The sequence below is a fragment of the Chelon labrosus genome (assembly GCF_963514085.1).
Source record: "Chelon labrosus genome assembly, chromosome: 5".
Lineage (NCBI taxonomy): Eukaryota > Metazoa > Chordata > Actinopteri > Mugiliformes > Mugilidae > Chelon > Chelon labrosus.
The window spans coordinates 31,023,459-31,095,547 of NC_140341.1; the positions used below are offsets into that span (position 1 = coordinate 31,023,459).

At 41.0% G+C, this 72,089-nt stretch overlaps 1 protein-coding gene across 5 annotated transcripts; it reads right to left on the bottom strand.

Moving 5' to 3' along the window:
- Positions 1–5,996: 5,996 nt before the first annotated feature.
- LOC311488366 (poly(rC)-binding protein 3) lies at positions 5,997–42,622 on the bottom strand (the record flags this gene model as incomplete). 5 transcript variants are annotated; one of them, XM_084545018.1, is made up of 11 exons in its annotated part: positions 5,997–6,170; positions 6,992–7,044; positions 22,941–23,016; positions 23,756–23,797; positions 25,295–25,369; positions 28,672–28,800; positions 33,010–33,141; positions 33,504–33,620; positions 34,254–34,286; positions 34,399–34,422; positions 42,548–42,622. In XM_084545018.1, 11 exons carry the CDS (start codon positions 42,620–42,622, stop codon positions 5,997–5,999), a joined length of 930 nt encoding a protein of 309 aa, XP_084401144.1. The 5 variants fall into 5 exon arrangements, with proteins under 5 accessions (XP_084401144.1, XP_084401142.1, XP_084401143.1 ...); XM_084545016.1 differs by having other exon boundaries at positions 6,992–7,100; positions 22,937–23,016; XM_084545017.1 differs by having other exon boundaries at positions 22,941–23,019.
- Between the last annotated feature and the right edge of the window lie 29,467 nt (positions 42,623–72,089).

Genomic DNA, 72,089 nt, shown 5'->3' on the forward strand with positions numbered 1-72,089 from the left:
CCTCCTCCAAATACTCCTCAAGCTTCTCTTTTGGTACCATAAGGCTACCATTCTTTTCCTTGTTAAATAGTGACTTCACAAACCTAAATGGGTCCTTATAAAGAGACATAAGCGGGTCGGACGCGGCCAGAAAGTGTCTGCGGAGGAATCCTTTGGCTGACAAGTGAATGAGAGTCAGACGGGTCGGAAGCAACGTAATTTGGTGGGCTTGTATGCGTTTACTGCGGTGGTTTGTGAGATATTAACATGTAGTCGTTGTAGCGCCCCCTACAGCCCGAATTTCCCGAAATTTGTCATGATTGTACGCAACCATATTATTGGATGTACGGGCTAGGAGGAGTTGATTTTGCTTTGAGGTGCAATTTTTTCAAAATAGTGGAAAAAATGACAGGCGGAAATGGCCATGGCCTAGAACCAGGCCTGTTTAAAGAATCAGAGGGAGAAATAATTTTTGTTTCTAGGGCACACGGTTCTCGAGATATGAGGCAAAACGTAAATTGGCGTATTATAGCGCCACCTAACTGTAGGCATGTGTATTGACACTTTGGCTAAGTGGAATGCCAGGACATCTACCAAGTTATATTTCAAATATATTGATAACATCAACTAAGAGCATGAACTTTGTGTCACGGCCTTTCCAACATATTGGACATTCTGGGGGCCCCCTCTTGGAAACGCAAAATGGTTTAGTCCACCCATATTTAGCCCAGATTGAATGACCTGGAGGCTAGCTTTCATCATGCCGCCCAAAAAACACAAATTGGGGCACCAGAAAAAGAAAGAGTGGAAAGAAAAAGAAATAAGGCAGAATGAGGGGAAGCAACTGTTAACTGCTCTTTTTCCAAAAAGTGAACCGAGTTTTGTAACTGCATCCAATTAACGTTATTGTTGTCGTAGTCCAGACAGCATGCAGTTTGTCAGTTGCCGATGTTTGTATGCTAAAGTTTGCCAGCCAGGCTGCTTGCTGTTACAAGTAAAGACGATTATGGGCCAGCTAACGTTAGCTGTCAACATTAGATAGATAGAGTCTTTATTGTCCTATAAAGGATATTCTTCTTCACACATCAATTCATTCCATAAAAGAAAGACAGCAGCATTTGATGTTAACATCACAGTCTCATACAAAAAATCACACATCACATATAACATATAACATATAATATGACACACCATACCCCCCCCCTCTAGTTACCCTCCCTCCTCAACACAGTGCAAGCAAAAGTGGACAGTGCAGACAACATAAACACAAAAGAATAGAGGGGATGGATTATTGTCACTGGAGTTTGTTTAATGCAGTGATGGCTGAGGGTACAAAACTCTTCTTAAAGTGCGCTTTTTTCCAGTCCAGGGCTCTGTATCTGCGGCCAGATGGGAGTAGGGTGAAAAACCATTAACCAGTTTCAGAAATCTTATCAGTGACTTTGCAAATAAAAACACCCGTCAGTGGGCATTTACTGGGATGTAAATTACATCCTTACATCTCGTGTAAGGCTTTAGCAAGGCTTTTATTCTTTTTTCTCAAAAATTAAAAAAAAAAAAAATAATTCAGAAAAGATCTGTGTACAGTTGTTGGCTCCTGTTCAAGAATAAATGTTTTTGAATCAAAATGTGTCATGTACAAAAAACAGATGTAGCCTAATGTGTATAGGTGTTTGAGTACAAGTAGGCCAAATGCATCAATTCAGGTAGTGAATGAAAGAACCAGTCATCAATATAATCTGATCTGATTTTAGCTTAAAACCCTACCTAAGCATGTTCAGCATGCCTCTGACTATGGAGTGGGGTTATTACCCCAACTTTATGCTGAGAGACTAAATACTAAAAAGGAATAAATTAAGCTTCTTCTAAGGGAGTTTTTCCTTGCAACTGTGACCTTCAGGCCTGCTCTGGTGGTTTCAGGCCAGGTTTCAGACAATTTGTTGTTGTTACTGACACTATTGTTATTGATGCTATATAAATAAAATCGTTGACCACATTCTTGTGATGCTGGCTATTCTGTTAATGCTGCTGACAAGTTTAATGGAAATTTTTCACACAATCAATACACATGGTTTAGAAGCTGCTTTTACATCTAAGTCTATCAAGGTACACGCATATCATATGTTCTGTAGTGTTCTTATGTTCTTTCAGGGCCTGTGTCTGGGAGCCAGACAAATGAAAGGAGTGAAAAATGTTCCAGTTAATAACCTACATTGTGTATTCTTTGGTCAAACAGAAAAACCCAAGCTTTGATTGTCTAAATAAGTAAATATTTGTTATGAGAAGTATACATATTACCGGATAAATGTGTAAATTCTAGTTTTTTGAAGTAAATTTTATTTTGTAACAATAATAACATATAATCCATGAAAAGTCTTAGGAAAAATGAGGCATGAATCAGGGAAAGAAGGGAAAAAACACAAACTTTATTATCTCCTTTTTACAAAACATTTCAGGATCAACCTCAATAAATAACAAATCCGATACAGACCTTAATGGTGTAAATGATAAAACTTAAACATGATCGGACATATTTCCTCAAACTGTGTGATAATCAGTTCCAACATTTAATTTTTCACTGCACTGAGAAACATGGCAATCAAAAAGGCAACTGAGATGACTGCAAACTGGTCACATTTTAAAGTGACTGCATCTTCATTAGCCTGTCTGCAAAACCAGCAAACACAACCATACACAAGCATTATTTGGCAATTTACATACCATATAAAACTACTTTAACGATCAGATTATGAAGATGGTGGATTGCTTTGAATGACACCTGATGATGCATTTGTGAAATGTCAATAAAATGAGAACAATCTTTAAATAAGAACACTCCTTCTTCTGACTTGGGAGTGTTCGAGCATTATTCTAGGATTGTTAGCCCCACTGCACCTGACGAATAGATTAAATTAGTGACCGCACTTATGTTGTGTTGAGCATTTGAAGCAGTTAGGTGACAGTTAAATCAAATGAAGCTCTCGTTAAATTAGTTGAATTGGTTGTACTAATATTTTCAGGATCATGATAACCCCAAGTCTAAATTACAAGTTTGACATTAAATGGTAATAGTTCCATTCCACCAGATGACAACTATAATGCATAACAGTGAACTAATCTGTCAGTCATTAGTCAGCCAGACAAGAAATTACAGATTTACATTTGTAATGTAAGTGTGAAACAATTAATCTATTTACTTCCTTCTAGCACTATACAGTACTACTGACTCTACTGATGCAAATATATGTTACCATTGTTTTATATGTATGCCAATGGTTTATAACCAGAAACACACTACGTTTACTGGATGTGAAATGGCTTGCCGCTTACCATACTGTAACAGGTTTGAGGAAGGAGTTAACAAGCAGACATCATAATTGTGAGTCTTACATCCCAGGAGCTTTCAAACCCCCTGAAACAAGTTGGATGTGAATGCAAACAGGCACTTCTCAGACCTTTCCATACAGCTCATGCCTCTTGTGGTTGCTATGAGATGGCAGCATGGATAACATTATTGCATGATTGTGGAGTATAGGTGAATAAAATGGGGTTCATTAAATGCATGCATTGGAATGTCAATCTTCACTGTAGTCCTTTACTTGACACGTTTTCATTTTTTTCCCCCATAGTTTTTTTTGTCAGTTCTCCCACCAAACTGAGAATTGACTGATATTTGTGGATTAGCATGGCTTACACTCGTGGCTTACACCCAAACTGGAGTCAGAGTGACACATCCATTCCAGTCCCCTTCTCTAGTCGGTTTTTCACCTGTGTTTTTTTTTTCTCATGAATTTGAAATGCACAAGGTTTTGTCATCATGCAGGGCATTCTATAGTGTACATCCAACACTGAAACAGGCAAATTTCTTCAAGTACACAGTAAGACACTAATTTCATGAAAGGCAAAATCAGTGTGAGTTCTTTAAAGTTGCTTGTTGAACATTTTGTGTTGAGTAATGCATTGTCCAAGAAATGGGTCAACATATAATGATGTGGACTGGAGGAGGTGTAACTTTGATTCAAACCAAACTTTAGGTTTCCTTTGCATTGACTTTCAGGTGCTAGCAGTTTGAAAGAAAGCAAGAACAATACAGTGACATGTTAAAACATGGGGTGAAACAAGGCAGTGCATGAGATGCCATGGTAGTAGAATAGAAATATAAAGCAAGAGAAAATTAAACAACAGTGAATTAAGAACATTTGCTTGAATGTGGAGGTTATGCTGCAATGGCTGCCTTTGTGCTTGGATCTCCTGCCACATTTGGTCTGCAGACACATATTTTCATTGTACCCATTCACATAAAACATTTCTACAGCTATGGCAACATAACCATATAGTACAAACCCTCCCCTGAAACCATACATTTAACTGAAAAAATAAACAAATATTCATTCATTCATCTTCTATACCCGCTTAGTCCTGTTAAGGGTCGCGGGGGTCTGCTGGAGCCTATCCCAGCTGTCATCGGGCGAGAGGCGAGGGTACACCCTGGACAGGTCGCCAGTTGCAGCCCTCCATTGCAGGGCTAACACAGAGAGACAGACAACCATTCACACTCACACTCACACCTACGGCCAATTTAGAATCACCAGTTAACCTAACCAGCATGTCTTTGGACGGTGGGAGGAAGCCGGAGCACCCGGAGAGAATCCACGCAGACACAGGGAGAACATGCAAACTCCACACAGAAGGGCCCAGCCAGCTCATGGATTTGAACCGGTGACTTTCTCTCTGTGAGGCATCAGTGCTAACCACCTCGCCACTGTGCTGCCCCAAATAAATAAATAAATAAATAAATAAATAAATAAATAAATAAATTCATCATTAAATAGCTATATATCACCTCTGTGTTCTATGAAAAAGGCATCATATTACTCTATCTAACAGTATTGCTCAATGGCAGTCATTTTTAGTGACTAGTCTTTTTTTTCTCAGCATTTTTTTATTTCCACTTTTTATTCATTTTAAGCTTTGTAGACAATGACACAATAGGACTGAATAGGCAAAATCATCTAATATTATAACCACAAAAATAAATACGGTATAATTTTTGGAATGATGCATGCTAAATAAATAGTTGGGGTCTGCTCAGGATGTTGTCATGGATGAGGGGTCATTCCACATAGCAGCCACGTCCCTGAACCTGCCATTGGAATTGTGGGAAAGCAGCAGTCATTAGTTTCTTTGTGGACTGTTCTCTGAAATCCCCTTCTGAAGTCAAAAACACAAAGTGGCATTTGTTGAGCATTTGGGTTCTCCTGTCATGCCGATAACATTAGACTTTGAGGTGTAGGCAGCCTATGGATATCTGTGATGAACGGTTTTCTCAGAGCTGCTGATTTTACTTTATTTTTCATGGCTGATAATGACTTGGAGGTTTCAGTGGATAAAGGGGAAAACGAGTTAGTGGTGCATGGCAAGAAAAATACCAAAAGTAACAAAAGTAGTTTACTGGGATCACATACCATGATCTTACTAAACAGCCCTGTATTGTCCTGGAGTTTTATAGACTTTGTCTTGGAGTTGTTTTTATTTTCAGTTAATCACATGGCTTATGTACAAGAATAACATCTACCAGTAGTTATACTGTATTTGCTATTTTAGGTTTGCTTGAGATTCTATAAAATTTTGTGTGATTTTAAAAATCTATCATGAACAAATTTCTAAGCAACTTTCTAAACTGGGGTAGACACTGACCATTTAATGATCATCCAATTTACTCATTCTTACATACTTGTTGCAATAGCTGGTCATGCCCACTTACTTGCAAAGAGTGTTCTTGCAGAAAATTCAATGAAAGCCCACATTATTTGTGGCCTTATCTGTCCTCAACCTGACCGATATTGTGCATGTTCTGGCCACTCATCATGTCATCAGTGTCATAAATGTGAAAGCTAAACAAGAAGGCATTTCTTAGCACTATCAAAGAAAGGGGTTTTCTTGGATAAGTGAGGAGTATTCCAGTGTTGCCTTTATCTTTTAGACTGTGTTGGAGCCCAGTGGTTAGAGTTAAAAGGTTACCTGGCATTGATGAGATACTGGGCCAGGCTGATGTTAGCAGGGGTCCCTGTGATGGTGATCTGGCGCTCTGACGAGCCCTCCATAGCGTTTGCAATTTTGATCTGTGCCCCAGACATCTGTCGAATCTCATTTATTTTGGTTCCCTGGCGTCCAATAATGCAGCCTATTAGCTGCAGGAAAAAATGAGAAATCTTTGAACCTGAAGTGATACATAAAACACCATAAAAATAAAACATACAATACAATATAAATAAATGCAGATTTAAAAGTATATATAATTGAGATAAGTGGGAAATTGGGTTAAATGGAGTAAGCTATTTTAAAAAGTAGTCTGGATTTGAAGGTTGTCACAGAATCTATGTTTCGAATGTCAGGTGGGCAAATGTTGTAAAAGGCATGAAGCTGAGCGACTGAAAGCTCTGAAACCCTTGGTGGACAGACAGGCAAGTGGTGCAATAAGTTGGGTGACTGAGGAGGATCTGAGAGTACACGAGGGTGCATATAACTGGAGAAGTTCAGGCAGAAATGATGGAGCTTGGTTGTGAAGGGCCTTTATGCTGATAAACATTTACATTTGATGCTTAATACATCAGAGAAAGTTTAATGGGTCGTGAAATGATGTAAGTTTAATTTAAATTAAGGACAATTTGTTTGATTAATGACAGCATGGTCAGCAGATCAGCTGACAGGGGAACATTCTACCAACCACAAGAACTTAAATTTGAAGGATCATTGTTGACAATGTTCTTTTGTTCATATTACTTGTCAATGTTTCCCATATCTGTTTATTAACAGTTATAGCTTCCATCTTTCCTATTAAATGTTCAGTGAAGAACACTGGTGTTCTCTATGACAAGTCTGAATGATTTTTGGTGTTAGGCCACATATTTTCACTTCTTAGAATCATTTGAATTGATGGAAATTCAAAGACTCAACATATTTTTGTAACATATTCCTCAATCGGCAGTCTCAAGAAACCAGCATTACTCACATCATTAGGAATGGTGAGTTCATGGGTGCTGGCTGGTGGACTGGCATCCAAACCTGAGTTAGGGAGCAACGGTATATAAAAAAGGACATTTAAATGTAAATGGAAGTCACTTTAACACAGTTGAAACCTTTACACGCATGTATGCTTGTGGAGCATGGATTAGATAAGGATCTTCAATAAATCTAAAGCCTTGCAGTTTGTCCTGGGCAGACACTTTTAGGGACACAGAGAAAACAGAAGAAGAAAAAGAAGAAGAAGAAAAATCGGAAGAAATAAGAATAAAAATCGCAACAAAATCAGCTTCGTTGCATGGACCCCAAAATATAATTGCACTATATTGCAGTATGAATGAATGAATGAATGAAACCTTTATTGATCCCGCAATGGGGAAATTACAATAGTGGGGGGAGGAAAAAGGGAAGAAAAAAAAAGAGGAGAGGGGAGGATAAAAAAAGCAGCTCCCAGACTACACTCTTCTGGGGGAGTACAGTGTGGGACCGGGAAAAGAAACCGCAGCAATAAGCACATATGAGCACACTTTACAACATAAGAACTCAAAAACAACTTGCACCAGGGGACTGGGGAAAGGGGGGTGGAGGTGTTCCAGCGCAGACAGGCATCCCCCGGCCACAGCCAACTACGGCGCCGCCTTTGGACCCTGCCTGTTGCACTGGGGGGTGAAAGCGGCGAAGGCGTGGGATTCGGGGGTAGGGAGGTGTATTGCATATGTGCATGTGTGTAAGTGTCCGTGGGTGCGTGTGTGCACATAAGCCTGGAGAGTCGCTTCGTCTAGCCTCCCAATCAGTGCCTCAGTTCGCAGGATGTCATCGCGATAACACAGCAGGTTGCCATGGAGACGTCCCTGATCAGGTCCCAGACGGAGTCAACCATCAACAGGTGTCCGTGAAGGAAGGGAGTGAGGAATAGGACAGAGCGTCTCACTGCAGCGATCTCCTGGGGGGGGGGGGCTGTTCCAGCTGCTCAGGGGCCGGAATGCAGATTAGATTATGATTGTTTGGGTTAGGGCGAGTAGTCGCATTTCAATAGACTTAGACTTGATAAACGTTATTCATCCACAAGGGAAATTGCTTGGTCACAGTAGCTTAGTTGTACATAAAAAAACACTCTTAAGAACCTCAGATAAAAAAAGATTAAATTAAATAAAATAGAAATAAAAAATAAGTAAAATAAAATCTAGTAAGATAAAATAAAAATAGTATAAGCAAAAATTTACAAATTAGCATATTAGCATATGGTACAAATGTACAAGAAATAGAGAAGGAAGAATATAAATTATATATACAGGGTAAGGTGTAAGGTGCAAAAGTGTCCATTAACATTAATAACATAGAGTTATCTATCACAGAAAGGTGAGTTGTTGTACAGCTGGACAGAGAATGGTATGAATGACATCCTGTAGCGTTCACTGTGGGAGCGGAGCTGGATCAGTCTGTTGGAGAGTGAGCTCCGCTGCCCCTCTATAGTCTGGTTTAGTGGAGTAAGACACATCTTACTCTATTTGTCCATTCTGGTCTTCAAATCGATCCATCAAATCGATCCATTCGCCTTAGCAAAGCCGAAAGCTTCTCCAAGATGTTCTCCATGTTGCAGTTAATGACCACAGTCTGAGCACAAACAGCTCTGTCCAAGATGTTATCCATGTTGCGATTTATAACCACAGTCAGTATGCTGATAGCTCTTTCCAAGGTGTTTTCCATGTTGCGGTTTATACCCACAGTCTGAGCACTGACAGCTCTGCTCACTCCATCAGTCATGTCGGGCAGCTTCATGGGGCTTTGGACTGCTGACACTGTCTTCCTAATTTTCCGATACACCAGGGCAATGCCTAATCCAATCAGCAGATAGCCTGTTATCATGGTTCCAAATATGTAAAGATCCTCAATGTCCTTGACGGAAAGAGTCCCCAGGCACATGACCCTCCACTTCTCCCAGGAGTCCATCATGTATCCAGCGGCAAACGTTCCATCAGGGCAGACAGCTTCCCCCGAACCCGAGCTTCTCGTCGAGAAGATTCTGTCAATTGCGTTGAGAGACCAGTTGACCAATTCCATGATTTTAAATTTGGAGAGCAATGCGGAGAGAGGCTCCCATAGTTTGAGACAAGACAGGACGAGACATGAGAAGCAAAGCAGGGAAGATAAGGGAGAGGAGAGAGAGGGAGAGATGTGTCCGCCTTCATTGAGTGGCAGGGAAGAAACTGTATACTTTTTTTCTTACGATTTTTCTTCTTCTTTTTCTTCTTCTGTTTTTTCTGTGTCCCTAAAAGTGTCTGCCCAGGACAAACTGCAAGGGCAAAAGGCATCAAAGTTGGTAACTTGGTAGAAGTCTTAGCATTTCACTTTGCCAAGGTGTCAATACACATGCCTACAGCTAGGTGGCGCTACAATAAGCCAATTTACGTTTTGCCTCATATCTCGAGAACCGTGTGCCCTAGAAACAAACAATTCTCCCTCTGATTCCTTATAGTAAGTAAGTAAATTTAAGTAAGTAAACTGAATTTATAAAGCACATTTAAACACAGCATAGACTGACCAAAGTGCTGTACAGTGGATAACAAGGATTAAAATAAATAATACAGAAAAACACATTGGACCATTAGTCATAAAAACATAATTAAAAGGAACCACATAGGATGAGCAGGAGTACAGGATTAGGGAACAAGGAAGGCCCTGGTTCTAACAGACTAAGCCACGCCCATTTCCAACTGCCATTTTTTTCTGCACCTCAAAGCAAAATCAACTCTCCCCAGCCCGGTCATCCAATTTTCACCAAACTTAACATGTATCATTTATGGACAAAGATAATGAAAAGTTCTCAAAAGAACTTTAGCAGGGTTATTGATTACAAAGTTAATGGCTAATTAATTTTTACGGCGTGGCGCAGGATAACTTCAAAGCTCATATTTTGTGAAGTATATACCCAAACTTAATCAAACTTCATATTATTGATAATAATATGATTCTGTACAAGCACCCCAACTTTTGTGACCCTTAATCTCTAGGGGTCGCTACAAAAGCAACATTTTAATATCTCCAAAACTGCAATAGCTAACTTCATGAAATTTGGCATACACAATCATAACATATTGTGTAGATGCCCATCAAGTTGTGTGAAATTACGTCTACAGGGGGTGCTACAGGTGACACAGAAACATTTCACATGACTTTAAGGCCTATAACGTTTGAAGTACTTACCCAATCCTTATGAAACTTAGTAACTGTCATCATGGGCATGGTATTTGGGGGAAAAGGGGACCTGACTACCCAGGTTCCTACCTGGAACTGAATTTGAATTAATCTATTTTCATTTTTATAATTAATTTTTAAAATTATTTTTTATTTATTTTTTAATTGGGCCCTGCAATGAATTGGTGTCATAATGTATTTTAAATATACTGATAACATCAACTGAGAGAATGAACTTTGTGTCACAGCCCTCCCAACATATTGGACATTCTGGGGGCCCCCTCTTGGAGAGGCAAAATGGTTTAGTCCGCCTATAGACAGCGGCCGGCGACAAGTAGGTCAGTGAGCCCAGACTCAATGACCTGGAGGCTAGCTTTCATCATGCTGCCCAAAAAACACAAATCGGGGTACCAGAAAAAGAAAGAGCGGAAAGAAAAAGAAATAAGGCAGAATGAGGGGAAGCAACTGCTTTCTTTCCGAAAGGTGAAGTTTACTTTATTTGCTCCAATTAACGTCATCGTTGTCGTAGTCCAGACAGCATGCAGTTTGTCAGTTGCCGATGTTTGTATGCTAAAGTTTGCCAACCAGGCTGCTTGCTGTTACAAGTAAAGATGATTATGGGCCAGCTAACGTTAATTGTCAACATTAACCAGTTTCAGAAATCTTACCAGTGACTTTGCAAATAAAAAGACCCAGTCAGTGGGCATTTACTGGGATGTAAATTACATCCTTACATCTCGTGTAAGGCTTTAGCAAGGCTTTATTTATTTTTCTGAATTTGATTCTCTGTGTACAGTTGTTGGCTCCTGTTCAAGAATAAATGTTTTTAAATCAAAATTGTCATGGATCAAAACGTTAGTACACAAACCAGATGTAGCCTAATGTTTGTAGGTGTTTGAGCACAAGTAGGCCAAATGCATCAATTCAGGTGGTGAATGAAAGAACCAGTCATCAATATAATCTGATCTGATTTTAGCTTAAAACCCTACTTATGCTTGTCCATTTATAAATAAATGCCCCCATTTTTTTTTTTTTTGCTCGCTCGCTTCATGCACTGGGATGGACAGGGCCCCACTGACATTAAGAGTGTACAGGGCCCAGAATTTGGTGCTACGCCCCTGACCGTCATTATAATATGCCTGCGTACAATCATTCCAAGATTTGTGAAATTCGGGCTACATGTTTATATCTCACCAAACCACCGCAGTAAACCGTTTGAAATTTGACAACAATAGTCTGTGGATGACTCCTTACAAGTCCACCAAGTTTCATGCAATACGGTCTATAGGGGGCGCTACTGATGACTATTGCCTCTGCGTCCTGCTTGGGGACGACTTCGCCACGGCATGGACCCCTTTATGATCGCTTGCAATCATCTACTAATAATAATGATTCCTCTTTTTCTGCGTAGCTAAAGTGTCTGCCCGGGACAAACTGCAAGGGCGAAAGGCATCAAACCTTCTAACTTGATAGAAGTCCTAGCATGTCACTTTGTCAAGGTGTCAATACACATGCCTGCCGCTAGGTGGCGCTATAATAAGCTAATTTACGTTTTGCCTCATATCTCAAGAACCGTGTGCCTCTCGTCTCGCCTTGTCTTTTTGTTATCCAGGGGCAGCAGCTTCAGCAGGGAAGCCCAGACAGCCCTCTCCCCAGCCACTTCAGCCAGCTCCTCCGGAGGAACCCCCAGGCGTTCCCAGGCCAGACGAGAGATATAATCCCTCCATCATGTCCTGGGTCGGCCTCGAGGTCTCCTTCCGGTGGGACATGCCCGAAACACCTCTCCCGGGAGGCATCCTTACCAGATGCCCTAGCCACCTCAACTGACCGACGTGGAGGCACAGCGGTTCTACTCTGAGCTCCTCCCGTATGTCCGAGCTCCTTACCCTATCTCTAAGGCTGAGCCCGGCCACCCTGCGAAGGAAGCTCATTTTGGCCGCTTGTATTCGCGATCTTGTTCTTACGGTCATTACCCAAAGTTCATGACCATAGGTGAGGGTTGGAACGTAGATCGACCGGTAAATTGAGAGCTTCGCTTTTCGGCATAGCTCTCTCTTCACCACAACCAGTGGCGGTTCTGCATTGAATTACTCCCCGGGCGAGACCCTCTCCAAGCGCCCCAACGTGTGCGTGCACAGCCTGATCTGTCCGTATCTGCCGATCCGTATGCGTAGGCTTAGACACTGGTAAGCGGAGGAAGTCTTTTGAAAATGAAGAGGATGAGAAGTTGAACGATCTGATTTGTGAATTTTCAAAACAATCACACACATTCAGATAGCTTGGTACGCATTTGAGACCCCCAAAATTCACACACAAATCGTTGTATGCATTTGTAAATGTCATGTTTCACGTGTGGATCATGGAACATGCATTTGTGACCATTTTGAGACTAATTTCACTCCATAGTGACATAATCGTTTTGTATTACCTATTTTTATTGGGCCATTTCACACAATTCATAAAAAACAAAAATGTGCAGGAATTCTAGGCCTGTATTTATAATATTAAGAATGAAATGTGTGTTATATGGAAGAAAGTCAAGGTGTGACTGACTTTAGCCCGTTTATACAGTGGATTCCCCCCCGTCCGTTCAATTTGGGAGAAACCCAGAGGTGAACTGTCCCCCACGCCCCCCTCCCCTTTCCCTTTCTCACGCACAGCGCCCCACAAAAAGCAGGGACGAGATCCTCCAATCACCGAACCCGACACCCTCCCCCACCCGGCTGCGCCTAGAAATTCTGTCCATAAAAATTATGAACAGAACCGGTGACAAAGGACAGCCCTGGAGTCCAACCCTCACTGGGAACAGGTCCGACTTACTACCGGCTACACGGACCGAACTCGCACTCCTTTGGTACAGGGACTGAATGGCCCTTAGTAAGGGGCCATCCACTTTTCCAGCATCCTGGCATAGACCTCGCCGGGGAGGCTGAGGAGTGTGATCCCCCTATAGTTCGAACACACCCTCTGGTCCCCTTTTTTAAAGATGGGGACCACCACCCCGGTCTGCCACTCCAGAGGTACTGCCCCCGATGTCCATGCAATGTTGCAGAGGCGTGTCAACCAGGACAGCCCTACAACATCCAGAGCCTTGAGATACCCAATGCGGATCTCATCCGCTCCTGGAGCTCCACCGCCGCCTAGTTGTTTCACTACCATGGCAACTTCTGCCCCAGAGATTGGACGATCCAACCCCAGGCCCTCTGGCTCTGTTTCCTCTATGGAACACATGTTGGTGGGATTGAGGAGCTCCTCAAAGTATTCCTTCCACTGTGTGCCCTAGAAACAAAATTATTTCTCCCTGTGATTCCTTACATAGCCCTGGTTCTAATGGACTAGACCACGCCCATTTCCGCCTGTCATTTTTTCCCGCCATTTTGAAAAGATTGCTCCTCACCACCATCTCCTGTCTGCAGATGCAGCAGCCAAACGCCTTTATGGTGATAAATGGACAGAATCCTCACAGACTTGTCACACCCGTGACAACAAAACCCTAGAGCTGCTGCATGCAAATGCCCTCAATGCATACAGTACCACTCCCCTTCCCCCCCACACAGGTCAGATCACAACCTTGTCCTGTTAACTCCTAAGTATGTCCCGCTTGTTCAACGGCAGCCTGTGTCCAAAAAGACTGTAAGGAGGTGGACACAGGAGGCTGAGGAGGCCCTGCAGGACTGCTTTGAGTACACTGACTAGGAGGCACTCTGCCAGCCTCATACGGAACACATCAGCAGCATGGCGTACTGCATCACGGAATACATTAAATTCTGTGAGAATACAACACAACAAGCCATGGATTACTAGTGACCTGAGGACTCTGCTGAATGACAAGAGGAGAGCCTTCAGGAATCTAGACGTCTATTTAACCGGCTCAGTAGAGTCCTACCATATTTGATTGATATATAATCAATAAACGGCACCATTCAAACATCTTATATCTCACTCGGCAGAGAAGCAAAACGTACTACCCGACTTGTTCGCCGCTCACTACGCACTATAGAGAAGCGAAACTTAACCAGCTTATAAATGGCAATCACAGGTAACTGTAATAATCCGTTCTTTGGTGTTGACTATGCTTTATTATGTCTCGAGCAGGGGTCGCTTTAACCGAATATTTTCCGTCATTGACCGGTTTTTTAAAACTGTGATGGAAAAATCTGAAGGCCATCTGTCATTTTGACAGATTGCAGTTCCCACCCCTGACCACTTGGTGGCGAGGTTATTAATTGGCTCTTGTCTCTAATCACAGTTTGCATTCCAAACATGGCGGAACTTTTGTCAGTGCACGATTTCCTGGTTCACCGATTACACTGATGCACACATCAAAGCTCAGCTAACCATAGACATGTATACAATATATATGTATATGTCTATATCTATAGATATAGAAATATATATGCGGCTAACGGCTACCTAAATGGATGGAGGAATCAAGCACGTTGCTAGGACTGATGGAAGGCAAATTTTATTTTAAAAAACTACCTGATGGAAGCCTTGATAAAAGCAGAGTTTTGTGCAAATTGTGCAAAGTGAAAGAGTTTGCATACCACCGAAGCGCTTCAACCCTATGGTGCCATCTAAGAGCTGTTACCGCTAGCAGTCCTGGTCTGAGTACATATCCTTTTCCCCCTTCCATTTAAAGTCAATACTGTCAATACTGAAAAGAAATTTTATTATCATTTTAAAGAATTAAAGTGACGGGTAAAAATAGATTATGACGGGATTTTTACGACCCTGTCAGTCAAAATGACAGACAACGAAAAAGTATAGCGCAAACTCTGGTCTCGAGTGAATAATGGGAACACTTTCTTTTGCAATCGGGCCATTTGGGTCAAGTGACTCAAGTGACTTGCACAACCCTGCTCATATTGACTCGGAATGATCCGAATCCCTCGAAAGATCCGGGTTTTACACTACTAATGCAGAACCGAATCAAAACAGCGCTGCAGCAAAAATTCAGCTGCTGCACACTTCACAAAACGCGTAAAAAGTTTTAAAAAATGGCACTTTCAATAAAACGATTATAAATTGATATGCTTTAATACCATTGTTATATAGCCTGCATATCATTTAGCATTTTAAGGTCAATAAATTCAGATAATATCTTACCGGAATTTCCGGTAAATTGAAAACCTGCCGGTGCCATTTTTTTCTAGCGGAAACCCTGCACTAAATCCAGTTTTACACAGGTATGTGCTTGCAAAAGGAACCAGCCGTTTTAGAGCTCACAGTGAGATCTCTGGGTACTCATCTCTTGCTCCAAACCAGAATTACTCCCCTGCCACTCACGAATGTAATGCGTGATGCGCTTTGTGCAGTCACGTCAATAAAGATGCGCCAGCGCAGATATTTTATTTTGAACTCGATTTATATTCATGAAAATTGAAAGAATATAGTTTAAGATTGTGTGTGGTGTTTTTAATCATAATTTTAAAAAGAATAATAATTAGTTGAAAAAAATATTTTTATCAGTAATTTTTTTATCTATTACTAGACATTTCAGGCGACCCCATTTGAATTTCAGATGACAGCGTGTGTCAAGGGCCAGTGGTTAGGAAACAAACTCTTGAACTGACTTTTTTTTTTCTTTTGCCGAATGCATTATGCAGGCAGGACCAAAGCGAAAGGGGTTGGTGTTTAACACACAAAAGCTGTTGGGACAGCCCAGTGTCAATCGGGCCACTGATCTACTGGTTTATTTAATACATAAATTTTAAAAAAAAGCATCGGGACTGGCCCAAATAGCATGTTGGCCCACCAGGAAAATGCCCGGTATGCCAGATGGCCAGTCCGTCCCTGGTCATCATTTTGTGAAAATAAAATGTATTTCAGGAAATCAGTAAATAATCAAATCTATAGTGGAGCACAGGCAGCAGGCGTGGTCACTGGCATTTATTGCTGTCAAGTGCTTCATGTACCAGTGTTCTGTACATGGAGAACATGTTGAGTTTGATCAAAAATCTAGGCTATGTATAGAATACACTTACATATATACCAGGGATGGGCAACCTAAATGATGGAGGTGGCCACAATTTTTCATCGACACTACCAGAGGGCCACATAGGACCCCACACTTAACCAGATATGATAAAACTGCCATTATATATATATATATATATATATATATATGAAAATAAAACATACAAATCACCATCCATCTCAAGGATGGCAGAAAGCTGCAGAACAGCAGACAAACATTAATTGCAAGAACTAATCTGTGCATTTTTACGCTAAGAAAGAGTTTAACATTTTCCCTGTATACCCACTCTACCTCACCACTACCAGCAGTGGGCACTGGTAAAAAGTCGCTGTTGTTTGCGTACTTTTGATCTGAGGTAGCAGCCCTTGCAGCTTCAGTATACTTCTCGTTTTTAGTTTTGTGCAACGTGTTGTAGAGGCAAGTTAAATTGAAATCTTTCATGGCAGATATTGTCTCGAAGCAGACTAAGCACATAGGTTTGCTTTTACATTCTGTGAACAGATCATATTTTTCTCATTTCACCTGAAACACACACACGATTTTCTCGATCAAGTTTTCCCTCTCCTCCGCTCTTAGCCACGGCGAAACGCCTCTTCTTCACTAGTGGAGAACACCCAGTGGAAGCGTGTACGAGGCGGCGTCTGCATTAGAGGCGCTATCAAGTGGCCAACTGTGTCATTACAACTGATTCAGTGCCGCAGAAGACACATTTTTATAATTTTCAAAAATTAATGTAAGGGCCACTTCGAGTGAGGTCGCGGGCCGTGTGCGGCCCCTGGGCCACCAGTTGCCCATCCCTGATATATACAGTATGTAATGAGAATGATCTGCAATGCTGTTGCCACTCACGTCCAAAGGAAGAGCAGTGCGCTGCCATACACCTTTGTCAGATGCAAATTCCTCCAAAGACACATCAGGTAAACTATTTGGTTATTAGGGGTCCATGCAACAAAGTTGCAGGATCCCTATTTATTTTAATGTGATTTTTCTTCTTCTTCACCTTATTGATTAATCTTATTCTGCTAAGATAAAAGTGTCTGCCCAGGACCATCTGCAAGGGTGAAAGGCATCAAACCTGGTAACCTGGTCCTAGCATTCCACTTTGTCAAGATGTCAATACATATGCCTACACCTAGGTGGCGCTATAATAAGCCAATTTACATTTTGGCTCATATCTCGAGAACCATGTGCCCTAGAAACAAAATTCTTTCTCCCTCTGATTCCTTACATAGCCCTGGTTCTAATGGACCACGCCCATTTCTGCTTGCCAATTGCACCTCAAAGCAAAATCAAATCTTCCTAGCCCGTTCATCCAATTCTCACCAAACTTGGCATGTATCATTTATGGACAAAGATAATGAAAATTTCTCAAAATAACTTTAGCGGGATTATTGACAACAAAGTCAATGGCTAATTCATTTTATGGCGTGCAACAGTATAACTCAAAAGCTAATCTTTTGTGAAGTACAGTATATACCCAAACTTAATCAAACTTTAGATCATTAATAATACTATGATTCTGTACAAGCACCCCAAATTGTGTGACTCTTGGTCTCTAGGGGGTGCTACAAAAGTAACATTTCAATATCTCAAAAACTGCAATAGCCAACTTGAAATTTGGCATACAGTCTGTAAAATATTGTTTACATGCCTATTATGTTGCGTGACATTACTTCTACAGGGGGGCGCTGCAGGTGACACGGAAACATTTCATATGACTTTAAGGCCTATAACTTCTGGAGTATTCGACCGTGTCCAACCCGCTTATGCCTCTGCATCCTGCTCAGGGACAACTTCGCCACGACATGGACCCCTTTATGATCGCTTGCGATCATCTAGTATAATATTAGGATAGTTGTGTCAATCTGTGTGTTCACCCTACAAACAAGCCACTTCGGAGAGCGACTGGGCTGACACTATCCTCTCGTGGTTCATACTCCAGCAACAGGTCTATGGGAAGCTTACGCAGTAAGGGGCTACACCAGTGAAATTATTTTATTCAATACGTAATTACATTTCAATTCAATTCAATTCAATTTTATTTATATAGCATCAATAACAATACAAATCGTCTCAAGACGCTTTACAAAAACCCAGCCTGAAACCCCCAGAGCAAGCCTGAAGGCGACGGTGGCAAGGAAAAACTCCCTTTTAACAGGAAGAAACCTTGAGCAGAACCCAGCTCATATGGAGGGACCCATCTGCCTAAGGCCAGCCGGGAGTATGTCAGGTTATGGCAAAGAATATGGCAAAGAAAACGGCATAGAAAATAGCATAGAATAGGGCGTGAGCTTGCCATCTTCGCCAATAAAAGGGATGGATGACTACAAACTCAGCTTAACCGGGCTCAGCTAGGTTCATTTGTTCCAGAACAGAGTGCGATTGCTGTGTTCACACCAGTCCAAATGAACCGACCTGTGGGATAAACGCTGAAAGACCTAGGTGTGAAAGCACCCTAATTCCGATTTACAGTTTTAAAGGCATTGCTCAGTGGATGATACGGCTAAAAGTTGTTAGGCTTTTGTTAAACTGCACTACGTATTGGCTAGATAGCAGCATCAGGGTGATATCAATCTTCACATTTAATTTACCACAAAAAACGTGAAAGTGAAAGAATATATTGTAAGCATATTTCCCAGAGGTGTATAGTAACGAAGTAGATGTACTTATTATCTGTACTTGACTTGAGGTTTTTTTTTTTAATCAGGACTTTTACTCTACTACATTTAAAAGTTAAAAAATATACTTTTACTCTGTTACTGTGACGTTTGCCACCTCGTTACTCGTTACAAATTAAAATAGAAATATAATTAATCATCGAAGGATTATCTGGAATGGGCGTGTCTGAGAGGACAAGAGGAACAACGTACGGTACTCTCAGGTTTAGAGGAAAGGGCAGGATGCGCAGGGCGGCAGACATCAACATGGCTACCTCCGCAGTTAACGCTGATGAGGAAGATGAGGAAGATACAGAAGACGTTACCACACTGACAGCATCTCCTTCGGTAGAAGATGACAGTCACCCGTGACTAGGAGATAGGAGGCACTTTTTTGTGTTCTTAGGCAGACAGACGCTTTATTTTGTTCTCAGGCAGACACTTGATTCACTCACTCTACAAGTTTTTTTGTTTTTGTTTTATCATACCACATTTCATTCACCTGAAAGTGAAATAAAGAGAACAAGGGGAGAACCATTTTTGGTTGTTTTGCTTCTTTTTATGCGTACTATAAAAATACTTTCTACTTTACTTGTACTTATGATACTTGAGTATATTTTTTCACAAGATACTTTTGATACTTAAGTACATTTAATGTGAGCTACTTTAAGACTTTTACTCAAGTGGTTTTCTTATCGGTGACTTTAACTTTTACCAAAGTCATTTTCAGTTATGGTATTTGTACTTTTACTTTTTTTTAAAGTACTTTATACACCTCTGCAGCTCTGGTTGCAGTTTGGCTGAGTTGTGGGCCTTATGTGGCACACATGTTGGATGCCAGATGTGGACCACATAAGGGCCACAATTCATTCAAGCATGTGGGCCAAGTGCAGCTGGGTTGTGTGGCCCATCACTGGGCCAGACCAGTTTTGCTATGGGGGAATGACCGATAGCATAGGTCTTGGCATGAGAATCAATGAAAATTTGTGAAAACCGATCAGATCATTGTAATATTGAAGTAAATGAAGGTTTCTGTCCCTGCTAGCTTGAAACAGAGTCTCATGCCAAGGTGTAGTGTGTAGTGGCAAAATTTCAGTTTTAGTTTTCGTTCCTTTATCAAGCCACTTCCTTCGGCGTCCGCAGCAGACGGTTTCTGACTCGTATCCAACCCAAAGAAGAAAATAATTCCCTGAAACGTGATTGTAGTTCGTTCTTGAATTTAATCCAACATAAAGTACAAGTTGCATTTGTTTACTAAGGCTTGGACACAGTAAAAAGCTGTTTGCATCCAAAACTCCTCACACTGTCTGAATCATAGCACACACTTGACTAATCAAAAGCGCACACCTGTCTAATCACTGAGAACAGCGGCGTACGTCACCAGGCATCAGACTTGTACAAAAAAAAATCATATTAAACGATAAACTATCATAAGCAAATTAGATCTTAATTCTAAGTGTTCAAATGTTAATTAATATTGTGCAAACTTCTGAAAACAACATTTTCACCTGATTTGGCTCTTACACCCAGATTTGACAACGTGTTTTGAATTTGGACAAATTACTGTTTTATGGATGTTGAATTACCTTGGCCAGCAGGCAATGTTTGTGTTGTTATGTTGCATTTGGCTTCACCAAAATTATCATTTGCAGCTTGCTAGCAGGCTAGTCGACTTAGCTTACACGAGGCACGAACTAAGTAACGAAAAAGGGGCGTGTCACTAACAATATTTTTCTGAAAGCTATAATAATAAGAATAAGAATAAGAAAACATTTATTTGTCCCACAATGGGGAAACTGCAGTTTGCAACAGCATGCAGAAATGGCAGAGATAGAACAGATAATAGACATATTGCACAGACTGGTGTTATTACACCATAAGGTGTAATAATATTGCACATATTAGGAGTGCTCGTTGTGGAGCCTAACAGCAGCAGGAAGGAAAGACCTTCTGTATCGTTCCTTCACACGTCAAGGGTGAAGCAGTCTGTCACTGAAGCTGCTCCTCAGTCCTGTCAGGTCACCATGCAGGGGGTGGGACCCATTGTCCAGCATGGAGGACAGTTTAGCCAGAACTCTCCTGTCACCCACCTCCCTCACTGAGTCCAAGGGGTGATGCCACTGTTCCAGCAGACCACTCCATACAGGATGACTGATGCCACTACAGAGTCATAGAAGGTCTTCAGGATCTCTGGATTTGGCATGAGACTCTGTTTTAAGCTAGCAGGGACAGAAACCTTAATTTACTTCAATATTACAATGATCTGATCGGTTTTCTCCAATTTCCATTGATTCTCATGCCAAGACCTATGCTCATTCCCCCATAGCAAAACTAGTCTGGCCCAGTGATGGGCCACACAACCCAGCTGCACTTGGCCCACATGCATGAATGAACTGCGGCCCTTATGTGGCCCACATCTGGCATCCAACATGTGTGCCACATAAGGCCCACAACTCAGCCAAACTGCAACCAGAGCTGGCCCTAATCTGGCCCTATGGTGGGCCAAACTATTTTCAGAAACAGTTCCTGATGTCAACCTTAATTCAGCCTTAACTCAGCCACTTAATTTATGTGCCATATTTGATCCAGATTATTTTTATAAATATATATGTGTATATATATATATATATATATATATATATATATATATATGTGTGTATATATATAGGGGTAGATCACTTTGACTTGGTCATTGTAAAAGTAGATCGCAAGCCAAAAAATTGTGGGCACCCCTGCTGTAGATACAGTGGTAACACAACAAACTTGTATAAGCATATGGAAATTTTTAAAATCCCCCGCCCCCTGGCCCCGACAGACCCCTGAAAAGAAGAAAAAAGTGCACTAAAGGGGAGAAATGTTGTCTTATTTTTGTATTGTATTGTACTTCCTAAACACTTCCTTACATTATTTATAATATTTGTTGTGGAGTGATAATTTTGTACATCCAAATCCAGAAAGAAGTGCAATGAAGGGAGAGATTTAGTTTTATAATTGTATTGTAGGTTCTGAACACTCTGCCTGAAAAATTATTTGTTTTTATTTGTCCTCAAGGGATCATTTTGTGGTGTTTCTGAACAAAAACTTTTATTGAGATTTACTTATAAACTTTGCCCAAATTCTGTACTGGATTTTAACTGATTAATAATGGAAAAAGGCAAATCACACTTAAATGTCATGAAAATTAATTCAGAATTATATTGATTCAGATTGATAATGCATCCATCGTAATTATTCAAAAGTATTGATATCGGTATCGGCAATACTAGCCCTGTATTTACTTGGTATCGGATCGATACCAAATCTAGCAGTACTGCACACCACTAATCAGCACTTCATAGAGTGGGGAATGAATGTACATCGGTAAAGCAGGATCAACACTGCCACCTGCTGGAATATTTTTTGGGGGGCAGGGTGGATTCTTGCATGGATTCAGACCTTCGCGTACGGATCGGATTGGAAAAAGGCGAAAGGAATGTCTCAAAATTACGCAAGCGGTAGCAGGGATGATCTGCAAATGCAGATTCAACACTTCACACACAGTACGTACAGTAGTAAGAGACACAAATGAAATTTCAAGACAGATGCACATGTCAGAAGTGATATGTTTTTACAAATTGGTATGATTTAATTTGCAAGTGTCCAAACATTTGAATAAATCATTACACCTTTGTGCAAATACCAATTTACAAGTCACGAATTTTGACTTTGTGCTTATTATATCATATGCGTGGATTGCGGTGTTTGCATATACGCATAATATTGAGACATATCTCTCTCCATAGAAACACCTGAATTGAGTTGATGGTAAAAAAATAAAAATATTGTTTTAATGTGGAATGTTTTCACCTTGAGAAGAAGGTAAAACCCCCTAAAAATATGTCAGAGGAAGAAATGTGTCCTGTTGCAAAGAGACATTGTTTAAAGTATTTTTTTTTTCTTTCACTGGCATAATATCAGAAAGAGCCAAGAGAAAAAATATACATAGAAAAAAATCAAAGAAGGATAAAAACCACAGGGGGCAAGGCATGCTGTGTCAAAAGAGAGATAAGGTGCAAGCTAGGGAGAGATTAAAAATGAAGTATCTATAGGGCCTTGTGGGTACGTACCAGGGAAAGCAGGGGTGGTCTGTCCGAGAGGGGTAAAGGGGGTTTGCTGCATAGCCAACTGGTGGAGCTTGGTCAACTGCTGAAGGGTTAGAAGGGAAAGTAGAACTAAGAAGTTACTGTTACACAGGTCACACTGAGAAATGAATCCAACCAAAGCTAGAGTGAAGAAACAATGATGTAGGAAGCAATGACAATGGGTGGTGGACAAAAAGTAGGAGAAAAGAAATGTCTGTATTACGTATGACTATAATAGAGACGTCAATTGCTACATAATTGGACTTTTTTTCTTTTGTACCTGCTTCCTCTAATTAAATAGTCCTTTGTGTTTTTTAAGTAGGTATCCAGTCTTGAGCAGATTAACATTAAGAAATGATTCACGCATAACTCACACCCAGCGAACCTTTTGTTTTACGTGGGTGTCAGAGCAGCTGGTCTCACCCCAACATGATGTCCATCTTCTGCTGTGTTATCATTTCCATCAGGAATGAGGGACGGATTTTTTTTTTTTTTTTTTTTATTTTTTACATATTGTACCATCAGCCACCATATCCACTGGTTTCAATCACTGTCCAACTTTGAATTAGTGGATCCGACACAAGATAGATCTTGTGACGCTCTCAAGACAAGAGATGTCTACATCAAAACTGTCATTACTGTCTGACCAAATCTGTCAGGTGGGTGAGGTTCAGTTTTACCTTGAACAACAGACACACAGTGAGTAAATGACTCGCCTTTACCTAAAAGAGCTCATGTATAATTATGTAATGTAATTATGACACAAGTGTAACTTGTAAATTAATAGACTAAGAACTCACATCTGGGTGTGGTATGGCATACTGTCCCTGAATTGTGTAGGCCTGGGAGGGTGAAAAAATAGACAGATTTTGGCATCAAGAGGGGGGAAAACATCATGCATAGAACAAATCAGTGCGTACAAACTAAGCTCTGCTTAAAGCCTCTTTACTCACTTAAATAACAATTTAGATCTGGTGACTACAAATTTATCAGGTTTTTCAGTAGCTTGAGTGGCATTGTGTGATATTACGGTGAATGACATTAGCCTACTAGTGCAGTCACAGACTGTGATATATAAGTTAATATGGAGACCTTGTACATCCAAGGCTGAGAAATGATCAGCCAGAAATGCTACTTATCTTTCACGTTATATCAGTAGCCAGCATACATAATGTGCAATTTTACATTTGCAATGTAACTTGAGCATCATCTTTGGTTCTCCTGTTCCATCTTTAATTCAAAAAATTTAACTTAACAAAACTCAAGTGAATAATTATTCAAATCTCAGCCTACACTGTATATGTGTAAAATTAGGCAGAGCATTCAGTATTTTTGGTGCATGCAACACAATTCAAACTTTGGCACGGACACAACACCAGGAACCGCTATATAATGTAAAGAAATCCAAACTGACACTTTAAAAAACTGTACCTTACGAATATGTTCAATCAATGCTGGACACCTTTTGGACATTGTCATGCCTTGCAAAAGTAGTATTTATGTAGAATATCTGTATGTGATTTTTCTATGTTGCACAGGTGTGTGTTCCTGTCCTCCCTGTTTATCTAATTTACCAAAACAGACTTGTGCATTATGATGTCTAAACACTTCAAATGTGCCTTGCATTTCATTGAACATCCAATGTGGACAAAAGAAAATCATCTAAATTGCAGTCATTACAAGTAGTTAAGTACTGTTTTTCTCAAATTTGTCTTTTGTGCATGCTGATTTTTCAGCAGCTTTCCTGCTGACACTCATGTCATGTATGCGCACAACACACCCAACCAATGCTGTTCAACCAAGCCAACTCAGGCCTACTTCCCAATAAAACAGTGGCAAAATGATAATGCCACACTACTTGTGCTATTAATACTGACAGTGAACAGCCATCATTTACATGGCTGCGTGAGGTAATTTGTCACACAATATTTTTTGTGTATTTAAACATACAACTAATGCTAAATTATAACAAAAATAACTTAGATACTTAGATACCTATTAGTAACATGATCACATAGTTTCTGCCAAAATAACTGCAGCGGTTCAACTGCAAACTGTGCAGTACAACAGCCATAGAAAAATATGTTTAGGCACACCACACTGATTCAACAGTCTACAGTGACTTGAGGAACATGTTTAATTACTTTAAATCAAATCTACAGTCATTTCCTAATCTTAACCATGGAGTTTTTGCGCACTAATCTACCCACAGACTTTGGATAGAATCCCTTATCTCATGTGTTGTTAGTTGAGCGCTTTCTACATCAGCTATCTGTCTCAACTATCTCCTGTTGAGTTCATAAATGGTAAGTAATGAGCTAGGCTACCTCGATACTTACCTGGCCACCAGAAAAAATTACTGGTGTGGAGGCAGGCTTTGGGCGATAAGGGATGGTGGCACCTTTTGGTGGGGACTAGAAAAAAAGGCAAGAGAGAGCAGAGTCAGTCAGAGAAAGGCCACTTTGGTGGCACTGGTAGTTTAGCTTAGCACAAAGACTGGAAACAAGAGGGAAAAAAGTTAGCCTGGCTTTATCTCGAGTTTATAAACTACCAGCAATGTTAACGCTTTTAATTAGCTTAGCATATAAAAAAGCTGGTTGTTTCAGATTGCTTGATTCTGTCCGGAGGTAACCTAACAAAATCCACCTAGCAGCAGTTCAGAAGATTTACATAAGACAATGCCACTTTCATACATGTCCTTTAAACATGAAGCTACTGTCAGATGCCCATTAGCTTAGCTTAGCACAAATAACTGAATAAGCTAAGCTAAGGAATATCCTATGGGCAAATACCAAACTGGCCAATTTTGAATGGTTCACTTGGCAATTCACATAAGCTACTGTTAATATTCTAGACAGTCACATTTCTCAAGGATAAAGCTATATGACAGTAATAGCAGAAAAAACAGAATTACCCAAAAAGAAATTGCTTGTCAAGTTGACATCTATGGAAAGCAGGGGTTGTACCGACTACTTTACTGCTGTGCTGTGACGTGGTGTAACCCTAACCACATCACGACCAAGGAACATGTCTGCTGCCCTGATATTGAACTGCTGGCTGTGGGGCTCAGGCCGCATTTCCTGCTGAGGGAAATTCCCTTTGTTATCACCATCACTGTTTACCATCTGCAAACCGTGGCATGTGACGTCACGCTGTCATTGAGATTACTGTCAGATTACTGGCATTTGGATGTTTGGTCTGTTTTGCAATCATGTGTCTATGACAAAAACACTGACTAATTTCACACAGTATGTTCACTGCCCTACCAGAGAGGAGAGGACACTGGATTTGCTGTATGACAACGTGAGGGATGCATATAGATCTTACTTCCTTCCCCCCGTGACCTGCCCACGGGGGGAAGGTCAGACCATAATCTGGTTCACCTCAAATACTGCTATGTGCCCCTGGTTGTGAAACAACCAGTCACCAGTGAAAAGGTGGTCAGAGGAGACCTACCCCTCACTGCAGGACTGGAGTGCACTCAGTGAGTGCCACATGGAGAGGACAGTCTGCCCCAGAGTGCTTAGGGCCTGTGCCACCCAGCTGTCTTTCTTTCAACTGGTTTTCAACATGAGCCTGAATCTACGGAGGGTACCTGTGCTGTGAAAGACATTATGCTTCGTGCCAGTGCCAAAAATACAAGTGATATTCTATCAATGCCAGTGCCACGCCGCAGTAGCCCCAGTGACTACAGACCGGTGGCCCTGACCTTCCACATAATGAAGACCTTTGAGCGACTTGTTCTGGTACAGCTGCGAGACATGGTCGACACTCAACTGGACCATCTCCAGTTCGCCTACCAGCCATGACTTGAAGTCGAGGATGCTCAACCGTGCATATGCTCACCTGGATAAACCGGCGAGCACTGTGAGTGTCACATTCTTTGACTTTTCCAGTGCTTTTAACACCATCAGCCTGACCCTTCTGAGTGAGAAGCTCAAAGCAATGCAGGTTGAATCCCCCCCTGGTGTCCTGGATCGTTGACTACCTCACTGGAAGACCACAGTATTTGCGGCTGCAACAGTGTGTGTCAGACAGGGTGGTTAGCAGCACTGGGGCTCCACAGGGGACAGTCCTCTCCCCCTTCCTCTTCATCATCTACACCACGGACTTCAACTACCAGACAGAGTCCTGCCACCTTCAGAAGTTTTCTGATGACTCTGTGGTAGCAGAATGTATCAGTGATGGTAAGGAGGCTGAGTACAGAACTGTGGTGGGAAACTTCTTGGAACTGAATGTGACAAAGACAAAAGAACTGGTTGTGGACATGAGGACGAAAAAAGGCTCCTGTGATCCCTATTACCATCTGGGGGGGCCCATGTGGACATTTTTGAGGATTAGAAATATCTGGGAGTGCGCTTTGACAATAAACTGGACTGGTCAGTGTACACTGAGGCACTCTACCAGAAGGTCCTTCAACATCTGCTGAACAATGTTGAGGATGTTCTATGAGTCCTGTACGCTGTTGCATGCTGGAACAGCAGGCTGAGAGTAGCAGGCACTAATAGACTCAACAAACTGATCCACAAGGCCATGGTTGTTGTAGAGGTGGAGCTGAACTCTTTGAACACAGTGCCAGAAAGGAGGATGTTGGCAAGAGTGAAGACCATCCTGGACAACTCCTCCCACCCACTCCACAACACACTGGCTAATCTAAGGAGTACCTTCAGTATGGACTCTTACCTCTGTATATTGTGAGTACTTGTGCAACATTTGTTTCTTTTCCTTTTTATGCATCTTGCTTTTGTTTGTGGTTGTAGAGCGTGTTTTTTTTTTTGCTATTAGAAGTGTCAGATTGATGGTGTTTATGGTGTTGAAGTGTTCAAGCTTCTATTACCTTGCAAAAAAGCCTCCATAACTTATTTTGTGTGAGACTCTACAACAGGGATGGGCAACTGGCGGCCCGCGGGCCGTATGCGGCGGAGGAAAGAGAAAACTTGATCAAGAAAATCGTGTCTTTCAAGTGAAAGAATGTTATCTATTAACAGAATGTAAAGGCAAACCTGTGCTTAGTCTGCTTAGAGACGCTATCTGCCATGAAAGATTTCAATTTAAGTCGCCGCTACAATACGTTGCACAAAGCTACGAGACGTATACTGAAGCTGCAAGGGCTGCTATCGTAGCGGACCTCAAATCAAAACTACGCAAATAACTGCGGCTTTTTACCAGTGCTCACTGATGGTAGTGGTGAGGTAGAGTGGGTAGCTATACAGGGAAAATGTTGAACTCTTTCTTAGTGTAAAAATGCACAAATTAATTTTAAAAATAAATGAAAAATCCCAGTAAGTGGTTATTTTTTGTTTGCTTCAATAAACACACACACACACATATATATATATATATATATATATATATATATAATCTAATTATACACACACAAACATATTTAAAATGGCAGTTTTATCATATCTGGTTAAGTGCGCGGTCCTATGTGGCCCTCAGGTAGTGTCGATGAAAAATTGTGGCCCCCTCCATCATTTAGGTTGCCCATCCCTGCTCTACAATATGTATTCAGGTCAAGAATCTAGATTTCATTGTTTTCCAAGCATTACTTTCTACTGTGTTGTATGTGTGACGTCATCGACTATTCACCGTCTACTTGACTTTCACCACATATTAGTCGACTTAGACTAAGACGTTCAGCCCCTAATGGGCAATACTTGCCAGGTGATTCTGACCGTTTAAAAATCATTTGCTAAATCTTTACATACTTTACCTCCAGCATGACCACACAGATTTGTTTGACACACTGGATGATGGCTTCTGGGGTCCCGGAGATTGTGACTGCACGTTCTGTGGAGTTGGGCAACATGTCACCCGCTACCTGAACCTGGGCCCCTGTGGACTAGATTAGAGAAAAAGGAATTTGAGGTACTTGACCTTGTTGATAGGATTCGAGGTTTAACCCTTCAACAATATAACCCCCATCTGGAGACATGGCATGTTGACTTTAAGATACAACCCCTGGCAAAAATTATGGAATCGCCAGTCTTGGAGGACTTTGTAGAAAAAAGCAGATCACAGACATGACACAAAACTAAAGTCATTTCAAATGGCAACTTTCTGGCTTTAAGAAACACTAAAAGAAATCAAGAAAAAAAAAAATGGTAGTCGGTAACAGTTACTTTTTTAGACCAAGCAGAGGGAAAACATTATGGAATCACTCAATTCTGAGGAAAAAAATATCAACAAAAGAACACTTCAACACACCACCAGTACTTTGTTGCTCCACCTCTGGCTTTTATAACAGCTTGCAGTCTCTGAGGCATGGACTTAATGAGTGACCAGTGGTAGACAGTAACAAAGTAAATTTACTTGAGTACTGTACTTAAGTACAGTTTTTGAGTATCTGTACTTTACTTGAGTGTTATTTTTGGGGGATACTTTTACTTTCACTCCAATACATTTGAAGGACAAATATTGTACTTTTTACTCCACTACATTTCTGTTGATGCTCTTGTTACTCGCTACTTTTGAGCTTACGTCAGCTGATTATTTTTTTATTTTATTTTATTTTTTTCAAAATTCTGAGAAAATAAACTGTTTCTGCTGATTCGCATATGGTTTGTCTTAGTCGTATACGTCATGCCATACAATCCATACAATGGAGGAAGAAACTGAAGAAACACCTGGAGAAACTCCCACCGAGCACCCGTATCCTTATCTCAAACCCATGTTTGAGATTTTTGCCACAAAAACTGATTTGTTTCAGTTTAAACGTTTGTTGTGCTTACCGCAAACAAATTATATCACGGCCTACAAGAACTCGTCTTCCAACCTGAAAAAGCACGTCGCGGTATGTAAAGTAGCTACTGACGTTCGCTAGCTTAATGTTTGTTAAATTGCTGATGAACATTTTAAATGTAATTGTATGAGCTTGTAGTGAGAGAGAGAGAGAGAGAGAGAGAGAGAGAGAGAGAGAGAGTGTCTGCAAAAGAAAGAGTGAGGCTGTGTGGATTGTAGAGTGGATTGTATAATGACAATAAAGCTACTTTCCTGTATTTCCTGAGATACTTTTTAAATACTTTTACTTAAGTATTTTTTTTAAGCAAATATTTTAGTACTTTACTTAAGTAATATTTTGACTTAGCAACTTTTACTTGTATTGGAGTAATATTTGACAGGAGTATCTGTACTTTTACTCAAGTAGTGAAGGTGTGTGTGTGTACTCTTCATCAATCTGGCTCCAGCTTTCTCTGATTGCTGTTGCCAGATCAGCTTTGCAGGTTGGAGCCTTGTCATGAACCATTTTCTTCAACTTCCACCACAGATTTTCAATTGGATTGAGATCCGGACTATTTGCAGGCCATGACATTGACCTTATGTGTCTTTCTTCAAGGAACGTTTTCACAGTTTTTGCTCTATGGCAAGATGCATTATCATATTGAAAAATGATTTCATCATCCCCAAATATCCTTTCAATTGATGGGATAAGAAAAGTGTCCAAAATGTCAACGAAAACTTGTGCATTTTTTGAAGATGTAATGACAGCCATCTCCCCAGTGCCTTTACCTGACATGCAGCCCCATATCATCAATGACTGTGGAAATTTGCATGTTTTCTTCAGGCAGTCGTCTTCATAAATCTCATTGGAACGGCACCAAACAAAAGTTCCAGCATCATCACCTTGCCCAATGCAGATTCGCGATTCATCACTGAATATGACTTTGATTCAGTCATCCACAGTCCACGATTGCTTTTCCTTAGCCCATTGTAACCTTGTTTTTTTCTTTTTAGGTGTTAATGATGGCTTTCGTTTAGCTTTTCTGTATGTAAATTCCATTTCCTTTAGGCGATTTCTTACAGTTCAGTCACAGACGTCGACTCCAGTTTCCTCCCATTTGTTCCTCATTTGTTTTGCTGTGCATTTTCTGTTTTCAAGACATATTGCCTTAAGTTTTCTGTCTTGACGCTTTGACGTCTTCCTTGGTCTACCAGTATGCTTGCCTTTAGCAACGTTCCCATGTTGTTTGTACTTGGTCCAGATTTTAGACACAGCTGACTGTGAACAACCAACATCTTTTGCAACATTGCGTGATGATTTACCCTCTTTAGGGAGTTTGATAATCCTCTCCTTTCTTTCACATCTCTCGTGTTGTAGGCATGATTCATGTCAATCCATTTGGTGCAACAGCTCTCCAAGGTGTGATCACTCCTTTTTAAGTGCAGACGAACGAGCAGATCTAATCTGATGCAGGTGTTAGTTTTGGGGAAAAAAAATGAATAACAAAGAGCATAAGCTCAGGAATAGATTAAAAAAAATAAAAATCCATTTGAGGATTTTCAAGAGCAGCGCAGGTGGCTCAGCAAGGTGCGCACATACAGTACGTAGAAGAAGATAACTTCTTGGTTTCCTCATTTTTGGTTTTCGGTTTTGGGCAAGAATTTTAATTTCGGTACATGCCTAATATAAAGCAATGACATAAAGATAATTAAAATTGTTCAACCAATGTATAGGTCTATGTGTGTGTATAACCATCTGAAAAACTTGGTTATATCCAGGGCTCTCAAGTTATGAACTTAGCTTGGAGTGAGATTTTGTCGGGGGCGAGGGTGAAGTATGTTTGAAGATTGGCCAGCTGGCCTTACCAACAGTTTAAAATGAATTTATTTTTCAATATGACAAATAGACTAATGCGTCTGTTTATTCAGTTCAGTCTCGGTCTTGGACTTGGTCTCGCCACTCCTCAGTCTTGGTCTTGTCTTGGTCTCGGTATGCTCTGGTCTTGGTCTTGACTCGGTCTCGGGTTAGGTGGTCTTGACTACAACACTAGGTTACAAATTATTGTTATATTATAAAGTAATTTCATTCAAAATCACATTTGGATAAATGGGTCATTTTTGACTCATGTATGTAAACTAGGTGTAATAACACAAAAACTTTCATAAAACAAAAAAGGGACAGTGGAAGCATGACCTTGTACTAATCAAAAACAAGATATTAAAAGAATAATTGGGACATTTAATCATAATATAAATTGATTTCAAAAGATACAACAAAGAAAAACTCACCTAGCATGAAATCACATGGAAAATGAATGCAGGTCATTTTTGACCCATGTTGTGCATTAGAGGGGGTATGCATATGTTGTGCATCAAAGGGTTAAAGCCAGAAAGTTGCCATTTGAAATGACTTTAGTTTTGTGTCATGTCAGTGATCTGCTTTTTTTCTACAAAATTAAACAACTGAATGAACATCCTCCAAGACTGGTGATTCCAATAGTTTTTGCCAGGGGTTGTATATTGCTCCACATCTTCTGCCATAGCTTGTTCAAGCTTCCATTTGATGACATTAGCCAGAGGGCAGCAGTGAAGCACTCTCCTACTTCTCAGACAGTGGAGCTTTTCTAGGTCACCGTGATTATTGAACAAATATTAATGGCCAACAGATTCAGATGACCGTTCATATAGACTTTGGTAGTTAGCACTGATGCCTCAAAGCAAGAAGATTCTGGGTTCGAATCCATTGGCCAACTGGGGCTTTTCTGTGTGGAGTTTGCATGTTCTCCCTGTGTCTGTATGGGCTCTCTCCGGGTACTCCGGTTTCCCACTGCCCAAAGACATGCTCGTTAGGCTAATTGGTGAGTCTAAATTTTCCATAGATGTGAGTGTGAATGGTTGTCTGTCTCTCTGTGTTAGCCCTGCAATAGACTGGAGACCTATCCAGGGTGTACAAAGCCTCTCGCCCTCCATGGGACAAGCAGTTACAGAAAATGAATGAATGAATAGTGGGTATTGCATATAGTATGCCTAACAATCAAAAGTTACAGCTAAATGGAAAAATCTGAAACATAGTTTTGGCTCAAGATCTGAAAGCTGAACTGAATTTTGCAGATTTTTACATTGTAATAGATCTGGAAGACGTATCAACTTATTTAAACATATCAAAGTAAAATCATTAATGGAGAATGCAAACTCATAAGATTACTTAAAATGGTAGACAGGACACTTGGATGCACTGCATTTTCTGTCAGTTTTGCATTAAGAAAGAAGGTGAACGTGAAAACAAATCTTCTATCATAATTTTAGATTATCCATTAAATGTTTCATATACCTCTCTCATTTCTTTTATTTTGGAGCCTCCTTTCCCTATAAGGGAGCCACACTGACTGGCTGGCACAACGAGTCTTAAGGTGACAGGAGGCTTGCTGGTTGCTGGGCTGTTGCTCATAGAATTGATTATGTCCTATAAAACAACAACAAATACATCATTTCACAAGAGTAATATTTTATCAATGCAAGCCCAAATATTTATGATGTTAATTATGTCAGCACTGGCTATTCACATAAATAATTTCACAGTCAAAAGTTCGAACAAATGATCTGCAAAACATATTTGTTTCAAACTACTTTTTCAGAATTTTCATCTCTTCCGCTTGCTGAATGAGCACTACACTGCTCTTTGAGTAAGACTATGCAAAAGATAGCTCAAAGGTGATTATTTAAATTCTCCTATTACAACTGAGCTATACAGATGTCTAATGTACAATTACTGTGTGTCAAACATGATACACATATAGCCCTGCCATTGACCGTGCAGACTCACACCTCCTCAAATTTGTAGGCGATCATAGCAAAAGCCTTGAAGATGGTGTCTGTTGGTCCAGTGATGGTGACGATCCTCTCTGGACAGTTGCCCTCAGAAATATTGATTCTCGCTCCACTCTGGAAACAAGCAGCACACACATTATGCTGTACTGGAGTCAATGCATGTGATGTGAGACCTTAATATGACCACATTTGAATTATCTGTTCACTACTAATACACTTGATGTTGGTCTAAAATTACAAATTTAAATTAGTCTGGAATTCGTTTCAATAATTTAAATAGTTTCCCCCCTTCTTGTATATACAGCCCTTGTCATTTGTTGGGGGGAAAGTGTACATTTTTGTAATTCAATTAAATTCAATAAGGGCGGCACAGTGGCGAGGTGGTTAGCACTGATGCCTCACAGCAAGAAGGTCACCGGTTCGAATCCATGGGCCGGCTGGCCTTTCTGTGTGGAGTTTGCATGTTCTCCCTGTGTCTGCGTGGGTTCTCTCCGGGTACTCCAGCTTCCTCCCACCATCCAAAGACATGCTCATTAGGTTAATTGGTGATTCTAAATTGGCTGTGAGTGTGAATGGTTGTCTGTCTCTGTGTTGGCCCTGCGATGGACTGGCGAACTGTCCAGGGTGTATCCCTGCCTCTCGCCCGATGACAGCTGGGATAGGCTCCAGCAGACCCCCGTGACCCTTAACAGGACTAAACTGGTATAGAAGATGAATGAATGAATGAATGAATTAAATAAAACCCACCTCTTCTCGCATCTTTTTTACAGTCTCTCCTTTCTGAGGAAAAAAAAAATATCAATGAAAATTCTAAAAAGAATAAAAATATACTATGCTTATTTTGTTTTAGTCTGAATGTGAGTGAAAAAATAAACAAACAAAACATACATACTTTTCCAATTATACTTCCAACCTCCTGCAATGAAAAAGAAAAGACAGAAGTCTTGTGTATAAATGTACACAACTGTCCATTTAGTACTTACCCCAGTTGTTCCTGAGAAATTCGCACTGTACAGAGGCATGCAGAGGATACATATACAATAGCTGTGTGGCTCTGCAGAGGTATGCAGAGGATATACACAGCTACATTCCTGTGTATAGGGCCACACGTTCTGTTGATTTCTAATCACGTTTCGTGAGCTTGGTTTGGCACAGTGGTGAAAGGGCAGAGGGGAAGCACTGGCTGCAAGCATCAACACTGCCTGACCACTCTTTACGTCCACTGGGACATTAAATCTGTAGATCAGTTAATTCACAGTGCCAGGTTGTCCCCAAAGTACCGATTCATATTTATCAAACACTATTAAAGGTCCCACTTTAAACCCTTTTACTCGACAAGACTTTCTAACCACTACCTTTTCTCCCTGAAGCTAAATACACATTAATGTACCGCATGTTTTAGTCCATGGTCCACTCACATCTGACTAAGTGTGAATGAACATTTATTCAATGAAGTGACAGCTATGAATGTACTAGTAGAATATATGCATATAGGGGTATAATCAAATAAAACGAATATAAGACCTGAAATAACTAATTTGCGGAGCGATGGTGAGAGATGGAGATGTTTTATGGTTTAAACTAACGGGAATGGATTTGATACCTAATCTAATCAAGCTTCTCTAAAAGAGGTTAGTAGGGAGTTTCAAAACAGTGACACCAACTCCTTATCTTAAGAGGGTAACCGCCGGAGTGATTGAGCCTACTTTTCCGTAGAGTGTTCTCGGCACGGTGATAGCGAAGCGTTGGCGTGATCCGGTGTGACGAGGTGGTGACGAAATGGTGCAGCTGATGCAGGTCTCTCTTGGACCAGTAGACGGGTACTTGTTGCTTCGTCTGCAACTCCAACACCCAGCTACGTTTGAGAGCGTTGTAGGTGTTCAGTCGAAGGCCGTAGATGATACTTTGCGTGTCTTAAAGTTCGAAGAAGGAAGCCGGATCGTCACGTCTTCTCGGCTCGTTGCTGTGGCGACAGCCTCCTGGTATCTTGATCCGTAGAAGAGATTGGGTCTTGCTCTGATATCCCAGCTGACTACGCTGGCTAACTTATAAACGATGTTGATTTTCTTAATTAGTACTTCGGTTCGTAGAGTAGAAAAATGAATAAAGCCAGAAAAAATATTTAAGTCACTACAAAAATTGTACGTCGGGGAAAAAAGTCTGAGGAGAAACAAACAGAGCTTGAAAATTGCCACGGAACAATATTCAAGTTGTTCTTAAAACAAAGTTACTAAGTATTAACGTGACTAAGTACGGAAAGAAGAAGAAAAAAGAAACGTTAAAAAGTAAAAGTAAGTAGAAGGTAAAAGTGCGGAGAAGAGAGCGTGTCCCTCTGGTTTTATGTGTTAATTATTCAGGGCGTGTTTTGGATTGGGTTTCCAAATTCTATGCGCGGAAAGAGAAGGGAACGCCTATACTTCTTTGTCTCAAGATATCTTATTGCCTGATCTTCTTAACCTACTTTATTTTAACTAATTTAATCATTCCATCACTCATCATGGCTTGTTCGCGATGTTTTACCTATGTAGCAACATTCAAGATTACAACATGACAAGATGACGTATCTGAATGACAAAATCAAATTAGCTCAAAAGCATCAGTGAATTAACAACATCAGGTTCTTCAGGATATTTTGCTAATGAAGAAAAGGTTGGGGTTTCTAAAATAACAATTTCAATAGTTATAGCTACTACTCGTATAAGAACATATACACACTTTAATTTTAACAATGGTTTAAAAAGAAAAAAAATGTTTTTAAGAATTGCCGCTTGATGGCACTGTTGATTCATCTTTACTGTGACAAATTATGTGACTTTGGGCTAGGTTTATCGTACAAAGATCAAAATCGTTTCATTGTGATCCTTAGCACTTCCTGAAAAACAATATATAACTTACCAGGTTATTACAATTTTGATAGTAATAGTAACAAACTTAGGTTCTTTTTACAGAGGAATACACATCAGAGTTCTGCTCTGGGGGAAGAAAGTTATTTACGACTTGTTATCTGTTTTCACTCCCCTGGTCACTCTGGGAGAGGGGGAGGAAGAAAGTGTTTGGCATGTGTGTGTCTCTGAAAAGGAAGAATTAATGAATCACAGACTTAACATAATGAATATAACATTGAGGCTTCTAGATTCTGTTCTTTGTAGCTCCTGATTTCGTGTTGATGTTCTTTCGATTCAAGACTAATTAGATCAGAAACAAGAGTGTGAAATTCCACAGAAGTGTAAATCTGTCCTTTTGGCTTAGGCCCCGTCCACACGGAGACGCTTTTTGGTTTAAATGCAGATGTTTTGCATCGTTTTGGCCGATCGTCCACACGAATCCTGTAAACGCATTGCCTTAAAACACACTTTTCTGAAACCTGGTCCCAGGGTGAAAAAATTCGCAAACGCAGCTCTTAAGTTTTCGTGTGGACGGCGAAAACGGATAAGTGCGTTTCGATGATGTCATCGCCACACCCCTCGAGCAGCCTTCCACCTCCCTCTCCTGCCGATTTGTAAACAGCGCTCAAGCTTTATGCGCATGCTCCGCCTCTTCCTCTCCGTTTTTGGTGAATTTCTGAAACCGAAACAGCACCACCTATAGGCCTGGAATATGAAGTAGCGTTTTGAGTCGTGTTGAGACGGATCCGTGTGTACGCAAGTATTCTTGAAACGATGCCAGGGAAAACGGAGGGGGAAAAGATCATTTTGGTACGTGTGGATGGGGCCTTAGTCGACGTCCTCAGCATTCAGAGAGGCCCCTTAAGGGCCCCTTAGCGCCTGTCCAGCATTTGGACATGGCACCTTTTATGGCTAAGGTCTAAAGGTTGATCCGTTAGAAGGGTTCTTCCGCAGGGCAACTTCTTAAATTTACATTCCAGAGAGGGGGAGAGATAGAGAGGACACAGGATCCTCTGGAATAATATAAATTAAAATATCTGCATTAAATAAAAACTTTAAAGGCTGTTCTATTTTTTTTTTTATATAATTATTTTTATTAAATTTTTCGTTCGCATACAGCAGTGCAATGGTAATAGAAGGGTTGTTTTACAGTGTATGTTAAGCCAGACCGGCTTCTATGATTGAGTTAGACCATATGAGAATTTTATCCCTTCCCACCCACAGTTACAAAAAAAAAAGAAAATAAGACACAGAATAAATAAATAAATAATAATAAAAAAAAAAAAAATGAAAGACAGAAGTTGCAAGTAAAATAGGACAAATAAAAAGGCATCTAGTCACTTTCTGGGTGAATAGTAGTTCTGTCTAAGTATTCTAAAAAGGGGCTGCCAGGTTTCATTGAAAATGTTACCAGTACCCGCAAGTGAGAATCTAACCTTTTCAAGTTTGGCATGGGTTAAGACCTCCCTTAGCCAGCTGTTGTGTGACAGGGGGAGAACATGTTTCCACCTGAGCAGTGAGCTTAAGTGATGTAGGTGGGGGGGAACCAAACAGGGCCATGCAAGCCTCAGGACTAAGATCCACATCCAACACTATTGCCAGGGTATCAAAAATTTGACGCCAAAAGCCGGTGAGGTTCGGACAGGACCAGAACATATGTGTGTGATTGGCGGGTGATTGCTTACAGCTATTACAATTGTCGCTGGTGCCTGGGTAAATCTTTGCCAGCCGGGTTGTTGTGTAGTGCACTCTGAAAAGAACTTTGCATTGTAACAAACTGTGCCTGGCACACATGGAGGAGGAATGTACTAGTTTAAAAATCTGGTCCCACTGGCCATCTAATATTGGTGCTCCTATCTTCTCCTCCCAGGTCCGCTTCAGGCGAGTTACTTGGTCTGGGTTAAGGGAGTCAGTGGAGTTATAAATCACAGATATGGAGCGTCTTTGGGCAAGGTCAAGGGTGAGCAAAGAGTCGATCAGAGATCCGGGCGGGTGGTTGGGGAAGTGAGGGTAGGTGGTTTGGACAAAGTGCCTGGCTTGAAGAAAACGAAAGTAGTGTGAATGAGGTAATTCAAGCCTAGTTGCCAACTCTGTAAAATAAGTAAAAGTGTTTTCATTGTAGAGGTCCTTGACATGCAGCAGGCCTTTGTTTCACCAGATATTAAAAGTTGGATCTGACAGAGAGGGTGGAAATAAATGGTTTCTAACAATCGGGGCTAAAGTTGAAGGTTCATTCGAGCCAAAATGTTTACGGAATTGCATCCAAATTTTCAGTGAGTTGGTAACAACAGGGTTCTGTGAGACATTATGAATTTTGAGAGGGAGTCGCGCAGTAAGGAGGGACTGTAACGAAAACTTTGAGGACCGCAGTTCTATCTGAGCCCACGAGGGACGTGTATCAGCTCCACTGTCAAGCCAATGAATAAGTTTATCAGTGTTACATGCCCAATAGTATTGGATAAGATTAGGCAGCGCAAGACCACCCAGCTTTTCGGGGAGCTGTAAAACAGCTTTTTTAATACGAGGTGGCTTATTTAACCACAGAAACGACGATATTGTCCGATATTGTACTATTAAATTTGGGGGATACTTTTACTTTCACTCCACTGCATTTGAAGGACAAATATTGTACTTTTTACTCCACGACACTTCTGTTGAATGCTATCCTTACTTGCTACTTTTGAGCTTATGTCAGCTGATTATTTATTTTATTTTATTTTTTTTCAAAATTCTGAGAAAATAAACTTTTTCTGTTGATTCACATATGGTTTGTCTTAGTCGTATACGTCATGCCATACAATCCATACAATGGAGGAAGAAACTGGAGAAACACCTGGAGAAACTCCCACCGAGCACCTGTGGCCTTATCTCAAACCCATGTTTGAGATTTTTGCCACAAAAACTGATTTGTTTCAGTTTAAATGTTTGTTGTGCTTACCGAGAACAAATTATATCACAAGAACTCGTCTTCCAACCTGAAAAAGCACGTTGCGGTATGTAGAGAGAAAGAGAGAGAGAGAGAGAGAGAGAGAGAGAGAGAGAGACTGGGTGGGTGTGCGTGGGTGCGTTTGAATCGCATCAGTGGATTGTATAATGACAATAAAGCTACTTTCCTGTATTTCCTGAGATACTTTTCAAATACACTACTCACAATAAGTTAAGGATATTGTTATTTACATGAGTGCTTTTCCTATTTGGTCTGAATTTTAATGAAATAAGTAAAAGTTCCCTTTGATATTACTAATAATGAATGAGAAGAAACACCATTTTCATTAGTTTAATATTTATTACCCCAAAAATTTAGACAATAACAAGGATAGCCCCGAATAACAAAAATTGACAATGTCAGTAGCAGGTGTTTCCACCATTTGCCGCAATGACAGCTTGACAGCGACGTCTCATGCTCCTCACTAGCCTCATGATATTGTTCTGAGGCAATGCGTTCCACTCTTCCACAAGTGCTACACACAGTTCTGCCAGGTCACGTGGGGGTGGGGTATGATCATCCAGTCTCTGCTTCAGCTGGTCCCAGATGTTCTCTATGGGGTTCAGGTCAGGGGACATTGCTGGCCATACCATATGAGGCACTCCGACTTCCTGAAGTCGAGCTGTGACAATTCTGGCACGATGTGGTGGAGCATTATCATCCATGAACAGAAAGTTGGGGGTGTGCTGGCGGAACTGGGGGATGATGATGGGTTCTATGATGTCTCTGAGGTAAGAATGTGCAGTGACTGAGTCATCTACAATAACCAAATCTGTTTTGCGCTGACTGGTGATGCCTGCCCAGACTGTTGCACCTCCTCCACCAAAGCGAACCCTGGGGACCATGTTGACCTTGGCGTATCGCTCACCTCGCCTTCTCCAGCAACGCTGACGACCATCATTTCTGTGCAAGGTGACCCAACACTCATCAGTGAACAGGATGGTAGACCACTGCTGCATTGTCCAGGTCACATGACCTTGTGCCCACTGCAAACGTTCACGGCGGTGTCTTGGTGTCAGTGGAATCACCTGCAACGGTTGTCTGCCATTCAAGCCAAAGTGGTGGAGTCGGTTGCGAATAGTTTGTCTGGAAACCCTAGTACCCCTCACATCTCGTAAACGGGCCTGCAGCTGTGTGGCAGTTGCATAACGATGTCTAAGTGCATAGGTCCTTAGGTACTAGTCATCGTTGCGGTCTGTCACAAACTCTGCCAGTAGTTCTGTGTCTTGATGCAAGTCTGCTGATGACACTTTGAGACACACCAAGTTCACGAGCAACATCTGACTGCCTGCCACCGACCCGAAGGCACGCTATGGCCAGGTGGCGCTGGCCGTCCGTTAAGTGACGTCGTGTGTTCATGGCTGTTTGAATGATGAACTTGGAATGACTTACTGACAATACCAGCTTTTTATATCCACAGAATGTTGAAATTGATGCCACATTGAAAAGGGTTGTCTTTTAGTATTTTTTGGTATTGGCCCCAAGATGTAACGCACACTGTACACAGTGAGACCATTACGTAGAAAACACAAAATGAGGTGTGTCTATCACCCCAATACAATTGCCTCCCTATCCCAAAAATCTCTGAAGTGAAACAAACACCGTATGTATGACATCCACTGAGTCTCTCACAATATCCCTAAGTTATCGTGAGTAGTGTACTTTTACTTAAGTATTTTTTTAAGCAAATACTTTAGTACTTTACTTAAGTAATATTTTGACTAAGCTACATTTACTTGTATTGGAGTAATATTTGACAAGGAGTATCTGTACTTTTACTCAAGTAGTGAAGGTGTGTACTCTGTCCACCTCTGCCCACGGGGATGAATAAAGTCTTATCTTATCTTATCTTATCTTATCTTAAGTCTGATTGATTGGAGGCATGCCTGCAACCAGCAGACCAATTAAACAATCACCAGGTCAGGCCAGCCATATGGTTCACCAGCTGTATGGCACACCAGACAAGGAGAAGATCTTGGCTCCAATATTTGTGGCACACAGTTTCACCAACATGGCAAAATCAGATGAGGTGTATATTGTGAGTTTTCCATCTGGCAGCAGACCTCTCTTAAGATGTTGTCTTTGAAGTTAAGCTACTATTAAATAGCCTTAATCCTATTCTACAAACTCCACCAGATGCTTGTAGCTATGAGGTATCACAAAATTACGAAGCGCATACAGTGGGAGCAGGAGAGCAAAACCATGCTAACCAAGCATGACTGATCTTATAAGAGAAGGCCAACACACATACCAGCTCTCATCACCACTTTAGACGTAGGAGGTAAACTAGGGGGAGAGGATGCTACACATAAGCGCATGAACAAAAAAAGTTGATGAGGTGATGGTGCCCATTTTTGGGTTATATGTGCTGGGGCATAACCATGGGGCAAAGTACATTTGTTTCCACTTAGTGAGTGCAAAACATGTTCTTTGAATCCAGCGCTGGATCAATACACACAGTATTAAGATTTAGAGCACCAGCTGCAGCACCAGCACCTCAGTGATTTTTTTTATTCACAGAACCTTGAATGGAGCCCACCGTCACAGTGAAACCGGGCTGTTGGGGTAATTGTAGGGGTTTTTATGAAATGCTATTTTGTGCTCATTAATTTGGTTAATGATTAGTTTATGATTAGAGTGACTTTAAAAGACCTGTTAGGGATTTAAAGAATGAGGAAAATCAAGCCTCAGAGGCCAAATAGTCCCTTCTATTGGGCTCCATTGTGGGACAAAGTCTCATAAGGCAACCGGTTGTATATTTCATTCATTCCCAATAACATCTTCCAAACTGTATTCTCTCAGTCTATTTTTCAGACATGTTATGCCTTTATAGACAGTAGAGAGAGGACTGAAACTAAGGGAAGATTGAGACTTGTGAAAATATCCTTTCTGCTCAATCACTTGCTATTCATGGTCATTGCCTTAACACCCAGCCCACCAGGATACCCCCACAGATGATTTTATACATAGAAATACACAGGCCTCTGGATAACTAGAAAGGTGACCTCGAATTCAGTAAAATAAGTGACATGAATCTTCATGTTACTTTGTGACTTAATTAAACTGGCTTTGCTGCAAGACTTAAAGGACAATGAAGGAATAAATACCCCTTATGTCTCTCACTTTTTTATACTTCACCACAGCTAGCAAAATTCTCTGTGTCTGCTTACTTTCCCATGCATGAGGAGGCGGATGGTAAGGGTGACATTGAGGCCACCCTCTGATTGGATTTTGGTGGGCTCCATACTGGCAAGGTGTAACTGCTCCTGCAATACGATGTCCTCAGCAGGAGAGGGAGTATGGTGATAGTCCAGCCAGCCAGTCACCTGCAAAACCCAACATGACACAAAAAATATTTTATCAGTATCATTCAATTTTCTGTATGTCGTGAACGTATTGAGAAACTGACAATAAAGAAATCTTGAATTCCCTCTTGAATTGAATTCATCATATTATTGCATGGTGTTGCCATGTGGGAACAATTTTACTAAAAGGTAGTAATATAATCGATGTTTGGATTGTTTAATTGTGCTTGCCTCCTAATGAAATTGAGTAATCATATTGCATCATTTCCTGTTCCTTCGGTATTGCTGCTTGCAGATTGTTTTAGCTTCTTTAAAATCAGGGAAACGCTCTATGTATAGCAGTAAATACCTACAAACATTTTAATCAACCGCCTGTGTTCCATAGCTTCTTGTGAAGCTTACACCATATTCTTGCTTAATCAACTTTGGTCTGTTAGCTTAAACGGTTACCCATGGCTACTTCTCTCTCCTGCATGTTTTGTCACGTGTTTAGTTACTCTTCTGCCTTTTTTAATGATAATGGTACGTGTAGCTTGTTTGTAGCACTGGAGGCGTGGCTCTCTGAATTGGAAGCATGGCTCCGAACCATGGAAAACAAACCAGTAGCTAGCCAGGGCCCTGTAGCTGGTGCGACTCAACCTCGAGTAGCTCCTGTAAGTTGTAGTCTTATACACTTCTCTGCAGCTTCTCTAGGACTGTCTCACACCAAACACTCCCCAAACTCCATAGAGGTTCTGTCTTCTCCTAGATTCTTTAAATAAAAACAACAACAAAAGAGGAGTTATCCATGGGAACCTAATACAGATCAATACAAATGAATTCGTAGAACAGAAGAATAGGAAAATTAAATGTGGTAACCACACAGTAATCACATTCCTCGAAGCACAGGCAGAGGAGGAGGAGTAGCAGCAATCTTCCACTCTGATTTATCTATTAATCCTGGACTTAAGTAAAGCCAGAATGTAAAACACAGTTTTTTGTTTTTTTGTGGTGTATCGCCCACCTGCTTCTTATTCTGAATTTCTAGCTGAGTTCTCTGAGTTTTTGTGATTTAGTGCTTAGAACAGTTAAAGTCATTATACACTGCCTGGCCACAAAAAAAAAAAAAAGCAAAGTCACCACCAAAAAAAAAATGGTCACACTCTAATATTTTGCCTTTAGCTTTGATTACAGCACACGTTCGCTGTGGCATTGTTTCAATAAGCTTCTGCAATGTCACAAGGTTTATTTCCATCCAGTGCTGCATTCATTTTTCACCAAGATCTTGTATTGATGATGGGAGAGTCTGACCACTGCACAAAGCCTTCTCCAGCTCATCCCAAAGATTCTCAATGGGGTTAATGTCTAGACTCTGTGGTGGCCAATCCATGTGTGAAAATGATGTCTCATACTCCCTGAACCACTCTTTCACAATTGGAGCCCAATGAATCCTGGCATTGTCATCTTGGAATATGCCCGTGCCACCAGGGAAGAAAAAATCCATTGATGGAATAACCTGGTCATTCCGTATATTCAGGTAGTCAGCTGACCTCATTCTTTGGGTACACTTTAAACATACATCCACTTGATGCGACCTGGACACGTCCTCAGTGATGTTACCTGGGCTCATGGAGTGTTTTGGGTCTTTCAAACATAATACACTCTCTCCCAGGCGACCCAGCCAGGGTTGATCAGGCCCCAGCTTGTGTCCAGGCAGCGCTACCTCACCCATGGCTCTCCTCTTCTCATCCACAGCCACCTTGAGACAACTTTTGCCGTCTCAGTGACTTCTTTGATGGCCCTTTGCTGACTGGCCCCTGTGATGCCCATCATGTTGTAGGTCCTACATAGAGCCTGGCCCGCAAACCCTCTGCATCCCACCTCGATGGGTTCGCACCTAGTTTGCCACAGGCTTGTGCACAATTCAGAATTGAATTGAGAATGACTCCTAAATTCCAATTCAATTCTTGAATTTGAATTGAATTTGAATTGATGTCAAAAACAGGATCTAGAATTACAATTCGAATTTGAATTAAAGGAAGCAGAATTGCAATTCAATACAAATTCATATACATAAGTGAAGTGTTTAACAATGAAGCTTTACAATATATGTCAGATATGATTTCATTACATATTCTATAAATGATATTAGTTTGAACTACTTGTACAGATTACATTAACAGGAAATGTTTCCCCCCAGCAATGAATGTTAAAAGCTCTAGTCACAGAACACATAATTAAGTTTGATTTATTGGAATTGTAATTTTGTGGAACACAATGGAATGTGACTAAATATCCCAGAATGCTTTGCTTTAACCAAGTATTTAAAATGGTTGCCAAACAATTTGAGGTGGACATTTGTTTGAAAGCTTCTTTTCTACACAATTTGATGGTCAACACCGGACTTTTTAAGTTTCAGAAGTCCCTTACAACTTCAGATTACAAACGTTTATAGATTTAACACCTGTAATAACAGCAACATGGAAAATAATAGCAGGCCTAAAAAGTCATTTGTAAATATCTTGCCATACCAGCTTCCTCTGCACCTGTTGAGAGAATCTTTAGTGTTGCAGGAAAGATATTCAGACCAGAACGGTGCAGACTCAATGATAAAACATTTGAGGAGCTATTGAGAATTAGATGCAACAGTGTTGCTCAATGAGTTTTGCATTGGAATAAATGACAACTGCATTTACAACGACTTTGTGCTATTTGATTACTTTGAAATTAAAATAACATTTTGAACAAAACTAATCAAACATTGAGGGAGTAATTTATTTCAAGAATTTGATCATTATCTATATGTTGGAACAAAATGTATGTAGGGTTGAGGAGTGACTAGTTATGTGTAATGATATTATGCTATTAAATTACAAAATTAATGTAATTAGTGACTCGAGGCTACGCACGAGACACGAGACACTATTGTTCTTCTGCGTGTTTCTTCTATATTATTAGTGACTCGAGGCTACGCACGAGACACGACTCCCCATATAGCTCTAAGCTATATGGGGAGTCGTGTCTCGTGGCGAAGCCACGAGACACTATTGTTCTTCTGCGTGTTTCTTCTATATTATTCATCTTCCGTACCTTTTTTCGATTTCAAACTCGCCCCGCAATTTTGGGGCGACTCCGACAAAAATTACATCAAAACGTGCGCCTTTATCGGGATCGGTGTGCTATTACTTTTATAAGGAATCCACAAATTTTTCGCGAATTTATTCGCGAAAAACTGCGAAAATCGTCCCATTGAAATGAATGGGAAACTGCGAAAAAACGAGAAAACTGACACTTTTGAGGGGCATTTTCAAAAGCTAACTCCTCCCGCAAAATTTCACCTACAGACTTCATTTAAACTTTAAAATGTAGGTAAATTTGTCCTCTATAAAAGTTCTATTCAGATTTTTGATATCTTTTATACTTTTCGATCAATCACTCGTCAATCATCGTGATCAATCATGTGAAATTTCTGAGTTTATAATGGGTGTGTATTGCGTGGAATGTTCGGCCTAGAGTGGGGGACCTCAGAGGCTAGAGTGGTAGAGGCTGTCTGAAATTCACTGAAATTTTTCTCTTTCCACGCTGCTCCTGGGCACATCTTACATCGTAGACATTAGATTTTTTCCACTTTTGTAGAGGAACTTGTCCTGATTCATACAATGTGCTCGCCTAAGACGAGACATTTTCTGAATTTGAATGGCGTGCCCCAGAGTGAGGAGTGTCCCGCTCCAACTGCCAATAAACTCCCATTCAAAATATGAAGCTGATTTTCGAGGAAAGCTGAATCCACCCTCTTCTTATACTCGCCACAGTTTCCACAATATTTACTCCAGAGACACCAAAATTACATCAGTGTGTTCGGGAACTTCTCCTGCCAATCACTGTCTGTTTTTTTTTTCTGATGTGAGCTTTGGTTTTGCCTCAGTGAGCCCAAATGCGAGGACTGTCAGAGGGCAAAAAATCAAAATTTCTTCCTTCTCCTCCCCTGTGTCTGTGAGTAGTCATGGCAACCAGCAGAGTCACCATGGCAGCCTCAGGCCAGGGCCACAGCTGCAGCCATTTTTGTAGTCCTTGGCAGTTAATTTCAGTTTATTTAAGTAAATAACAAAGAAAGAGACAGAGAGAGGGTAAAAGACAGACAGGCAGTAACAGAGAGGTAAAGCAAGACATTTTTTGAGGTGACTGTCACTCTGCTTGCTCTGTGTGTACATCTGAGCTGAATGTTTTCTATTGACGCGGGTCAATCACGTGACCTTTTTGTTGTGGCCGCCATCTTTAGGACCATAGCGCCACTCAGCGGCGGGAGAAATGGCTAGCGTTAACGTTCAAGAAACGGGCTCTGCTAACGTTACTCAGATAATGTCGCATCTCTCTGACACAGAAAAGCAACGATATTAAAAAAAAATTGATATTTTAGGTTTTGACCCGTATGTACTTCCGAATCAACTACTGACACCGCTGAAATCTGCCGTTAACTTGCCAAACATATCTTTTGGCGACATTTACATTTATCTGATCCACAACCCCTCCCCATACTCCAGCGAGTCCCTCAAGGCATACAAGAGCACGGAAGCCTTCATGTATTTCAAAGCAGGATGGGTGACAGATCCACGAGTTTATCATCTGGACATGAGGGAACTTTTCTTATTTACAGGAAAGGTAAGATATATGTTTACTTAAAGGGGAACTCCGGCGCAAAATGAACCTGGGGTTAATAACACATGTGTACCGAGTTCGACCGTTCTCTGGTATTTGTTTTCATGCATTTGTTTTGTTAGTCATATTTTACCAGTTTTCTTGCGAACCGCTATTTAGCGTATAACGCTAGCCTTCGGGGCACACCGACACATAAAAAGAAATCGCTATTTCTATACCACTAACAAGGCTCACAATATCACCACACTTACACGGTAGCATAACTAGGGTCTCTACATGTAAACCGAAGCACTGAGAACTTTGCAAGTATACAGGTAGTTTATTAAAAAAGGAATACAGTACCGTTCGCGTCCGGCTCGCATATCCAAGCGGGCGCCATCTTGGGGAAACTGAACTCTCTTCGTTCAGTGCTCTCAGTGCTTTCTTCCGGCAACAGACAGTTCAGATCCCCAAGATGGCGCCCGCTTGGATATGCGAGCCGGACGCGAACGGTACTGTATTCCTTTTTTAATAAACTGCCTGTATACTTGCAAAGTTCTCAATGCTTCGGTTTACATGTAGAGACCCTAGTTATGCTACCGTGTAAGTGTGGTGATATTGTGAGCCTTGTTAGTGGTATAGAAATAGCGATTTCTTTTTATGTGTAGGTGTGCCCCGAAGGCTAGCGTTGTACGCTAATTAGCGGTTTGCAAGAAAACTGGTCACATTTGACTAACAAAACAAATGCATGAAAACAAATACCAGAGAACGGTCGAACTCGGTACACATGTGTTATTAACCCCAGGTTCATTTTGCGCCGGAGTTCCCCTTTAAGTTTACTACGCTACTAACTTGCTAGGTGGTGTTGCTACTGAGTGCTACAGAGCTGGTAGCCTCCTAGGTCAATGCTAGGATAATAATGGCATCTCGTTTTTTTAACTGACCTTAAATTTGTTAGCGAAAACATAGTAAAGTAAATTTAATTTAGAAAGCACTTTTACAAACAGCATAAGCTGACCAAAGTGCTGTACAGTGAACGACTAAACACAGCCTAAGCTAAGCAACACATACCTACAGAGAATAAGCAGAAGTACAGGGTTAAAAAAAAAAAATGCCAGGGAGTAGAGGTGGGTTTTTATCCTGGCTAACCACTTATGTCTTCTTTCAGCGTTTTTAGGAATGTTATAAAACGTATGTCCTGTTTTTTTTTTGACTTACTGTTATCACAGCCCACAGCACAGCAGATAGAAGGCATTTTCTGTTTACTTCCTGTCACTGGCGGTCCATGGGTGGTCCTAAAGATGGCGCCGGTATTATACAGTGACGTAACAAGATATCCACGTATTGTGTGTGTGCGTGACTGTGCTAATCTCTAGCCTTAGCCTAGTTTTTTTTTTTTTGTTATTAAACTTTTTATTGAAGAGCTCATACAAGTACACCTCAACAAGTCTTTTGCTTGAAACATGTATAGAGAGCAAGTAGATTACAAATATATTCAGAATTCAAAAATCATTACAGAAATACCTCTGTTCTTTATACACAACACCCCTCAAAATGTCTAAATATCCTGAGTATCCAAAGAAAAGTGAAAAAAAATAATGTTACAAAGTAAAACTAATAACCAAGTTGTATGGGGGGTAATCTGGACAGTACTGTGGGGTGATAATTACAGCCATAACAAAAGTTTCACTAACTCAAATAGTAGTCCTTGTAATAGTCTTTAAAATAAAACAAAGATAGCTTGCTGCATACATGTATAGCACTTATAATAAATATGTGATAACTACATCAGAAACTAAAACCAGAAACAGATGAGTGGAGTCAAGAACTAAGAACTAAGAGGTGGGGGGGGGGGGGGGGGTGGGGGGGTGGAGATGTCACTTTAAACTTCCTGCCTGTCATTTGTTAGATAGTTGATCCAAACTTTCCAGTAACTTTCAAACTTTTCTTGTTCCAGCCTCAGAATGAATGTTAGCTTCTCCATTGTGAAAATATCCTTAACCACTCTGATCCAATCTTCAATTGTCGGGGAATCTTTTACCAACCATTTCCTTGTGATTGCTTTTGTACTTGCTAATAGTAAAATATTATACATATATCTATTGTCAGGTCCCTTCACAGTGTCCGGTCTTAGCCCCAGGTATAATGTCTCAAACCCTGATGGGATCACTATTTTCATGATTTTCTCAATGTTCAATTTAATTTCCTCCCAATATTTTGTAATGACTGGACATTCCCAAAACATGTGATAATGTGTTGCCTTGCCCTCACCACATGCTCTCCAGCAGGTTGTATTTCTTCCCAGAGAAGTCCTTTGTGCTGGAACTTTAAAAAACCTGACAACATTTTCCCACCCAAATTCTCTCCAAGACAGTGAGAATGTACTCTTCCACTTTTGTAATATAATTTTTTCCCATATTTCCATCTGTATCGTAATGTTGCTCTCCTTCTCCCATTTCTCCTTTATATATACAGTGTCTCCTCCTTCTAGTTGTCGTAACACCTTGTATATCTTTGATATGTTTCCGCGACCAGGGTCCGATCTGTAGCTGAGTAGAAATATCTTCAGTAATCCCAAGTTAGTTTGTTGCCCTTCTTCCTTTTTCATTATATTATCTAGATAATGTCTAACTTGCAAAAATCTATAAAAATCTTGATTTGTTAAACTAAATCGATTTTTAAGATCCTGGAATTGTTGCAGTGTGCCCCCCTCAAAGAGGTCGCTGTATTTTGTTAGCCCTTTGTCAGCCCACTGTTTAAATCTTGCATCCATCCTGTTTGGTAAGAAATCTATGTCATATCCTATCCATTTAATGATCCAATAAGGTTCTTTTGCCTTGTTTTCCTTGATTACTCTGTGCCAGGTCCTCATTGACATTTTAATCCATGGGTTTACATCTTTTAGACAATTAACCAGTCCACTGTCCCCTATAATTGCTTGTATTGGGATATCACTAGATATCTGACATTCTATGTCTTTCCACTTTGCTTTATAGGAAGGGTTGCAAATGTCAACCAAAATTTTTATCTGGACCGCTTGGTGATAATTTTTAATATTCGGGAGAGCAAGGCCACCTTTGTTCTTTGCTAGTTGGAGAGTTTTATAGCGAATTCTTGGCTTCTTCCCCTGCCAAATGAATCGTGATATTAATTTGTCTAATTCTTGAAATTTCCCATTTGGAAGCTCAACTGGTATGTTTTGGAACAGATATAATAATCTAGGTAACAGGTTCATTTTTATCACTTCCACTCTTTGTCCTAATCCTAAAAAGGGGATTAGATTCCACCTGGACAGGTCAGATTTAATTTTGGAAAACAATATGTCATAGTTCTCTGCTATGATCATGTTCAGGTGTTTTGGGATATTCACACCTAGATATTTAATTGATTTGGAGTCCCAATTGACTTTAAATTCCTCTCTCATGGGATGGCTAGGTGAATACCTGAATGTCAAGATTTGTGATTTGTGAATATTGAGTTTATAGCCTGATAGTAGGCCATATTCCTTCAGAGTTGTGAGTAATTCTGGGAAAGAGGCGGACGGATGCCCCAAATATATCAAAATATCGTCAGCGAATAGGGCAATTTTGTGTTCTTCTTGCGACACCATGATCCCCTTTATCTTCTCATTCTGCCTTATCCATTGACTCAAGGGCTCTATAAAGATGACAAATAAGAGCGGCGATATAGGGCAACCCTGCCGACATCCCCTTTCAAGTTCAAAATTATTTGATAATGCTCCATTAATCCGAATTTTAGCTGTTGGTTTATAGTATAAAGCTTGTATTACTTTAACAAAATCATTGTGAAATTGGAACCTCTCTAATGTCTTATATAAGAATGACCAGTCGACAGAGTCAAAAGCCTTCTCTGCGTCTAGCCCCAGCAGAACAGCCTCTAATTTATCTTGATCTATATGGTTAATAACATGTAATGTCCTCCTAACATTGTCCTGTGTTTGCCTCTGCTTAATGAACCCCGTTTGATCTAAATGAATAATATCTGGAAGTATTATTTCTAAGCGTTTTGCTAGAATTGATGTGAATAGTTTATAATCCTGGTTTAGCAAGCTAATTGGTCGGTAACTAGAACAATCTGTCTTATCTTTACCATCTTTTGGTATTACAGTAATGATCGCCTCCCTCCAAGATGGAGGGATCTCTCCATTTTTAATGACCCAATTGAATGTTCTCAGTAATAGAGGTGATAATAAGTCACTAAAAGTATTGTACCACTCTGCTGTAAACCCATCAGAGCCTGGGGATTTGTTAGGTTTTAGTCTAGAGATTGCCTTTTGGAGTTCTTCGATAGTCACATTGGCCAGTAAGACTTTGTTCTGGTCTTCTGTAATTGTGGGGAGATTGAGTGACGCAAGCAGAGATTCAGGAGTCCTAATCCCCTTACTGACCATCCGGGTATATAAATTTTTATAATATTTTTCAAAGCAACTATGAATGTCCTGGAAGTCAAGTTTTATTTGTTTGGTGATTTGGTCTTTGATTTTATACACTACCCTCTCTGCTTGTTGTTTTTTTAATTTATAGGCCAGAATTTTGGCTGATTTATTACCTACTTCATAGTAATTCTGTTTCAGAAAGGTTAGTTTCTTCTGAATTTCTACCTCGTAAATTTCTTTAATTTGATTTTTAATTTCCTTAATTTTCTTCATAATATCCATTTGGACATCTTTTTTATGTTTTTTCTCCAAATTTTCCAACTCTTTTTCTAGTTTATTCAGTTTCTCCTGTCTAAGCCTCTTTTGTAGGGCCAGTTTCGCAATGATTTTCCCTCTCAAGACGGCTTTACCTGCATCCCATACCATAATTGGGGATACTTCCCCATTATCATTTTCTGACAGGTACAACCGAATTTCCTCCTGAAGTTCATCCTTCATTTTACCTTTAAGTGCATTTAAATTAAGTCTCCAGGAAAAACTGTTTTTGTTATTTTTAAAATTTAAATCCAGATAAACCGGGCTGTGGTCCGAGAGGTCCATTATTCCAATTTTACAAGACTTTACAAGACCAATATCTTTACTGTACATGAAAAAATAATCAATCCTTGAGTACGTTTTATGTGGTGAGGAGTAAAAAGTGAAATCTCTCGTTGTAGGATTCAACTCCCTCCATACGTCACAAATGCCCATTTCACTCATCATCTTTCTCACCTTTTTGCTTATTGTGTTAGTCTGAGTGGGTCTTGACACATCCCAGTTTGGATTCAGTCTCAAATTAAAGTCACCACCACAAATCACCATTCCCTGGGCTTTTGTAATCATTAGATCAAGTACTTGTTTATAGAATTCCCATGTTGCACCTGGGGGTACATAAACATTTAAGAGAGTGACTTCTGACCCTTCTAATTTTCCTACAAGCATGTTATACCTTCCCTCTTTGTCCGAAGTTTCTGATATCTTTTCAAAAATTAATCTTTTCGCTATCAGTGTAGCCACTCCCCTTCTATGTCCTGTGTTATAGGACGACGAATAAACTTGATTAAAGCCCTGCCTCTTAAGTTTAGCATGCTCGGATTCGGTTAGATGCGTCTCTTGCAAGAATATTATATCTACTTTGTCTTTTTTCATTTTGCCCAGAATTTTACTTCTTTTAACTGGATTAAGTACACCCTTCACATTGTAAGAGGCAAATCTAAGTGGAACTTTTGGACTTTCCATTATAAATTATATGTCTCTTTTAATCTTACTACCCCCCTCCACTCAAACACTATAAGAACACGAACAAAAACACAAAAAAGAACGTGACTTGAACAGTCCCAAAAGAACATAAACTTGAGACATTGTACCAGTGACTCAAGTTGAACTTCCTGATTTGAGGTCTCGTTTGAGACCCTGAAGGAGCCGGGATGTTTTGCCGGCTCGGAGGGAAAGTCTCCAATCATCTCCAGTTGTGGAGGGCCCTCCCTTAAGTTTTCAAAATGTTCCATGTTTTAGCTTAGTCGGATTTCCCCGATCACACATATTATATTATTAATGTCATTAAACTGACCCAAACACGTCTCAAAGTAGTGGTTTATTAATTGTTCGCTTCACTGCCACTACTACTATGTATCCTTACCGTGGAGAAACCGCGCCGAGGCGCAACAAGATCAGCGGTCAGACCGTCTGAAAACGTCCAGTCTCTTTTTAAAACCGTCCCGCGGCGTCTCAGGGTGCTGATCCGTTCTCCCCGGGGACCGGACCTTGCGCCACATCAGGTTTTTCACTCTATCAGCCCAGCTCGCCGGTGGTTTGAATATCGTCACAGGCAAACCTCTCTTCACCATGTCCGTCGTAGCTTCCTCGGCCGAGTTGTATAGGCACGTCTCTCCCTCGTAGAACACCCTTAATCTGGCTGGGAAAGGTGTCTGGAACCGTGTGTTGTTTTCCCGCAGCACCTTCTTCGCTTCTGCGTATTCCCGGCGTTTCTTGAGGGTCTCCGGTGCGTAGTCGTGGTCCACAAAAACTCTTCTTTCCTTGTACAGAAAACCTTTTTTCTGCCATACCAACTTCAGAACTTCTTCTTTAGTTTTGCTGCTGGAGAACTTAGCGACTATAGATCTCGGGGGAGACCCAGCCGGGGGCTTCGGTCCCAGTGCGCGATGCGCACGTTCAATCTTCAGGTCATGGGTGGGGGGCAGCTCCAGTTTCTCCCTCAGCAGATTTTCCACGAATGTTATCATCGATGTGGAGTTGCTCTCGGACCCCTCCTCTATGCCGTGGATTCTTATATTCTCCCGCCTTGCTCTCCCCTCCTGGTCCGTTAGCCTGTCCTCCAGCTTAGCCTGTAGCTTTAGCAGCTCCGCCGTAGCTTCTTCCAGCCCCTGCACTCTTTCCTCTGTCTCTGAAATTCGCATTTCGGCTTCCTCGACTCTGTTGTTAGTTGCCTTAATGTCTTCTCGTATCTCTCGGAGAGTATCTACATTTTCGCGCCGAAACTCTCTCAGCTCTTGCAATATCGTCTGCAGGCTAACCGTCTCCGCATCCACTTGCTGCTCCGCCATGTCGGGAAGGCCAGGTGTATCATCCTCGACCGACCCCTCCCCGGCTATTTGAGCTCTTTCCCTCGTCTGTGGCACGCTTTTCTGTTTTGGTTTGGGCATATTATAAACGCCTTTTCAACCTTTCCTATTAACAAGAAACAATCTCTCAAAAAAATAACGGCGTTTCCTTGATGATCGGGGAGCTCCGATAGCGTGCTGTCTACCTCATGGCTGCCAGACCGGAAGTCCCAGCCTTAGCCTAGTTTAGTGCGTCAGCGGTAATGCCAACGTTAGTAATGGTAATGCTAACATCTTTTTCCTTTTCTTTTTTTAATAACCCCGGCAGCAGCCCTCGAGTCACTCTCAAAATTTCCTGCGGGAATTTTCTAGTTGTATGTGAGATTCAACACATTCTTTCTGTTGTATGACTGTGTGGAATTTCTTTGAATTGCCATGAATTTAATTCCACTTCCTGTCATTCCAACTCCAATTCAAATTCAACTTCCTGTGGGGCGGAGTCAATTCAATTCAAATTCCAACTCATGAATTGAATGGCGGCCAATTCTGAAATTCTGAATTGTGCACAAGCCTGGTTTGCCACCCATTGCTCCTGCACTCCTCCACCAGCTCGGCATATCTTGCTCTCTTCCTCTCATTGGCCTCCTCGGTGCGGTCCTCCCAAGTGACAGTGAGTTTCAGGAGAACGATCCGTTTGGAGGCTTCTGAGATGAGCAGCATGTCTGGCCACAGTGTTATAGTGGCGACAGTTTCTGGGAATTTCAGTTGCTTCCCCAGGTCAACTTTTAACTTCCAGTCTTGAACTGTAGCTAACAGGCCAGAGGAGGTAGACCTGGTAGCTCCCCAGCCCAAATGAAAGTGATGGTTTTCTTCACTGGGTGGAGGCGCTTGCAGCGGCTAATTCCACAGCTGATGGTATTCGCTATGGCCTTCAGGACTTGATCATGGCACCAGCGATAGCACCCCTTGCCCAGGGCTTTTGGACAGCAGCTGAGGATGTGCTCCAGGGTCCCCCTCTTCAGGCACAGACTGCAGGCTGGTGACTCCACCATTCCCCAGCAGAACAGGTTGGATGGGCTTGGTAGTACATCGTAGACAGCCTGGATCAGGAATCGTAAACGATGGGTCTCAGCTTTCCACAACTCCACCCATGAGACTTTGCGGTCCGCTGTCTTTTCCCATCTTGTCCAGGCTCCCTGTTGCCGCATTCCTACCATCCTGCTCGCCCACTCCTCTTCTATTGATGCCTACACCTCTTCCTGCACCAGTGATCTCCAGTCCTTCCCCTGTGTCTTGTCGTACGGAGATGTTATACTGCTACCAAGGCCCGCTCTTCCATGAGTCACTGCACCCACCAGTGCCCTGTGCCATAGCCGTGACTCAGCAACGACCACCACCTCTGCTGCGCTCCACTTCCACCCTGTCCTCACCTCGATCCCAGCCTGGGAGACCTTTAGGTCCTCTGACTCTCTATACTGCAGCACCTCCCTAGTACGGCTCACATAATGTACATAATGTTCCTGAACCTAGACCTGACCAACTGCAGCAACCTCAGATCATAGCCCTGCCCCCACAGGCTTGTGCAGTAGGCACTAGGCATGATGGGTGCATCACTTCATCTGCCTCTCTTCTTACCCTGATGCTCCCATCACTCTGGAACATGGTAAATCTGGACTCATCAGACCACATGACCTTCTTCTATTAGTCCAATCTTTATGCTCCCTAGCAAATTGAAGTCTTTTTTTTTTCAGTTAACCTCACTGATTAGTGGTTTTCTTAAGGCTACACCCCTGTTCAGTCCCAATCCCTTGAGTTCCCCTCACACTGTAAGTGTGGAAATGCTCTTACTTTCACTATTAAACATAGGCCTGAGTTCTACTGTTGTTTTTATTCCATTTGATTTCACCAAATGTTTAAATGATCACAGATCACAATCAATCAGAATTTTTTTCCAACCACATTTCTTCCTGGAAGACAATGGTTCCCCACTATCCTTCCAGTTTTTAATAATGCGTTAGACAGTTCTTAACCCAAATTTAGTAGTTTCTACAATCTCCTTAGATGTTTTCTCTGCTTGATGCATGCCAATGATTTGATCCGTCTTGAACAGACTAACATCTTTTCCATGACCACGGGATGTGTCTTTCTAATATGGTTGTTTAAGAAATGAGAAGCAACTCATTGCATCAGTTGGGGTTAAATAACTTGTTGCCAGCTGAAAGATAATCACCCATGCAGTAATTATCAAATAGGAGGCTCCTACCTTTTTGCTTTGTTAAATCAAAGTGGCGACTTTTTTTTGGCTGGTGTTGAAGAAAAAACAATTCGAGTCTAGTTCCAACTTTGCTGAAGTGGTGCGAGTTTATTGGAGTTCCAGGTCATGGTGAGCCTACCGACACAGAATGGGTCTGAGACCAGAGACTGACCCAGAATGCAGGACCAGGGAACAGATACACCCCGTGAGGGCGTTTGGGTGCAGCTTCAGTGACAGACTGCTTCACCCTCGATGTGTGAAGGAAAGATACAGAAGGTCTTTCCTTCCTGCTGCTGTTAGGCTCCACAACGAGCACTCCTGCAATATGTCTATCATCTATTCTATCTCTGTCATTTCTGCATGCTGTTGCAAACTGCAATTTCCCCATTGTGGGACAAATAAAGGTTTTCTTATTATTATTCTTATTGCAGCTAACTCACCTGTGATAGAACAAATCACTAAATGTCACGAACAGTTTTATTTATATTCATTATTAAACTGCCATGTTACATTGTCAGCTATATGTTGTATTTGTATCACCCGTTTTTCAGATTGTATCTACGACCAGTAAATAAAATTGTTCTTCAGCTTGCAAAGAAAGAAATAAAGCCTTGCTAAAGCCTTACACGAGATGTAAGGATGTAATTTACTGACTCTGGACTATGACAACGTTAATGTTAATTGGATGCAGTTACACAACAAGTAAACTCGGTTCACCTTTCGGAAAGAAAGCAGTTAACAGTTGCTTCTCCTCATTCTGCCCTATTTCTTTTTCTTTCCACCCTGATTTGTGTTTTTTGGGCAGCATGATGACAGTTAGCCTCCAGGTCATTCAGTCTGGGCTCACTGACGTAATTGTTGCCGGCTGCTGTCTATGGGTGGACTAAACCATTTTGCGTCTCCAAGAGGGGGCCCCCAGAATAATATGTTGGGAGGGCTGTGACACAAAGTTCATTCTCTCAATTGATGTTATCAATATATTTGAAATACATTATGACACTAAATAAATAAATCAGGATTTTCATGGGCCCTGGGTAGTCAGGTCCCCTTTTCCCCCCACTACCACACCCATGTCTAGGACAGATGTACGTTTATCTCGGTCCTCCTATCCTCTCTCTTCTCTCTCTTTCTTCTGTCTTTACCTGGCTGGCCTTAGGCAGATAAGTCCCTCCATTTGAGCTGGGTTCTGCTCAAGGTTTCTTCCTGTTAAAAGGGAGTTTTTTTCTTGCCTCCTTTGCCTTCACGTTCGCTCTATTGATGCAATATAAATAAAACTGAATTGAATTGCATTGAATTGCATCCACACTGACAATAAGTCTGTCCAGGCCTTAAGTATACTAGTCACACTGTGACCTATGTCGTGGGCACAGAACTGGAGGTCTTGGCTTGGATACACTGGAAACAACAAGCAAGCCTGTGACCCTTTGGTCCCAGTGCTTGTTTCTCTATTCACTACACCACAGGTTGGCCATCAATACACTGCAACACAGAGAAAAACAGAATCTCTGGTGAAAGTTCAAATAAGTAAGCTGTACTCAAATTGTTGCCTACATGTTTCTGAGACTCAAAAGTTGAATGAAAAAAATAGGTGCAAATAATTCATGATATAAATATTTAATCTTACTTATTTTTGTTCAGACATCTTAAACCAACAAAACTCAAGATCATAAAATAATAAATTAAAATTTTTAATTTAAAGGCAACAGTGATTAATTATGAAAATATGCATAGCCAAATAAATTAAAAAAAAGTGAAAGAGTGTTTCAATTGTAATGTAAATGCATCACATTATTTATTCTCGTCAGTAAAGGTCATTGATGGCATGAAATACATAATTATCTGGCATCTGATTGGACACTAAACTTTGCATAGGCAGTCTCAATCATATATCATCTTTGATGATTATTATCCTTGAAAAGATTTACTGATGGTTGAGAGTGTGTACTGAATGCCCATCTTATCATTCCTGATGTCCATTTATTGTGTTCCCAAGGGCAACTGGTGCTTTAGGCAACATCACACACCTGCTTAAGCAGGAACAAGATTTAAGATAACCCAGAATGACAAAAGAAACACAATACAATGTTGTTTAAATGGTTAAATGAATCTGCAACATACACTGTGATATTATGCAAACATTTTACTCAGTTGATGATGTGTAGACTTTCATTCAGTGCATCAGTCAGTGTGGCTTATTTTAGATTAAAATCACACTATTGTCAGTATTATACCTAGCCTTGTTCTGATTTTTGTGTGCATTTGCCAACTATCGACTATCTTTACGCCCATCCTGCCATTTCAATGGCTTGCCCTCCCATTTGCCCCAAAAGCCAGCTGTGACCTGACATCTCCAATCAGTCTGCCCGGTTAAGAGCTCAGCATAATTACAATCACAAGCTGACAGTTACTTGCATTGTTTTTCTGCCACCTAGCATTAGCTTAGAGGGCTAATGCAGCATATTCATGGATGTAGGCTTTAATGCCATGATCGTTTTCTCTGTTGTTCTGTCTAACCAGGAAAAGACGGGTAATTGTTTTATACATAGTGTCAGTAATCCTTAATGGAGAATAACATAGCTTTGGATTTTGTGTTGCATCATGACCACTTGAAAACATATACAGTATACACATACACCTCATGCAGGTAATTTCAACAAGTCATTGATTATTTTTTACTTAACCAATCTGATAGCAAATGTTTAAAATAATTAATAGGATTCCTTCCAGGGACAGAGATAAATCTCAGAGGACAATAAAACCCATGATTTGTTATTGTTTATCCCCAAATGTGAAATTAGCATGGCAAAACATGTTATCGTATCCCTGGAAAACTTGAAATCTGTGTCTGATCTGCTTAATTGTCTTTCCATGTCCAGGATGTCATCCGCAAATACTCGGGAGCTGAAGGGGCCCAAAATAAGATATTTACTATTATAAATTGAGAAATGTTTATTTACCTTTATGCAGCTACAAACCGATGACCACCCCCTCAGATGTTAACAGAAGATTAACAAAATGGAATTGAAAACCTGAATATTATAAGCTCCTATCAAGACCAGATGCCAAGCTGGCAAGCCACTGACCAAGACATGGAGTCATGTGTGCGATGAATCATAACTAACATCACAATTCCTAACATCAGGAATTGAAGGAATTCTTTTCAGTTCACACACAAGCTCAGCATTACACCATAGTGGTTTCGTTCACAGATATGTTCAGTGCAGTAACCCACAGACTGAAATATATTACTAATAAAACAGCGTTCATGCCACTTAAATCCAGCAACCTTTTCTTACTGCATACAACTATCCATGCAGTTGTAATTTTTATGCTATATTCACAAAGCAATAAGGTAGATTCAACCTGGGGCTATAGTTCCTAATATAATTAGGTCTACATTTAATTAATTAATTAATTAATTAATTCACTTACTTAACACAACTTTGAAGGCAAACATGTCGATTGATATCTGTAGATTTCTTACTGGGAGGTTCTGCTGTGAATTACTTTTAACAAATGTGATTCACACTGGCTGGCTTGGGCAAGTGCTATGTTGCAGTATTTTATTAACTTATTATTTTGCTTACATTTAATCATAGTCATATACTTACTCTCTGTACTATATTCTCTAAGGTTTGGGGTTTCTGGAGTGTTGGATTTGGGGGGGTTTAGGGTTTGGGTGTTTCTGGAGGTTTGGGGTTACACAGGGTGCTCCTGGATTCTCAGCTGGGTCTGTAGGACTTAAGAGGTTAATGCGTAATTGAACAAAGTCAATGAATAAATGAAGTGCAAATAATATTTTTTACTGAGGGGCAGTGGGTTGCTAAAGTTGGGGAGGCCTGGCAAGGTTTTGACTCTAATCTCACTTTATTTTTATTTTTTTTCACTTTATTTTTTCAACAGATATGAATGTGTGCGGGCGACACAGTGGCAAGGTGGTTAGCACTGATGCCTCACAGCGAGAAGAAGAGAAAAGAAAGTGAGAGGCAGTGTTGGGGAAGTTACTTTTAAAAAGTAGTGTTTGCTCGTTACTCGTTACTTCTTGAAAAAGTAACCCGTTACTTTACTTAGTTACCCCCTGCAGAAAGTAACTTTTTACGTTACTCGTTACTTTTACGTTACTTTTATGTTGCTTGACTTTGGGCATAACCCAATATCTGTTCCTAAGTGTAGGCCTACATGAAGTTCTACTATGGAGGACATAACCATAGGACATAACAGGTATTTCTTTTGTGCTCTTTATTAAAATATAGTATCAACAGGCTCCTTAGGAACACCATGATGAACTCAAAATGGGTCATATGTCTCAAAATAAAACATGCCTCATCTAAATCCAACAGAAAAAAGAATAACTTATAACGAATAAGAATAACTTAAAAATGCCATGATTTCGATGGCTGTAAATAAAATAAAATGCCTCTGTCACACGCCTGCCGACAGACAGGGGGGGACAAACGGGTCTGCTGTCCCGGGCCCAGGGTGGGGGGGGGGACCCAGAACTGGGCCCTCATTAAATTATGGAATAATTAAAATAAATAAATGAATTAAAATAGGCCTATTTGTGGAAAAAAAATGTATAATATTTGATTTACATAAAAGCTTTTTATTTGTTTTCTTCCTAATTGTCCTTGAAATAGTGGTCAAGAACCCCCCCACCCCCAACACAAAAATGGTTTGGCCACTGATCAAAATTTGATGTTGCCGTTTGATTTGAAGTTCAGTACGCTCAAAATGTCCGGTCAGCATAAGTCTGGTGCTCAGAAAAGGAAAGAAAAGAGAAGAAAGAAGAGAAGAGAAGAAGAAAATAGAGGCCTTAAAGACTTTCATAACAAATATTTAAAAAAAAGGTGGTGACGGTGAAGCTGGGACTAGTAAAGTGAACGTAGGTTAGAAACAGCGCAGCCAACGTTTACCAGCCTTGTAACGTAACCTAACAGGCTAGCTCTAATGTTAACGTCCATTAGCTTGTATAAAAGCCTGACACAACACGTTATCTTTGACAGAAACAGGATGAGAGGAGAGAGATCCAGCTGCAGTCAGGTGACAGAGAGAGTGATGCGGGAGGGGCCCGCTGTCCCTGGACAGAGTCAGGCTACCGGTGAGAGAGAAGAGCGCGATAGAGAGAGTCACAGTGATGCGTGCGTGCGGGGGGGGGGGGGGGGTCAGCAGCGTCGCTGTCAAATCTGTCCCTGGGAAAAGTAACGTTGCCCCGATTTGAAAAAGGAACTACGTTACGTTACCAAATTTTCAGTAGTAGCGCGTTACCCTACTTTTTACCCGAAAAAGTAGTTACGTTACAGTAACGCGTTACTTTGTAACGTGTTACACACAACACTGGTGAGAGGACATGTGTTTGGTGCATCGTCCCCCAGCAGCCTAGGCCTATAGCAGCATAACTAAGGGATGGTTCAGTCCAGCCCTAACTATAAGCTTTATCAAAAAGGAAGGTCTTAAGCCTGACCTTAAAAGTAGAGAGGGTGTCTGCCTCACGAACCCAAACTGGGAGCTGGTTCTACAGGAGAGGAGCCTGATAGCCGAAAGCTCTACCTCCCATTCTATTTTTTGAAATTCTAGGAACCACAAGTAGGCCTGCACTTTCAGACCGAAGTGATCTGTTGGGATGATATGGTACAATGAGGTCTTTAAGACATGATGGAGCTAGGCCTTTAAGGGCCTTGTATGTAAGGAGGAGGATTTTAAATTCTATTTTAGATTTTAAAGGGAGCCAATGAAGAGAAATTAAAACTGGAGTAATATGATCTCTCTTGCTAATTCCTGCATTTTGAATCAATTGGAGGCTTTTTAAAGAGCTATTTGGACAGCCAGACAGTAATGAATTATAGTAATCCAGCCTGGACGACACAAATGCATGAACTAGTTTTTCAGCATCACTCTGAGACAGGATGTTCCTAATTTTGACGATATTACGCAGGTGAAAGAAGGCAGTCCTGATTACTTGCTTTATGTGCAATTTAAAGGACATATCCTCATCAAATATAACACCAAGGTTTTTTACAGTAGTACTGGAGGCCAAGGTAATGCCATCCAAAGAAACCACGTGATTAGATAATGAATCTCTGAGATGTTTAGGACCAAATACAATGACTTCTGTTTTGTCTGAGTTTAAGAGTAGGAAATTACAGGTCATCCAAGCCTTTATGTCTTTAAGGCATGCTTGGAGTTTAACCAACTGATTAGTTTCATCTGGTTTCATAGATAAATATAGCTGGGTGTCATCTGCATAGCAATGGAAGTTTATGCCATGTTTTCTAATAATTTTGCCTAATAGAAACATATATAACGTGAAGAGTATTGGTCCTAGCACAGAACCCTGAAGAATTCCATAACTTACTTTTGTATAAGTAGAAGAATCATTGTTGACATGGACAAACTGGAATCTGTCAGACAGATAGGATTCAAACCAGTCTAATGCAGTTCCTTTAATCTTGATCTCACTTTCAAGTCTCTGTAGTAAAATATTATGATCAATAGTGTCAAATGCAGCACTAAGATCTAGCAGAACAAGTATAGAGACAAGTCCACTGTCTGAAGCCATGAGGAGATCATTGGTAACTTTAACCAAAGCTGTTTCTGTACTATGATGAACTCTAAAACCTGACTGAAACTCTTCAAACAGACCATTCTTGTTTAAATGGTCACACAACTGATTAGCAACAACTTTTTCTAGAATTTTGGAAATAAAAGGAAGGTTGGAGATTGGTCTATAGTTGGCTAAAACATCTGGATCTAGAGTGGCTTTCTTGCGTAAGGGTTTAATTAAAGCAATCTTAAAAGACTGAGGCACGTATCCTGTTAATAAAGATAAATTTATCTGGTTCAATATGGAGGTGTTAATTAATGGAAAAACCTCTTTGAGCAATTTAGTTGGTATTGGATCTAGAAGACAAATTGATGGTTTAGATGCTGTAATTGTTGAAGAGAGCTCAAGAAGATCTACTGGGGAGAAGGATTCCAGATATTGATTAGGTCTTACAGAAATTTCTAATGTCGCTGTACTTACATCTTTGACAGCTGTCGGAAGGGTGCCTTGAATATTTTCTCTAATGCCGACAATTTTATTAGTAAAGAAGCCCATTAAGTCATTACTACTGAGGGCTAAAGGAATAGATGGGTCAACAAAACTGTGGCTCTTTGTCAGCCTGGCTACAGTGCTGAAAAGAAATCTGGGTTTGCTCTTGTTTTCTTCTATTAATAATGAATAATATGCTGTTCTAATAACAAGGCTTTGCGACGGTTAGTGAATAACATCTTGTAGGTATGTGAACCAGGTAGCTGCAGGAGGGGGGAGGGAGAGATTGTTAGTTTACTGTTATGATTCACTGTTCGGCACTTCATTACTGCCGTCATTGGTTCAGAATTGGGCCAGACCGAGAATAGAAGTCTACCCATTAATACATTTAACGCCGCATGTCCTTTTTTTAAAATTTCTGTTTAGAACGTGTATACTGTTTGCGTATATGTATCGAAAACAAACAGAACAAAAGGCGGTCAAAAAAATTACGGGTACCTAAACTCGCCTCTCTCCTCCCCCAGTGCAGGTGATTCTCTTATCATCTACGTTGTGCTCTACGGTGCCCACTTGACCAAACTCCACATATCACCGTGGCAACCAGACCCAAACAAATCAAAATCTAATCCTCCGCAAACAATGTGTGGCTCCTACAGTTCATATGATTGTTCTACAAGAGACACTAATTTTTTGATGTCCTTTTTCCACTTATTGTGCTTTTTATCTTGAGCATTTCAAGTTTTGCCATTTTTTCTGCAATTTCAGTGTTCAGTTGGAGCTCTTCTCGCACAGGCATTGCTCCTCTACTACCAAAGCATGCTGTTCATTTAATAATTTGTGCCTCACAGTTAAGGCTGCCAACTCAGCTTCCCCCTTTAAACGTGCAGAAGATGCTGAAGAGCATTGTGACTGAGATGTTTTGTGGCTTTTAATGTTCGAAACACTGTCACTTGAGTTAATGTCATCCTCAACTTGATTTGCTTCCTTCATTTCCAGAGTGCAATGGAATTTCTGGTGAATCCTGTTGCTCCTGAGAAGTATTTTGTTTCAACAATCCATTTTTGAGTGTCCTTTTGAAATGTATTGCTCTAATTCATGATGTTTGAAAACCATTCCTTTTGTTTAATAAGTTGGTCCTCAGGGAGTAGAGGAAACAGTTCATTGTGTGCGGTTGTGGCATTTTCACATAGTGTGTTTAAATTCCCCAAACATTGTTTCACCTGAGACAAATTTTCCTTTTGTTTCATGAGCTCATTCATTCTTGGTATCAAGCTTTTAATTTTATCAACAGCATGTTTGCGTTCATTTTGCAGTTTTTCACTTTCCTTTTTTTACTCCATGTCAGAGCACGAGGCAGCTTCATTTGACTCATTTGAACCCCTTTTCATTCAGTTTTCAGTGAACCATGGCATTTAAATCCATCCACAATGCACAATCCACATATCAAAACAATTCATCTTTAACAGGCAGCATCAGCATTCCTCCTTGAAACATCATAAAGCTTTGCATATACAAGCGTATCTGTATATTTGTGTGCCACACTGATGCTCTGGAAGCACGCTGAGTCCAGGTAAGTTTCATGATATTTAATAAGGAACATAAAAGTTACTATAATGGCTTTCCGATTACACACGCACATAAGATGGAGAACGTTTACACTGTTTGTGTATATGTATCGAAAACAATCAAACAGCACAAAAGGCGGTCAACAAAAATTACAGCTACCTAAACTCGCCTCTCTCCTCCCCCAGTGCAGGTGATTCAGCCTCTCTTATCACCTACATTGTGATCTACGGTGCCCACATGACCCAAACTCCACATATCACCGTGGCAACCAGACCAAAACAAATCAAAACCCCAAATAATCCTCCGCAAACAAAGTGTGGCTCCTACAACACCAGCCCCTAATTATTGAGTTAATCTAAATAATTACTCACATACCAAGTAGGAGACATAAACACATGAAAAGGACATTCAACAATAAAGCTCACCATTAATGTCCATCAATAATCAATGTTCAAATCTTCTTTCTGAGTTATATTTATATGACTCAAAAGGTCCACAGTCTCACCGGTCAAAGTCAAACAGTCAAAATCCAGCAAGGTGAGTCTAGTAATAGTCAAAAAAAAAAAGTCAAAGAAGTCACAACTGAAGCCAGTATATCCTAAAATGAATTCAGCCTCCTGCAGCAGGCAAACCTTCGTGATACAGCTTCGTGGCAGCTGCTCCGGGTTTTAATCCGCACCTGTCGAATGAATCCCATTCGATCTGGGAAGGTTTGTATCACTCGTCCCACAGGCCAAGGGTTTCGAGGCACCGTGATATCCATGATGATGACAAGGTCTCCCACAACGAGGTTCCTCTTCACTCCTATCCATTTCTGACACTCCTGCAGTTGAGGTAAGTATTCCTTAACCCATCTCTTCCAAAACAAGTCAGACATATATTGAACCTGTTTCCACCTCCTGTGTGCATAAATGTCTGAGGGTTCGAACACTCCTGGAGGTAATGTTGGTGAGGTCTTTAACAATAGCAGATGGTTTGGCGTCAGTGCTTCCAGGTCATTTGGATCCATGGAGGCTTTGGTGATTGGTCTGCTGTTTATTATGGCTATGTGAAGGCTTTCTTCATCCAAGTTCTGTACTTTCAGGGTTGAATTAAGAACCTTTCGAACAGACCGCATCAACCGTTCACAAGCTCCTCCATGATCCAGCACTCTCCTGATAGCTGAACCCACACCAGCTATCCAATATCTCTCTCCCAGCTTAGACAGCATATGATTACGGCCACCATGTCCCACTTCCTGATGTACATGTCTAAGTAAGAGCTCTGAGACGTGGAGATCTTTCGCTAGGATTATAAGATGTTTCTCTTCCACAGGCATAGACAATCTACTGAGCCGACCACCAACCCTCAGGATTCCATCTTGCAGCTGTGGACAGAGCTTATAGAGGTGACTGGACTTCTTAACAGGCTGCCCATTCCCCAGACTGATAAGCTCTTCTAATCTCTTTCCCTGGCAGAACTTGATGATGGCTAGCTCAGCCTGGTCCAGGTCTTTCACTGTGACACTCCTGTGCACCACTGTCCTCTTAAAATCCTCCATCTGCCTTTCCACAGAGGATACCTGTTGTTTCTTGATGATGTCAGACTGTGCAAAGGTCAGATGTAACTGTCTTCTCTTCTTTACACAGGTCATGAGCCAACTTTTAATCCTCAAGAGCCATGCCACTGATTTCTTTAGACTTTAGAAAAGTACTCAATTAAGAGAGTTACAGGTTCTTCCCTGGCCTGGACAACATTCACTGCAACTCTTTTTGACCTCAGGGTCGCCAAGTGACAGGTGATTGAGGTCTTCTTGGTCAACAGGCCATTCACTCTCGGGCTGCAAAAGAAAGTGAGGCCCTGACACCCATGTAGCATCTGTGATGAACACATCAACTTTCACGGCTCTGGAGGCTATATCTGTTGGATTGTTGCTGGTGTCCACATGCCTCCATTGAACAGAACAGAAAACCTTAAGGATTTTTGAGACCCGGTTTGCGACAAAGACTTTGAACCTTGAAGTCTCGTTCCTGATGTATTTCAGAACAGATGTGCTGTCCATCCAGAACACAGAGTCCAAAAGATCCTCTTTCCTCCAAAGCATGTCAGTGTGACTGGCCATAGTTGCAGCGATAAGTTTCATCCTGGTGATTGTAATGCATTTCAAAGGAGCTACTCGAGCCTTTCCTATCACAAAAGCACTGTGTATTTCAGAGTTCTTCATTTTCAACAGCAGGTAAGTCACTGTTCCATATTCGTGTTCGCTGGCATCACAGAAATTATGTAACTGGGCTGAAGTAACTGCTCCAAAGTCTGGTGGCTTCATACACCTTCTAACCTCAGACCTGTCCAACAGATGCAGCAGCTGCAGCCACTCCAACCATTCTTTAGAGACTGACTCAGGCACAGTGTCATCCCACTGCGCACCAGTGCACAAAGCATAGTCCATAATGACATGGATGAGTGAATTTGGTGTGGAAGAACTTGACTGGCCTGCACAGAGTCCTGACCTCAACCCGATAGAACACCTTTGGGATGAATTAGAGAGATGACTGTGAGCCAGGCCTTCTCGTCCAACACCAGTGTCTGACCTCACAAATACGCTTCTGGAAGAATGGTCAAACATTCCCCCACACACACAATTAAACACATTCCTAAACCTTGTGGAAACCCTTCTCAGAAGAGTTGAAGCTGTTATAGCTACAAAGGGTGGGCAGACGTCTTATTAAACCCTATGGATTAAGAATGGGATGTCACTTAAGTTCATAAGTATGTAAAGGCAGATGAGTGAATACTTTTGTCAATATAGTGTATCTGCCACTAAATAAGTACAGCTTGTTGGGGTGCAAAAACGGAACCCATACGACCCTTACTCTCTGGCTCTGAAGAAATACATACATGCATAAGGTTGAATGGGTGTAGGTTTCGAAATGTAGAATTCTTTTTAAAGCAGCTTTCTGTTTATCAGTCTTTTTAATTGTCAGAAAAAATACAGTTTGCCAAGAATGTCCTATTATTTTCACCAGAATTGTAAACTGGATCTATGTTGTGGCCAATTATGTACAACTAATACCATTATTTTTTATTCTTGTTTTTACAAGACATTTTTGGGTGAACTGACATGATGGAGAGAAGGACAGCTAAGCTGAGGGTTATCCTGACTTCTGATGACACCAGGAAGCAAAATCTGCCTGGTGGAATTCCAGAGACAGTGGAGGAACTTACCCATCAAGTGAGGAAAGTGTGTGGATTAAATGGCAATGTTAGACTGCAGTACTAAGACAGATACTTTCTCTTTGTCTCACTGGGGGGAGGCGGGGCCGCTAGCATTCACACACACACAGAGTGCAGCAAGCGAGCCTCGTGAGGAGTAGAGAGCAAGGTAATGCAAGTAGAAATCTGTAGGAATAAAAGGGATGATTTCAAGGAAGAATGCCACAGCTCGAATGTGGGAACATTTCGGATTTAAGCCGAATGAACTAGGTGACCCCATTAACACGGACGAGCCAGTATGTCGTATTTGTTTGAAAATAGTGGCAACGAAAAAAGCCAATACAACCAACTTGTATGTGCACCTGAAACACAACCATCCACTCCGGTTTTCCCAGCTGGGAAAAAAAACTGCAGCTCGAGATGCAGAGGAGCCCTCGCCGCGATAGCCAACACTCATTCGTCAAATATAAACGAAACAGCGTAAAATGGTGTGTGTTCACAGAGAGTGTAGTTCGCTACATTGCAATAGAAATGCAGGCTTTTAATACAGTTGAAAGCCGGGACCTTGAGGCTGACATCAAGCAGTGTGGTACGACATGGAAACAACTGGAAAAGAAGGCCCAGGATAGAGGACTCTGGTGGACTGTGATCAATGGCCTATGCTCCACGAAGGAGCACTAGGCAAAGAAGAAGAAGAATACAGTTGAAAAGCCAGCATTTCGAGAAATGCTACAAACATTTGACAAACAGTTGTTTTTAGTGTTATTTATTTAGGATATTTAAAAGTTCTTGACATTCCAATTACAATGTTAAATTCTCTTGAGAAATAAAAGTGTATTGCTTTCGAAAGGGTGTACTTGCATTATGCCATAATATCATTACATTAGTGAAAAATGGTCTCAAAATAATATTATAATAATAATATTGCAGCGTCATTTTTAATTTAATCTCCGGCTCTGTCCCGCTCCCGTTGATTATTTGCTCTATCCCGTCCCTATCACGTTACCAACAGTGAAATTGACTCCCGTACCGCGGGACTCCCGCGGGTCACGGTGTTCCCGCGGGAACATAAATGTTTCAGGTATCTGTAGTTTACTTGAGTATTTCTTTTTCTGACGACTTTTTACTTTTACTCCCTACATTTGTACACAAATATCTGTACTTTCTACTCCTCATTGGAAAAACAGGCTCGTTACTTTTTTATCCTCCGCGGATGACAAGACGTAAAAGACGTGACTTGATTGGACATGACTAGAGCATCGGACTAGAGAAGGAAAGTCGATGATATGCTCATAAAATGACTGGCCTGTTGGTGATACCTGTTGACCTGATGCTGAAGGTACCTGTTATCAATCGGAAATTCACAGGGGACTGACAAACTGAGCCTAGAATTAGACCAGTCATGTCATGTTTAGTAAAAAGGCGATCTATGCACATGCCTACAGTTATAAAGGAAAATACCCTCCAACACCATCCATGAGCTCTATACACCGGTGTGCCTGTGTACTTTTTCTACTGGGTTGAACAGGCAGTAGTGATGTGCGGATCGGAACTGAAATATCAATACCTCCGATACCAGATCTTTATGCTCAAAGATCGATTCTTAAATCAAAATATCGATACTTTTGATAATTCAGTCATTTGAAGTAATCTATATCACTAACAGGAACACAGTGGACAGTTACTTAACTACTGAGATCTTGCCTAAATAATACGCAATTGCTGGGAGCTACTTTTTCTGCCTCCTGGGTATGTGCATAATGTGCAAGCGCAGCAGCACGCTGCTCCATCAGTCAGTAATCACTCAGTCTGTAGACACAATGGCAGAACGTAAACAGTCATCTGTGGAGCTATTTCAGCTTTTGTATGCTTTATGAAGCTATGATTTGAAATACACTACTTTTTTAGATTTACCAGACACATTAGATGTATTTGCACAAGGTATCAGATCGGTATCACCTGTCGGATATTAAAGAGTTATGTGAGGGCAAAAACAGAAAGAAGTGCTCTTCTTCTATCATACCAGATACGGGGTTGTTTACCGCTTTGCTGCAGCCTTGCTCAAGTGATATGATGCACCACACTCTAATATTTCACCTTGTAGAAACCAGTTAGGGCGGCACAGTGGCGAGGAGGTTAGCACTGATGCCTCACAGTGAAAAGGTCCCGGGTTAGGTTAATTAGGTTCATTTGTGATTCTAAATTGGCGTGAGTGTGGTGTGAATGGTTGTCTGTCTCTCTGTGTTGGCCCTGCGATGGACTGGCGACCTGTCCAGGGTGTACCCCCGCCTCTCACCCAATGACAGCTGGGATAGGCTCCAGCAGACCCCCGCGACCCTTAACAGGAATAAGCGGGTTCAGAAGATGAATGAATGAATGAATGAAACCAGTTAGAGGCTACACATTGGCTACACATTGCAAACTACTGATACACGAAAGGCTGCGCTCCTCCTATTGTCCACGGGTGGAGCCCAGATAGAATAAAACTTCTGTGCACACATGGGGGCTTCTCCTTTTCTACCCATAAGGTGGTAAAGCTGAAGTCTCAGCACTGACTCTGTAACTATTCTCTGCGTGCTAAATAAACTGTCAATTGGAGAGAAGTTGTCGGGTGGTATATTCATAGTTGAACTCGAAAGTCCCTGCTGCCACTCAGGGCCACTCAGGGGCGCCTGACCCCACTATTTCAGAAGTACTGGTCTAGGGTCGCCGGGATAGCTCAGTGGGTAGAGCTGGCGACCCATGTGCCGAGGCTGAGTCCTTGCTGCAACGGCCCAGGGTTCGAGTCCGACCTGTGGCTCTTTGCTGCGTGTTATCCCCTCTCTCTCTGCCCCCCTTTCCTGTCTATTTTCAGCTGTCTCTATAATAAGTACAAAAAGCCCCCCAAAAAATAAGTACTGGTCTAATCTGGTCTAAGTACTGGTCTAATCTGAAAAAAACAAATTCAGGTATGGCGTGGTTTCTGTTGCTAATTGCTATCATTAGCTTTTTGAGGATTTTTTGGAAGCCAGTTTACAACGTTAGCAATGTTATGGGAACATATCGTTTTGATAATCTATAGCTGCCATTTGCGAACTTTCGGTTTAAAAACAATAACCCTCAATACACTGTAAAAAGCCTCTCAGTGGCATTGTCCATATGACTTTATTTTTAAAAGTATATTTACTCCAACAAATTGATTTCTTTTTGGGTTTTTTTGTTTTTTGAGTTAACCCTAAGTAAAATGTGTGTATATTTTCGTAACTTAATATTTTCTATAATAAAATTAATTTCATTGGATTTGACCATAAATAAATTTCACAAAACTCAGTTTAAAAGCTTATGTCAGACGTAGAACGACACGCCCCGCCCACCTGCAACGAAAGAACAAGCCCGGACAGATTCTTCACTCTTCTCTGTAGCTTCGCACGTTTTTCACTGAGGCTGAGGATAAAAAATACTTCACCCACCTCAGGTAAGTAACTATTTGTATTGTTCAAAGTCAGATTTTGTCCGAATTAACATGACTGTATTGCGCTTGTTGCAAAGGCATTACTCTGTTTCATTATGCTAGCTACATTAGCGGCCGCCAACGCCATTTCAAATATGCACAACAGTTCGTGACCTTCAACCAGTTAGCTAGCTAGCTACCTAGCTACTGTCTGTACCTGTGCGCGTTTTATGATAAGCAAATTATGTATTTGCGCAGTAGTTTATTTCATACAGATAGTGCGTAACTTCTAAAAAAAACATTATAATTGCTTAGACTTCCTCAC